The 71,232-nt window shown below is 41.6% G+C and overlaps 1 long non-coding RNA gene across 2 annotated transcripts; it reads left to right on the top strand.

Annotated features, from left to right (window-relative positions):
- The first annotated feature begins 17,298 nt into the window (after positions 1–17,298).
- LOC102022450 lies at positions 17,299–35,243 on the top strand. Of its 2 annotated transcripts, XR_001234474.1 has the most exons (4): positions 17,299–17,373; positions 22,450–22,529; positions 26,182–26,412; positions 35,007–35,243. It is a non-coding gene; the product is annotated as an uncharacterized LOC102022450 (long non-coding RNA). The 2 variants fall into 2 exon arrangements; XR_259248.2 differs by lacking the exons at positions 17,299–17,373; positions 22,450–22,529 and adding an exon at positions 22,865–23,100.
- The last annotated feature ends 35,989 nt before the right edge of the window (positions 35,244–71,232 follow it).

Raw genomic sequence — 71,232 nt, 5'->3', positions numbered from 1 at the left:
GAGGCTGCGCTGCGGGCGCTGGGCACAGCCGGGCGGCGGCGGTCGGGGTGCTCGGGCTGGGCCCCCTCCGTGCGCCCTGGCCCGGCAAAGGAGCAGGAACTCGGGAGAGTTGCTCCTTGCCTCCGGGCACTCCCAGCGCCTCTCACTCAGCGGGCCCTCAATAAATATTTGTGGAATGAATGAGCAGTGGACTACCGCGTGCGCCCCCGAGAGCTTTCACAGACGCCCGAGAGGCGGAAGCTGCGTTGGGGCAGACAGGATCTCCGGGGCCAGCGCCTCCAGCCGCGGAGGCAGAACGTGTGTCTTGGGCTAAACGAACGAGTTTGCAGACGGCGCTAGAGAAGGATCAGATCATTTCCTAGGATCCTCATTGGGGAAGTGAGGTACACAGCCCTAATTTGGAAGTCCCATAACCTAAAACACCAGGATCCCTCCCCAGCTGAGGTCATCCAGACTTTTACTCACTGGGGGAAAAGTCAGCTCGCAAGACCTCCCCTTTCCCACAGGCCCAGCGCAACCCTGTCTGTTCTTAGCTCTCTGATTAGGAGGATCCAAAGGGCAGGGACTGCGCATTGGAAGTGGTTTAGGCTGCAGGTGGCGCCCTCTCTGGAACTCCTTTCCCTTTGGAGAGGCTTGGAAAATGGACTTGGGGAGTCCTGGGGCGCCTTGCTACCTCACTGTGAAAAGTCAAGTCACAGAGTAGATGGCCAGCCTATTATACTGTCTGCGAACACACTTTCCGCAAACATTTTATTGTCCTTGCGGCCTGTGGAGGTTTTCGAGCCTATTTGAAACATGAACGAAAGATAAACGTGTAGTGAAAGATAGTAAAGTTTGATTTGAAGAATTTAGTGCGTTGATCACTGGTGACTTGTGAAGCCAGGCCTGAATTTTTGGATGGGTTTGTTTTAATCCTGCTTTTCCTCTTTGGATTTGAATCCTTGGCGTTACTTTCCTTTCTATCAACTACCAAGTGTCTGTAAACAACATGTCACTGAAGAAATCCTTCCATCACTTCAGATTTGACATCCAGAAGGAATCCCCCAGCCCTGGAAAAAAACCAATCTCTCTTCCTTGGTCAGTGGCATCATGATGAATTTGGTCATTTCTTCTCCCTTCTTTCCACAGATACTAAGTACCTACAGGATGTCAGGCATTGTTGCAGGAATGGAGGCCACAGCAGAAGCAGAAACAAACATCTAGCTCTGCACAGCTCACGGTGCAGAAGGGGAGCGTGAGAGCGATGCAAGTGTAAATCAGATGAGCACAGGCCTTAGGAGACCTTCCAAGTCCCCCAAAGAGGACAGGGTGTGGAGTGCTACGGTTTCATACAGAAGATCTGGGGCAGCATCTGTCATGGTGGTGGGGATGTAATCCTGGACAACAAATGCAAAGGCCACCCAGCCGGGTGTGACTGGTTCCAACCCAGCAAGGGACCCTCAGTGAGAGTGACTGCTGAATAAGAGGCCTGAGAAAAGTGCTTCAAGGGGCTCCGGTGGCCAGAGGAACCATGACAGCGCAAAGACTCAATCAGTGCCATGATGGGAAAAGTTTGGAGGGATTTAAGCCAGTGGTACTGGGGACTGAATCCAGGGCCTTGCCCAATGAGCTGTATCCTCAGTCTGTTTTACTTTTTATTTTGAGACTGGGTCTCGCTATATTGATAAATTGTCCATGCTGGGCTCAAACTTGCCAGCCTCCTGCCTTGGCTTTCCAGTGTGCTGGATTACAGGTGTGCATACGACGCCTTCACACATTCACATGCTTCTCAGCAACTGCTTCTGGGCACAGTTGCTAGCTGCAGCCTTTTGCCAGGATCATTGGACCTTCCTTCGGGGGAGCAGAGGCTTCTGGAAGTTACTTTCTTCATCTGTGCTCAAAGATAGTGGATGATCTCTGTTGTCCAGCCATGGACATATTTTTAAATTTAATACATATCAGAGCATTAATACGCCCATCCAGTTTAGTTTCTTCTAAACCGATTTCAACTGCCTCACCCACCCTTCACTGTAGACTCTTTGCAAAGGTCATTTGGGCACTGGAGATTTCAAGTCTGACAGTAATTGCTTTAAAAGAGTTGGAGGAAAGTGGAAAATTTTAATTACAGCTTTCAGTCTGTTTATTCTTTTCCCTCTGAAGACTGAAGTCTACCCACTTTGCTCTATCAGATGGTTGAATCCCAGTTTGAAAGTCCATTTAAATCATAAAAGCATAGCTATTCAAAGTCTTTTTTTTTTTTAAATGAGGCTTAAAATGAGAGAGTCCGCCAGATGGGTAGGTGGAATGACAGCATGCTTCCCTAAAATATTCTTTTCCTTTTCCCCTGATAGTTTTGCAGAACAAGCATTAACCATATTCCACAACCAGAGATACACACATTCTGAAGCCACATGAAGCATAGGCATACTTCTGCAGATATGAGCACTCCCAAGACTGGCCTGCAGGAGCCTGGAAGAAAGGAATGAACATAAGTGGATTTGGAGGCTGGTTTGACCTAAATTCTCTGAGTGTCCCTGGCGGTACCTAAGAATGGATGGACAGGATTGTAAAACAGCTGCCAAAGCTACACTTTTCTCGGGGATCACCAGGTTTAGTTTGCCAAATCTGGCTGACTTGACCTCTCCACCAGAACCTATGGATTTTGTTAAAGACTTCCTCCCACCCCCCAGATGGAGAATGATTGTTCCTTGATTCAGAGGCTGCTAGAACTAGAAAAGATAGCAATAAGGACAAATCCATTGTAATTGATTCTAGGCAGTATTTTGCAGGTTTCTAAAGGCAAATGCTTTGGAGCAGGGTGGACCCAAGTATATCTGTAGCAAGTGGTACCAAGAACAAGGTGGTCCAGTGCATTGGAATTCCAATCTCCTGACTGGAATGGTCAGTCAGGAGCCGGTGGGAGAAAGGAACCTGTCTTTCCAGCTCCAGTTATTCTGATGGAAGAGGGGATGGTGCCAGAGTTCTGGTGCTATTTTCCTCCTTGTCTCCATCATGGGAAGGTTGATACTTGGTCATCACATTCACCCTTTTCACAGAACAGCAAAACACTCTACTTTTGTTTCTAGAATGCACCTCACTGCAAATGTCTAAGTTAGCTGAAGCCACTGTGAAGGACTGGATGCCAACCTGAGCAATGGATAGTCATTAGTGTGTTGAAAACTAGATCCATGGTCAGGAGAGGTGGAACCAAAGCTACCTGATTTTAAAAAGAAATCTTTATTTTTAAATATCTTGAAAGATTTCTACATATGTTTAAAAAAACAAAAGTTCTGTGCTTGGCTTGGTGGTGGCGGTGTGTAATCCCAGCAATTTGGGAAGCTGAGGCAGAAGGATCACAAGTTTGAGGCCAGCCTGGTAACTCAGTGACTTAGTGAGACCGTGTCTTCAATAGCACTGGGGTTGTAGCTTAGTATGAAGGCCCTGGGTTTAATTCCCAGTGCTGCAAATGCAAATAAAAACCAATCTTCATAGTACTATTTAGAAAAAGAGATGATGAAAACAAAACAGCAACATGGAAAAATTATGATGTAAACTTCAGTGAAAACAATTAAAATACGTATGCGCCACAGTGTAATTATAACTATAGAAAATCATATGTTGGGGGCTGGGGATATAGCTCAGTGGCATAGTGCCTGCCTGGCAAGTGCAAGGTCCTAAGTTCAATTCCTGGTACAAAAAAAAAAAAAGAAATTCATATGTTTATATGGAAAATTGCCATACAAAAACACGAAAAAAAATTGAAAACTTTAACCTTCTTCAGAGCACAATAAATCAAAGAATACTACTTGTTTGCTGAAGTCCCCTGGGGTATGAAGTAAGAAAAGGAAGTTATTTGCCTAAACTTGACCTTTATTTGTGAAAAGAGTGAAATTTTATCCAGTAGTTCCTCGGTCACAGTGACACTAGGACTATATTGTACAGATGGGGATCAGATTCAGCAGATTTTTCTTCCTATCACTTTGTGGTTAAGAAAACAAACACTTGTTCTAGAATTTTTTATTTAATGTCAAAACAATTTCATTTTCACAGTCACCAGCGATAGAGTAAGAATGATATCTAGTGTCTACCGGATAATATTTACTCCCTCTGCAAGCTAACGAAAGATTCCTTGTCATCCCCACCTCACAAATGAGGAAATTGTGGTTTAGAAGAGTTAAGAAAGTCCTTGAGTAGTTACTTAATAGTAGCTATTTATTTCTACTAGGGTCCAGGGCCCAGAATGGATACCAGTAGTTCGTGGATTTTTATTGAAAAGGTTTGTATGTGCTTTGGAGAGCACATGGAGTTTATTGCGATAAACCACTCAACTCTGCAATTATAGCAAGAAAGCAGCCACAGGTAAGATGTGAATGAATGCGTGTGGCTGTGTCCCAATAAAACTTTATTTGTAGGCATGAAATTTGAATTTGCATATGCATGAAATGTCAGTTTTCTTTGGATTTTCTTTCCTGACAGTTGTGACATATGAAAGACATTCACTTTCAGGCTGCATGCAAACAACTGATAGGCTAGATTTGGCCCTGGGGTTTTCAAACTGCTAACCCCTGACTGTCACCTTTTAAATATATGTAAAGGCTGAAGGCTTCCAGGAGAAGCAGCTGGAAGATAAAGTAGACCCACCAGTGATGGAACTTTTCCACTGGAATTCTGTTTGCATAAGGGCTTGGGAAAAGCCCTTGGAAGAGAAGTCATTGGAAGAAAAGAATCCCAAATAATAAAGGTTGCGTAAGCAGTAAGAGGGTAGAGCTGGGTATGGTGGTGCACATTTCTAAGCCCAGCTACTTGAGAGGCCGAGGCAGGAGGATTATAGTTGGAGACTAGCCTGGGCAACTTAGTAAGACCTTGTCTCAAAATAAGATAAAAAGGGCTGAGGACTTAGCAAGCCCTAGATTCAATCTCCTATACCAGAAAAAGAAGAAAAAAATCATAAAGAAGGGCACTTTTGATGGCAGTAAAAATCTGCTTTCAGAAATTGTCTAGAAGTTGCACCTCTCAGAACTCTAATCTGAAAGATAAAAAGTATAAGAAAGTAAAAAATTTACCCAAACCTCTGTAGGACAAGTAGCCACTGAACAAGTAGTTTTTTTTTTTTTTTTAGACAGGGTCTGACTTTGTCTCACTTTGCAGTCAATTCGAGGATGGCCTCGAATTCCTAATCCTTCTGTCTCAGCTTCTCAAGTGCTGGAATTACAAGTGTGTCCTACCATGGCAGGCTTCACTAGACTTCTAAAGGGGGCAGGTGGCATTTTGGGGGTATCCCAGCAGAAATGAACAGGGTCCAGCTGAGAGAATGATGCTAGGAGATGTGACAGCACCTGTGAAGGCAAAGTAGGTCCTGGTGATACTGCCTGGTAAAGGTCAGAGCCAAAGAAAACAAAATAGCCAGATTGGTTTGTGAGTGTTGGAAAATGTACCTTAGGGTCTTCTAGAAATACTTATCGAGGCTTGAAAGGGAGGTGGAGGTGTCAGAATTGAACAGGCATCAGATGGGAAATAATTCTAAAACGTTTTAATGTTCATTAGCTCATTGAGATTGAGACAGCTATTTGTTGTCTTTAGCTGGTCCTTGTCCTCAGAATTTGTGGTTTCGAATGTCATTCTTTTTATCTTCTTCGGAAAAGCTACATTTACATGTTACTTGAAATAAAAGCGATTCGAAGCTTTAGGTATTGTTAATTTGGATGGTAAGAGTATGAGTTCAGATATTTTGGAAGGGACTCTTTGAATCAAGCAACTATGTGATGCAAAACTTATCGATAATAGTTTAACAGCAAACCTTTAATACTAAAATGCAGGCACTGTTATTAAAGCAATTTTGTCTTGTGACAGTCTTCAGTCTCCAGGTATGCTCGTCCAAGGGTTTGGGCACTGTTCTCAGATGCATTCTGTTCAAGATAACATTTAAAGATAAACCTTTAAATACTTTGCAGCAATTACCTGGCTTGGCTGGGTAATTGCTGGCTGACGAGCCCTGGGGTTCATTACATACATATTTCCTTAGTTGTGTTACTGTGCCATAATTTTCTTATTTAAACAAGGCTTTTCCTATAGAACACCTCATATCCCATATGCAAAAAATCCGTTAGGAGGAGAAGCAAACTCAAATTTTTCCAGGATGCAAATTTCATTTAGAAACTATCTGTTTACTAATGTCTGCTCTTTTAACTGGGGTTTTTGCCCACGTAAGAGCCAAGAACATGCTAGCCTTGGGAGCTATGTTTTGATTTCTTCTGTGATTTCCTAAAGGAATCTCTCTTCAACTTAAGCTTCTCATTTGTAAAATAATTGTCTTCATTTATTTTTTTATGTTTATTTTATTGTTTGTCTTTTTGAGACACGGTCTCACTATGCAGTTCAAGCTGGCCTTGAGCTCACTTTGTAGCCTGAGATTGAGGTAAAATAAAATTTGAAGAAAAGACCGATATGTAGCTCTTACAAAATAAACCATAAAAAAATGGAAAAAAGAGACAGAATTCACTAGGGAAATGTAAGTGAAGAAGATCAAGCCATAAAATAGGACAATTGAACTGATTAAACAGCATAGAAAAAATTGAAGTCAAAATACTGTATCTAAAGAATGTGCCAGCCTAACTATAAAAGCCAATACTTTTGTATATTCGAGGACTAGGCCAACCAAGTGTCATCTAAACTACCCCACAAAAAAAGATGGAACACTTCCTAATTTATTTCATGAAGCTAGCGTAACCCTGGCAGTAACACCTATTAAGTGTAGAACAGCAATATAAATTTATATGAGTCCAAATGCAATATAAATATACCTATAAGCAGAGATACGAAACAAAATATTGTTTCAATTTCATCAAGCACTGTATGAAAAGATCAATACAGAATAATTACTTGAGTTGTATTTAAAAGTGCAGTGGTGGTTCAGCAATGGGAAATTATCAAGAGATTTCATCAAAATGTAATGACTGGATGATTATCTAGATAGATATGCAAAAGGCATTGCTACAATTTCTATCCTGCAAAGGCCTGTGTATTAAAGGCTTAGCCCTCAGGTGGGCATTGTTGAGGTGGAATGCATCCTTGCATATGGGCCTGGAGGAGGTCTTAGATCCCTGAGGGCTACCTTTGCAAGACTGTGGGCATAGGTCTCTTTTCACTCTTTGCTTTCCCATTGCCATGAGGTGAGCTTGTTGCTCTACCATGGGCTCCCTATCATTTTCTCCCATCTCTCCACAGGCCCAAAAGCAATAGGGCCACTGGTTATGCTCTGAAACCTCTGAGACAGAGAGTCAAAACAAACCTTTCTTCTTTGTAAGCTGATTATTTTAGGTATTTGTTACAGTAACAAAAAACTGACTAATACAGCACCTGATAAAATTAACTCTCGTTCCTTTTCCAAACCCTTAGTAAACAGAGAATAAGCTGCTCCTCCTCAACACGACAAAGAGAATCTATGAGAAACTGGTAGCCAGTATTACACTTAAATGTGAACTGCCATAGATTCCCATTAATCAGAATAAGAACTGAATGTTCTTTCATAACACAGTGAGAGCAGTATCCAGAACCACTCAATGCAATGCAAGGAAAATAAGAAATACGGGTAGGAAGAAACCAAATTGTCTGGATTTGTTGATGATATAACTGGATAACAGAATCAACAACAAACTTCTGACTGTATCAGAACCATACCAGGTAATGTATACTGTGGTTTTAATATTGCCTAGACAACTTGTGTCGACATATAATTACCGTTGTAAGAGTATGAAGAGATGATTAGCTCTGCCCCCAGGAACGGGTTAATCCCATTATGGAGAGGGTAGTTTCCTAAAAAAAAGGACAAGTTCAACTCAATTTTCTCTTCGTCTCATGCTTGTCTGCCTTCCACCATGCTATGATGTAGTGCAAATTTACCTGCCTAATTCTGTAGTTGTGATCTTAGACTTCCCAGTCCCTAGTTCTATGAGAAATGCATTTATTTATAAAGTACCCAGTCTCCTGTATTCTGTTATAACAGCAGATGACAAGGACAATATTTCAACCCTCTCCTTTGTTTTGAAGCACACATCTGACTTCCAGGCCATTTCCCACAACGTGTCACGGAAGAGTTTAAGGAGACCGAGCCTGCTCTTTGCCCTTGCTTGCTGAGGGGACACTCCCTCGGGTGCAGGGAGCCTGTGCAGTGTTAGAAGGTGTCATTCTGACCCTTCTTGCAAGGCTGGGGTCAAGACCTCCGTGTAAGGCGTTTGTAGGGCCTCAGTTTTCACCTCTCGGCCAGTGTGAGCTGACAGCCCCGGCCCTGTGGTTGGGGTGCAGTGTGATCTCTGTCAGCAGCACCCCTTCTGCGCTAACCACAGAAGTGCGGTTACAAGTGAGACCACGGTCGTTGCCTGAGTACGTTTTGCATGGAGCCCACCTTTGCAGAATGTTGATTCTGAGTGACTTGTTACCCTTGGTGACTGAGTTCACGCTTTCTCCTCCCTTCATTTCCTTTCTTTTCATTTTCTTTTCTGTTATCCCCACCCCCGCATCTTTCAGTACTGGGGATGAACCCAAGGAATGCTGAGCTACATCCAGACTTTAGAAAAAAAAAATTTTTTTTTAAAAATTTTGCTTACCAAGCATGGTGGCGTGTACATACCTATAATTCCAACACTCGGAGGCTGAGGCAGGAAGGTCACAAGTTTAAGCCCAGCCCACCAGGCAATTTATCAAATTCATGAGGCTGTTTCTTAAAATAAAAAATAAAAATGTTATGGATATTACTCAGCACAAAGATCTTGGATTCAACCCCCACTACCACACACACACACACACACACACACACACACACACACTTGTTGAGACAGGTCTCACTAAGTTGCCAGGCTGGCCTCAGACTTGCAGTCCTCTTGCCTCAGCTCCTGAGTCGCCGGGATTACAGATGTGTGTGCCACTCCCAGCCCAAGTTCACTCTTTCAAAGAACCTCTGCAGTTGTATGAGAGAGCCCGGAGCCATGTCCTGGTTCAATCTGATCACACAGAGAGGGAAGATCTATGTCTTCCCAAGTTGAGCTACAAAATGGCATTAATCACAAAAGCAGCTGCATAGGAAATTAAATATACAGAGATACTTGTGAGAGCAAGAGAGATCTAATTAGAAAATATAATTACAATTGCACAAAATTAACCATGCACATATCCATCAAATAATTGGCACATGATTTCGGCATCATTGGTACTTTGCTTCTTGCTGAGCTCAGGTTTTTTCTTTGAACGTTCCTTCTGATGAATGCATGCCCTGTGAAATCCTAGAAAAAGTGGTGTGGCCTTTCTTAGGACTAAAGAAGACCATAGGTGAGATGTGGAATATTCTTATTTCCCTGACCCGCAGCAGAACAACCCCATTGAATTTAGAGAATAAAATAGAGAGAGGGCCAAGCCTCAAAGTAAATTTAAACATTTCATGATTCAATCCCTGGGAATTTGTGCCTGTGTTTTAAAATAGCAACAATTTACCATATACTACTGAAAATAGCTTATGAAACTATAAAGAAATAACAAAAATGAAAAGATCAAGGGGGAAATATTACTATTCCTGGAAAAACAGTGAAACAAGAATGGTTTAAAAAAAAACCCAAAAAACCCCCAAAATCACTCTACTCTGAGTGCCTGCAGTACTAGATAGATAGGGTTTTAGTGCCACCTGCTGTTTTAAGTATAAGCTGCAGCTATCCAATAGCGGATTTGCTCTGAATAGTATTGTCTGAAAACCTGCAAAGTTTATAGCAGCATAATTCATAATCACTAAATCTTAGGTGCAGCCTATATGTCCAGAAACAGATGAATGGATAAGATGATATTTATACATAACAGAGTACTGCTTTGTTATAAAGAAGGATAAACTTGAGTCACTTGTAGGAAGTTGGATGCACTGTGAAACCATAATGTTAGAGGACATAAATCAGACACATGAGCTTACATATCATATGATTTCTTTTATATGACAAACCCAAAGTATAAACAAATTAAAGAGCAAAATAAAAGATAGGAAAAAGGAAACAGGGAGATAGATCTTTTGCAAATGGGAAGGCTATCAAGAGTGGGAAGGAAGAGGAAGTAAAAAGAATTAAGATGTGTTCTGTACATGTACTGAATACCCCCAATGAATGCAATCATTATGGGTCACAAACATGTACCCATAGAAACGTATTAAATCACATTCTGGTTTTTTTTTTTTTTTTTTGTCTTTTTTGAGACAGGGTCCCCTTATGCAGTTCAGGCTGGCCTTGAGCTCACTTTGCAGGCCAGGCTGATCTTGAACTTGCAACGATCCTCCTGCCTCAGCCTTCCGAGTGCTGGGATTACAGGCATATGCCACCACACCCAGCTTAAATCACATTCTAATTAACAAAAACAAAAACAAAGACCTGCCCTTTCATGGTAGGGACATGTTTTATGTTGTTTTCACTATAACTTATCCAAATCTTTTTATGTGTATTGAGTTACAGTCCTAATATCCTCACATAGATTTCTCATTTAATTGTCAAAACAACCCTACCGGGTAGCCAGGATTTATATCCCCGGATGAACATAAGAGAGTTTGAGTTGGTAAATAACTCACCCAAGCACGCGAGGATGGTAGGGGCAGAGCCAAGATGAGCACTCAGGCTCTCTGTGCAGAATCCAACTGGCACTCCCTTTTTGGAGCTCTTTTAGAAAGTACCAGTTTCCATCACCTCAGCCTCAGTTTGCTGTCTTTGAAAGGGTTTATCTGATGCTAGGAAACATTATTAGACCCCAGTAGAGTGTCTGCAGGTTATTGTGGGTGGTCTTTCACACTTTAACACAAAATTCTTATGAATTTGTATATTTGTATATTGCCTTTGTATATTGCCATGCTCGTTGGCACACTAGCAGTAGGAAGTTTTACTGAAATAATTTCAGAGTACTGTACGGTAGAAATGGGAAGGTGGCTCGCTCTTTCAGACCCAACCATTGATTGGTTCTCTATTTCAGAGGGCAAGAATGACTCATCATTCCTAATTTTGCATAGATGGCTTGTTGTATAGCTGTTACTGGCTATTGGTTGTGCACAGATACTGAGAATTCTTAGCACTGTGTTTAATGAGCCCCAGCATTTGTTGTTAAATGTAATGGCATTTTGTGTCAAGATTTGAAAACACAAAACAGTGTTGGAAAAGTACAGCAAATGCTGAAGTCAGTAGGACCAAGAAAAAGTATAGCAGAGAGACACAGGCAGGGGAGAAAAATGCAAGCAGGGAGGAGAAGCAAAATTAGGCAAATGTAGCCAGTGTCTTGTTGTCAGAAGAACAGAAACTGCAGGTCCTCTGGTGTCCCGGGCATTAGATGCAAGTGCTCAGGCCCCTTCACATGACAGCGTGCAGCGTTTCTTAGGAGAATGTCTCTAGGGCAAGTGAGTCCACACTGGAAGTGACTGGGGCATGATCAGGCCAACTGAGAGTACTATCCCAGGGTCTTTGGTGTAAGAAGCCCTGTGCTGCTTGTATACTATTAGTCAATAATTTGCTTCAAGTCCTCTGCTTTCCTCGGTTCCCCTCTAGGTTTGGTATCACTAGAACTTAATATACTGCAGCTATAAATAGTTGAAAGCCTTAGTAGCTGGGTTCTAATCTAACTAAGCCTACTGCACCCAAGAAATGAGGTGAGTGACCCAGCTACTGCTTAGATTGGCTCCAAGGCTGTGCAACTGATTTCTCAGGCCGACATCCTACTTCTCACCTGGGAAACTCCATTTCTTACTTGTGAGCGTGTGTTGTAATTTTTTCCTTTTTAAAAATTGTAGTAGGGCTGGGGATTTAGCTCAGCAGCACAGCGCCTGCCTGGCAAGCGTGAGGTCGTGAGTTCGATTCCCGGTACTGGAAAAACAAACAAACAAACAAACAACAAAAAAAAATTGTGGTAAAAACATAACATTATGTTTACCATCTTAACCACACCAAAGTGCATAGTTAGGTAGCAGTACTACTGGGGATTGACCCCAAGGCCTTGCAAGTACAAAGAAAGTGCTCTACCCCAGAGCTACATTTGCAGCCTTTTTTGTATTTCTATTCTGAGTCAGGTTCTCCCAAATTTCCCAGGCTGTACTCAAACTTAAGATCCTACTGCCTCAGCCTCTCAGAGTGCTGAGATTACAGGTGTGCACCCGGTTTATATTCACATTATTATACAACAGATCTCTAGACATTTTTCATCTTGTAGAGCTGAAATCCTACATCTATTAAAACTAGTAACTCCTCCTCCCCAGCCCTTGATAACCACTTCTCTGCTTTCTGTTTACTTTAGATGCTTTGTATGAGTGGAACTATGTAAGATTTTTCCTTTTGTGACTGGCATATTTTGCTGGGCATGATGTGTTCGAGTTAACCCATGTTATGGCATATCACAGGATATTTTTCCTTATCAAGCCTGTATAAGATGTATGGATAGATTATGTTCTGTTTATCTATTCATCTGTTGGTGGGCATTTGAGTTGTTCCATCTCTTGGATACTGTGAATAATGCTGAGATGAATAACATGGGTGTGAATAACATGGGTGTGCTGCTTCTTTTTATAAAACAAAACTGTTATAACCAGAGGTCTAGTAGTTTGGGAAGTGTTGGTGCAAACTAAGGCAAAAAGCCAGTTATATGTCTCAGGAAGAGGACAGTCTGACAGACTTCTGGCTTCCAGGCCTAAACACCTGTACATCTCAAATAGAAAGAAAACAGCTTTGCTCTCTCAGCATGACCTCTTTGGCTTTTTAGGAAGCCAATGTCTTAGCCTGTTCCTGCTGCCATAATAGAAAATAACTCAAACTGGGTAATTCTAGACAACAGAAATTTATGCTCCACCATACTGGAGACCGGAAAGTCTAAGACCATGGTGGAGGGCTCACGCTCTCTGCTCCAAAGACAGAGCTTTCTTCCTGTATCCACACATGGTGGAAAGGGCCAGGACCCCCTGGAGCCTCTCTGACAAGGGTACAAATCCCACTCATGAAGGCGGATGATTTAACCAGCTCCCAAAGGTCCCACCTCTTAATAAGATAAGGTTGGGTTCCAGCGTACAAATAAATGTGTGTGTGTCGGGGGGCACCCACCTTCAAGCCACAGTAGGAAATCCTGCAGCAGGAGCTGGATCTTTTCTTCGCAGACCCAACCATGTCACATAGCTCAGATCTCCAGTGTCCTTATATATTTATCACCAAGAAATTTTATAGAATCCTCGGTATCCACTTCCAACATGGAAACAGGTGTGTTCTGTCCAATTCCCTGGAGTGAACTGTGCTGGAAGGAATTAAAAAACCCACAAATTCCAAAGTCTGGACTCTGAGGACTTCAGTCTTATCCCCGCGACTGTTTCTAAATTTGGGTAAATCATTAGAACTCTTTAAATCTCAGCTTTCTCATTTGTCAAACGAGTATGATAACAGAGGCTTTACAAATTTTTGGTGAAGATTTAATGAGAATAGCTGTAAATGTTTTTAAGAAGTGTGATATAAATATGGACTACATTAGCTTTAATGAATACCATGGAATAACAGTTCTAGTGAAATTTTGTTTCAACTTGTGTTTTAGCTGCTTCACTTCTCTTTATGACTATGGGGAGAACACATTTCATCACATCTCCCTTTTTCTTTTTTCCGGTACCGGGAACTGAACTCATGACCTCATGTTTGCCAGGCAGGCGCTGTGCCGCTGAGCTAAATCCCCAGCCCCCACATCTCCTTAATGAATCTGAAAAGTAAATCCTTCCCTCTGAGTCTCAGAGTAAAACTGCTCGTGTCTTCCCTAGGTTTTACAGCGACTCTGAGTCCAAGAATGGTCACTCACAATTTATAACTAATGGGAATGTTTGAAGGCTATGTGCCTCATCCTACTATACCAGTGGTGGCGAACCTATGGCCCTTGTGCTGTAGTGGGCTATTTGTATCTTTGAAAGCTCTAAAAGGTTCATCATCACTGCACTATACTACTATATCATGGACCAACCATACAATAATATGTTAAGAGCCCTCCTTAACCATAGGTTGAACCCTTTTCTTGCTTGTACGTGTCCTTTTGATTGGAAGTTATCTTTATCCTGGCATATATTCACCAAGTTGCAATTTTCCCTCCCAAAAATATTTAGAACAATTCTATTGGAAAAAATAAAAAGTATGTCAGGAGTAAGTTGGCAGAGCAGAAGAAATACTATCACTCAAGGACTCAGATACATGCACAAGCTTACAAGTCGTGGTGAATGAAGGGCTGTAGAAAAGGAGCTGCAGTTCGCTCCATTGGTTTCCCTCGGTCTCCCTCCTTCCCATTCAGTGCTGTATTTCAGAGCTCCCAATGGGGTGCCTCTATTGCCCTGGCCACCCTCTTCTTCTGTGAGAACAAGACTGTATTTCGTTTGAGTTACATCAAGGATTTCTTGAACTAAGGATGTAGTAGTGATAAAAAGCAAGGGAGCTGAGGGTGAGCAGTGTTATAAATGGTCACTGATGAGGTGAACAGTTGTGTGGATTTCTGAATCACAAGTCACTATAAATTAGTGGTGTGTTTAGAAGTCACCCTGCTTGGCACTTAAAGTCCTGGCAGTGTGGGGGGAAAAAAGAGGACCCTCCCTGTGCCCCAGAGTGATGGAAACCACTACAAACAGCCCTGAGCAGGACTTAAATTAATCAATTGGCCTTTCATGTTTACTTGTGCATCTGTCCAAGGCCTAGGCTCCTTGTCTGGAGATGGGCAGTGGACTTATAGTAAGTGAGCCTCTGTGAGTCCCTGGTTCCTACTAAGGCCTGTAACTTTTGGCAATAAAGCCAGAAAGCCTCAAAGGATGAGACAAGATCACAGCCAAGGACACCTCAATCCAACCTCAGCTAGATAAGTACTATAGCCTCAGGCATCTCACTTCTGGGTGGATTAATTTAATACCTTACTTGGAGAAGTCCTTGAGTAGTTCTGCCCTTCTTGAGTACTTGCCTCCCTTCTTCTGATAACTAAATAAATATGGGTCACTGTCTTGGTTACTTTTCTCTCATTGCTGAGACAAAATACCCAACGCCCAAAATGAAGGAAGGAAAGGTTATGTAGCTTACAGTTTGTGGAGGTTTCAGTCCATACTTGGCTGGCTCGGAGGCAGAAGACAGCAAAGCAACAAGAGCAAGGGGGAATGGCAGCCGAATAGCAAACAGCGAAAGCAAACCGGAGGAATGGCGGCAAGCAGCTTCTTTCTTGCCTTACATCGTAAACAGGCTACCCCCACCTAAGAGGTGTGTAGTTCTCACATAATCTCCATGCCCTCCTCTTCCACAGGCTCAGGATGTATACAAAGTAAGTATCCTGGCTTCCTGCTGAGTCACTTAGCCAAACCTCTAGACTCCCCAAATTGACACAATGTTTCAACCATAACAGTCACCTAGAGGTTTTGGTCTTAGCCCTAAAAGAATCTTGATCTTGATTTTACTTTTTATTTTATGTGTTCTTTCTTGGATTTGCCTTTCATTTTGCTAGAATAACTCCTCAAGTAATTTTTTCAGAAATGGTATTTTGGATGTTAACTTTCTGAATCTTTGTTTATGTGGAAGTGCTGATAGTTATTTCTTATATTCATTTGGAAGTTTGGACAGGTATATAATACTTGTTGCAGAATTAAATAACTAACAATTTGAAGTTTTAACTTGACTTGCCTTTAGCATTCACTGCCGCTGATCAGTATTCTGATACCACAGCTATTTCTCCTAGCTGATGATGAGAGTTGAACCTATTTATATTTCCACCAGAAATTTGTGAGTATATGTCTTTATCAACAGTCTTGCCAATAGAATGTTCTATTAAATGTATAGATTTCTGTCAGAGTTATTGGTCAAAAATAGTATTTCAGTATAATTTAAACGCATATTTCCTTTGTGAAAAAGTGAAATTAAATAGATTTTATGGGTTAAGAGCCATTCATGTCTTTTTCCCATAAGCCATCTAATGTATCTATTATTCTATTGGTTATTTTTCAAATGTCTAGGTGCTTTTTATATGCTAAGGAAAGTTAACCTTTTTTTTCTAGAAATGTTTTTCCAGAATTTCTTTGCATTATTATTGTTGTTATTGTTATTGTTATTATTTTTAAGAGTAGGAAATTTTATTGAGACAAGTCCTGGCTGAGAGGGACAGGAGGGGACCTAGAAAGTGGATTGCCCTTAAGCCCACTTCTCAAAGGAAGTTTTATAGATCGTTGCATTATTTTGTATTTTATTTTTATTTTTATTTTTAAATTATTTTTGTATTTTTATTAGGAGTTCTTAACTTTTAATATACCTGTAATTTCTTTTATGGCTTCTGAATTTTGAGTTTTCCTCCAGGAGAAAAAAACTTCTCAGCTCTAAAATTTTTAAAGAATTTACCCATGTTTTCTCTTAATGCTTTCTTTCATATTTTAATTTTTTTTTACAATGTGATACATTTGGAATTTAACCTGATATACATTGTAAGCTACACATACAACATTTTTTTTTTCCAAATCTCTCTCTTTTTTTCTTTTTTTGTCTTTTTGAGACAGGGTCTCACTGTGCAGTTCAGGCTGGCCTTGAGCTAGCTTTGTAGCCCAGGCTGGTCTCGAACTTGCAACAATCTTCCTGCCTCAGTCTCCCAACTGTTGGCATTCACATCTCTACTCAGTGGTCTGAATACCATTTCTTAATATGCTATCTGCCCTCATCAGGTACTAAATTTCCATATGTATCTTGACTTATGACTGGACTTTCTTTTCTTTTCTTTTTGACTTTCTTTTCTGCTTTACTAATCTGTTTATTCATGTCACAATACCAAACTAATTATTGTGACATAAAAATGTTTTAATATTTCATAACGCTTTCCATGTCTATTTCTTTTTCTTTCTTTTCATCGGTATCCTGGCTCTTTGCTTTTGTATTTACATATACTAACTTTATTTATTTATTTATTTATTTAGGTTCTGGGAATTGAACTCATGACCTCAGGCTTGGCAGGCAAGCGCTTATGCCACTGAGCTGCATCCCCGGCCTAACTTTACATTTTAATTAAATTTTTTTTTTCTATGGTACTGGGAATTGAACTCAGCTAGGTAAGTGCTCTACCACTGAGTTACATCCCCAGCCATTTTTATCTTATTTTGAGACAGAATCTCACTAAGTTGTCCAAGCTAGCCTCAAACTTGCTATCCTCTGGGTCAGCTCCTGAGTAGCTGAGATTCCAGGCACAGGCCACCTTGTTTGGCCATGTGTGAACTTTAGAATCAGCTTCTCCCAAGAGCATTGTATGTCCATAGGCAGTTTTCATTTTCCTCACCGTATCCTTTTCCTTTAGGAAAAGCCTGTAATAGAGTCCTCCCACTTGATGACAGAGGTGCTGTCAAAGACCAAGCCCACATTCCTTTCTCCTTTCCCTGAGGTGAGTACATGACCCTGTGCCACCACTGACACAGTTCAGGGATGGCATTTTAAATATTTAGCCAGGGGAATATAGTTAAAGTTTGCTGTTGTTTGAGTGTGCATTTCTCTGATGTCTGCTGTGTGTTTGTCATCCATTTGCATATTTTCCTTAATGAAAGATCTGTTTGAATATTTTTAAAAATGTGGGTTTTGGACCACGAATATAGCTCAGTGGCACAAGAGCCTGTCTGGCAAGTGCAAGGTCCTGAGTTCCATTCCTGGTACCAAAAAAAAAAAAATGTGGGTTTTTTATTGCTGAGTTGTAGGAGTTTTTAATATATATTCTGATACATGTCTTTTGTCAGATACATAGTGTAAGTTCCTCCTTTTTGTGTTTCAGTTTTCTTAATGATGTCTCTTGAAAAAGCAAAGATTATCTTATTTTTTGTAGTTTGTGTTTTTTGTGTATGTGTTTCCTGTTTAGGATACTTTGCTTACCTCACGGTTATAAACATTTTCTCTCACACCTCATTTAGAAGTTTTAGAACTTTTGGTTGTTGTAAATTTAAGTTTGTAGAGCATTTCTAATTTTTGTGATGTTATGAAGTAAGAGTTGACAGATAGCTAGTATGTTAGCGCCATTTATGAAAAGATGTTTTTCCAATTGCATTTCTTGAGTATATTTGTAAATGCATTGGCAGTACCCCGTGGTACCTTGGCTCATGAACTGAATTTGCTTCCTGCTTCTGGAAAGATGGCCACATTTGTGTTTGTGTGGGAAAGATGACCATAGTTATGCTTGTAACTTGATGCAGAGTTTGCAAACAAAAACAAAATTTTGCTAAATGCTTCTGTTTGTGAGAAAAGTTGTTGGCAAATAAGCATTTATGAGCTGAGATATCACTGTATAAATACAGGTTTATTTGGTTTATTTCTGGATTCACTATTTTTTTTCTGTCATCCTGAGGATTGAACTTGGGGGTGGTCTGCCATTATGCTATATACCTTTCTAAAACTTTATTTTGAGACAGTCTTACTAAGTTACACAGGTTGGCTCCAACTTGCATTATTCCTGCCTCAGCTTCCCACTATGGTGGGATTTCAGGCATGTTTCCCCTTATACCCAGTCTTAGTATCTTAATTATGGAAGCTTTCCAGTAAATATTGAAATTAGATAATTCCTTACAACTTTATAACCTTGCAAATGACTTTTTTCTAGATCTGTAGCTTTCACTTCTGTTTGAGAACTAATTTATCAATTACAACAAAACGGTCTTCAGGAGATTGAGATCACATGGACTCCATAAGTCCAGTGAAGGAGAACTGAGAATACTGAGTTTTCCAATCCTTGAACATGTTATGTTGCTCCATATATGGTTTTTTTTGTGTGGTATTAGGATTGAGTTCAAGGCTTTTGCACTGAGCTATATCCCAAGATCTTTTTTATTTTTTATTTTGAGATATGTTCTCACTAAGGTGCCTAAATTAGAATTAAACTTGTGATCCTCCAGCCTCAGCCTTCCAGAGTAGAGGGATTATAGGAGTGCATGACCATCCACAGTTTACTTAGGTCTTTTAATACTCTCTCAGTAATATTCTATTATTACCAGTGAGTAAATCTTGCATGTCTTTGTTAAACTTAATTGTACAATTTTCGTAAAGTTTTATGTTGTTACATGTATGGAAATCTAATTATATTATTATGGTACCTACTAAAATATTTGGGGTACCAGTTTTTATTCATTTCATGATTCTTAACGATTTAATTTTATAGACTGTCAAAAGCAGCAGTCTATGAGACACTGAGCTTTAGAACCGATAGCTTAGGGAACACTGCTTTAGAGACATAAAGTCTAGGATTGGCAAGTGCTGGTGAATGGAAGATCTCACAATCTTCCAAGCATTGGGAAAGGAACAAGAAGAGCCTGAAAGGGTGCTTGCTCAATTCCTCTGAGGGAGTGATCTGAAAGGGCTTGCATCCCTTATCCACACCTAGCTGCAAGGGAGGCTAGAAAATGCAAGTTTAGCTGGGTGACACTGGTCCAGCAATAGCTATTAATATGGAAGAACAAGAACATGGGTTTGGCAGGGCAACTATGAGAATATTATTGCCACTGATTTTTCTGAATATCCAAATGTTAATGTACATCCTCTCATTTAATGCATAGAACATAATTATATCTCATTAACTGAGTATAATGGCTCAAGACTCATTCAGTTTAATGGCTAGGATTTCAAGTTGATATGCAGTCTTCTTTATCATGTTTAGAGATGGCTTTTCATAAAATAAAAATTAAAATGTATCAATGTGTCACCTGTATCCCCTCTTCTATATGCAGTATTAAGTGATAGATGTGGACATGTCAACTTCAACAAGTCCTTACATGGAAAAGCAAAGAATGAGGAACATTGCAGTTAATGGTCCCTAGCAACCATCAAATGTGGAAGGATAAGAGTTGTGAAGACTCCTTGCTGTAGCTATAGAGTGGCTTTATATTGGATTCTGGTTGTATTTTCTGGGAAGAACAGTCTTGTCCACTTGCACAGTTTTGCAATGGAATGGACACTGCATGGTCTAGTCCATTTGAGTTTGTGTGGCTTTCACCACCTGCATCCTTTTGGTCAGGATCCATTGCCTCCCTCCCAAGAGAGACAAATACAGTTTTATCAAACCACTGTCTGACTCAGAGTCCAAGATCTTGGACTAAAGTGTTGGAGATTTATAGCCTGGCCCAGGAAAAAGTAATTACCATTTCCTTTCCCATCTTGTTATTCAAAACTTTAGTCTTTAGTTCAGAAATGTAGTCTTGTAGCTATATCCTCAGCTAAAATTTAGGAGTCCTGTTATTTAGAATGTAGTTAAAATATATGAAAATTAGTCTTTGTCTCAGCCAGTCGTGCTGTGTCTCTTCTACATCACACTGGCCCAAACATGGAGCTCACATACTTCCATGATTTACACTCTTGTGTAATCACATGCACAAACACAGAACGTTTTTTGATGACGAAAGACAATTCAGTTTGGGAAGATGGATGGGGTTTATATAACAAATGTTTAAAACTGTATCCGATTCTTTTAATAGCTTTATTATGATATGATTTACTTATAAAAAAAGGTACATATCTAGTATATATAATTCAATAAGTTTGGATGTTGCACACATCATGACCACAATCAAGGTAATAAACATGTATATATATATATAAAATTTTTTTATACTGGCAGTCGAACTCAGGACCTTGTGCTTGCCAGGCAGGTGCTGTGCTCTGAGCTATATCCCCAGCACCAATAAACATATATTAATAAACAAAATTTCCTTGTGTCCCTTTGTGTGTGTGTGTATGTGTTTGTGTACATTAGGAGCACTTAACATGCAATCTACCTTCTGCTACTGTTTGCATGTGGTTTGTCCCCTAACGGTACATGTGTGGAGGCACGTGTATTAGAGTCCCCAGAGTGGCACTACTGGGAGGTGGGGGGACCTTTAAATGGCAAGGCTTAAGGGCTGGATCCTGGTCACTGTGGGCCCCACTCTGGACAGGATTAAGATAGTTCTTGTGAAAGAGTTGCTATAAATGGTGTAGCCTGCCTCACCCAACTCTCTCTACTTCCTGATTTGAGATGTGACACTTCCCCCTGAAATCCGGTGTCATCTGCCCTGGGCCCCTTGTCAGAGACTGTGCAATGCTGTTTGGACTTTTAGCCTCCCAGACTCAACTAAATAAACTCCTTTACCTCCTAAAGTTAGCTTGTGTCCAGTATTTCTTTAAAGTGACTGAAAGTCGACTAGTTAGAAAATTGTTACCAAGTGGTAGGGTCGTTACACAACATACCTAATAATGTGGGTGCAGTTCTCTATGTGTGCATCAGTTAAAGGGCAGAGGTTGGGAGAGTTTGAGGGAGCTGGATAGAGAAAGTCTAGAATGTTTCAAGCAGAGTTTTACTCTCAGTGAGTCTGCTGAAGGTGCTAAAGATGAGACCAGGGAACTAGTCTCATGTGGAAGTGAGTTCTGCATTAAAAATGGCACTAAATCCCACTTCTGCTGTGGCAAATGCACTGGAAGTGTGCCTCTGCGCCCTTGGACTTTGTGTAGCACTGCACTTAGGAATGGAGGACTAGTTTATTTAGTAGATGCTATGTCAATACACTAAAGCATTCAGTTTGCAGCATGAGCATTATTGCCACACTTTAGTCATATTTCCAGTGAGGGTTGGAGCCATCAGAAAGCAGAGTGGAAAGCTTTGGAAATTTTGCATCCTGATGAGGGAAGGAGCAAAGAAAGGATATTCAGGGTACAGCCAGGAAGGCACAGTGCAGCCCTTGCTAAAGCGATTAGACCAGAAGGCAAGGGAGCCAAGAGCAGGAAAATCAGCAGGACAATAGGAAAGATGCATTCAGGGCATCTCAGAAATCTTCAAAGCAAGGTTGTCCTTCCCATCGCAGGCCCAGAGGCCTAAAATTACAAATTTGTTTGAGTCCTTCCAGGGCAGACCTGCTTCAGGAAAGAATGCTGGGGCACCCTCCATGCCCAGGATCACCTTGGGATTCCTGTTGCTGGCAAAGTGCCTCGAGGCCTTGCTGTGACCGGAGCAGGCCAAGTGCATGCAGCTCCTGCCAGCAGCAGGTGTGGTGCTGTCCCCTTGATGCTGGTTTGCAGGGATATAGAATGCTAGAGTTACAGGGCTGTAATGGCTTGCATCAAGATTTTAAAAGAAATTCCTGAGCCAGGCAGTGTGCTGGAGGGTCAGAGTTCCTGAAAGGAGCACCGTATCTGTGGAAGTTGAGCTGCAGAGGAAAACCCAGAAAAGTGAGTGACAAGCAACATACAAGACCTTCCAGGGTAGCCACTGATATCAGTGTGCAGCCTATGACAGTAACTTGTGGACCAGCAAAGCCACAGAGGCAGGGCTGTCCAAAGCCTGGGACGCCAGAGTTGGAGCTTTAGGTGTTCATGTCTGACTTGATGTGTTTGGGTCTTGCTTGGGGCTGATTATATCTCTCTGCTTCTAATTCTTCCCTTTTAGAATTGGAATGTCTGTACCTGTCCCACACTGTACCTTGGAAATATGTAACTTGTTTTTTTATTTTTACAGGTTCATGACCGAGAGTTTGCCTTGAGTCTCATAGGAGAGTTTGGACTTCTAAGCAATGCTGGAACATTTATGACTTTGAGGTCACTGGAGATGGAATGCATGCATGTTACACTGTGAAATGGTTATGCATCTTTGGGGAAGGGGTGGAATGCAAGGTTTGGATGTGGTTTCATGTTCTCCAAAGGTCTGTGTGCCGGAGGCTTGGTTTCCAGGGTGATGTTATTGGGAGCTGGTGGAGGTGGTAAGCGGGGAGCTTCATCAGAGGTCGTTTGGTGCCCTGCCCTGCAGAGGGATTAAGGTTGTTTATAAGAGGGCTGTTGTAAAGGGAACAAACTGGCCCCACCCAGTTCTCCCTGCCTCCTTCGTGCCTCTCCATGTGCTCCTTCCTCTGCACACACCCTAGCTATCAAACACAGGGAGTTTGCCAGAGCCTGTGCTATGCTTTGTGGACTTCTACCTGTGAGCTAAATAAGCTTCTTTTCTTTATGAAGTTAGATATTTCACTGCACTGATGAAAAGCTGACTAATGTCCTCCTTAACAAATAACTGGAGGTACAAGGCTGCATGGCAGATCTCTAGTATTTACTCAAAATATCTAACTAACTTTTTGATCTCGAACAACTCCCTATTATCCCCCACCTCCATCCTCTGGTAAGTGTCATTTTCTCTTCTGCTTCTATCAGTTTGACTATTTTAGTTAGCTCATATCAATGGGAACTGTGAGCTGTTTGTCCTTGTATGACTAACTTATTTTCACTTAACATAACGTCTTTCCGGCCAATACATGTTATGGCAAATGATACAATTTTCCTCTTTTTAAAGGCTGAGTAGTGTTTATTGTATGTATATATTATATTTTCCTTATATATTCGTCTGTTAATGGACACGTGGCTGTTTTCATATCATGGCCATGGTGAGTACTTGCTCAAGCAAGCAAGGGAGAGCAGGTAACTTTTTGAGGTTCTGATTTCAGTTCTGGATAAATCTCTAGAAGGAAGATTTCTGGGTTATCTGGTATTACCACGGGCCTGCTTGTTTTCAGACCCTCAGGCAGTCACTGTATTTGGAGATTCCACTCTGCTTGTCTTTCAGTTTGTTTGCTTTGTACTTTAAGAATACCACTCACTGTTGCTCTGGGGTGTATGCACTCTCTTTCTGTGCTCTGGAGTATTATTAACGCCTTATCGGTCTTGCTCTCCCCACAAGTGATATTATTTAGGAGTTTTGCTAAAGGAAGATAAGGTCTTTCTTAGAGGAATTCAAGAGCCGAATTTAAAATTATGATGCTCTTTAGCTCTGCTCTAGGTTGGTGCATAGCAGGGAAGGGGCTGGAAAGAGAAACGTAATGTATATAAATTGCATATAATTACATAGTGAAATTATAAAATTTAAGTTTTCTTCTTTTACAAATTTTATTCTTGAAAGGTATTTCCAGCAGAATCTGGAAAGCATAATGGATGAATTGAAACAAAATGATAACTTTTTCCTGAAAAAAGTGAATGAACATGTGGTGTAAATTAAATTCAGCTTACCTTCCTACCTATATTTCTACCAACAAGAAAACAGAAAATACCAAATAATAATAGCTAACATTCACTGAGTGCTTACTATGTGCTAGGCAATTCATGAGGTATTTTGCATATATAAATTAAGTAATTCAGTAATTAAAAAGCAACTCTGTAAAGTAGGTGATAATTTTGGTTATTTTTATTTTGTAGACAAGGAAACTAAAGCGCAGAGAGCTTAAATTATTTGTGTAAGCTCACACAGATAGTAAGAATCATCATAGAGTGTTTGCAAATAATATATATGGAAGAGAAAAAGAATATTAATCAGTACAAACATTTATAGTAGTACTTACTGTTCTCAGTGCTTTTGATATAACAATACTACTTAATCTTCATCTGAGCCTTGTACCATAGTTATTAACTGGTCTCTATTTACAGATGAGTAAACTAAGGTCCAGGAAGGTTTAGTAACTTACCAAAGTTTATACGGGTACTAAGGTAGAGCTGAGATTTAAATCTAGGCAGTCTGGGTTTGGTTCTCTTAAACATTACACTCTTAAACATTAATATGAGGCCAAAAAGGTAGCTCAGTGGTAGAGCGCTTGCCTAGCATACGTGAGGCCCTGGGTTTGACACTGACATTAACATTAACATGCATAACACCAGCTTGAATTATAAAGTTAACAAGTTGGTCTGATCAAGCTGGGGGTCCTGGCAGAGATTACCAGTATTAGGGATGTAAAGCCTGGTGAATATTCTGTTTCTGCTCCATTACTATGTATGTTGTGTTGGTGGAAAAAGGTTTCTATGGAGTCTTGTTGGGCGCATACATTCACAGCAGGGTAGGAGGACTCCTACGAGGAAAGGATTTGAATTACAGCAGCTGAAAATGAAGTGAGACCCTTGCCTGGAAAGTAAACACCAGAATGCTTATTCAAAAAGCAAAGCCTGGATTTGCTGGGCTCTCGAGAGAGATGCCATCATCAGGAACGGCCTGATCTCAGCTGGCTTCCTGTGCACGGCAGAGCCTAACGATGCTGACAGGTCACATAAACTTGCACTAATGGGTTCATGTTTTATTTATTCAGGTGCTGATTTGACATTGCCCAGCTCTGGTGAATCTATGGATTTGGAAACAAAAACTGGGTCCCCTTTCTCTACACTATGATGTTATCTCCAAACATGAAGGAAATCAGAAATGGGAAAAGCTTGGATTCCCTGCAGATAGCTTTCATAGTTTACAAGAATTCAAATACTATGGAAAGCATTGGGCAACATTTAAAACACAGATCAACGAGGTCTAACATGATATATTGCAAAGAAATTTCTGGCATGAAAAAAAAAAATCTCTTTAAGCAACACTTCCATATAGCTCCAGCTAAATAATGTAACAGCATCTTAAATAATGTAACCCACTCTTTCTAAATCAAGGATGAAATTAGGTATTTCTTCCAGGACACAGAGGATACCAAGAAACATTTCCCAAAATAAAAAATGCAGAGTAAATTAAAGCAGTGGCCAAGGAAGGCTCTCTTGTGCTTCCTTCTCCTTTCTTAAAAATGATTTTTATTATTGAAGTAAAAAATGCATAAAAGAGGAAAGTGGATGTGTATTGTAGTACATTTGTAAGCACATCTATATAGCTATCTCTTAGATTAAAAAAAAAATCAGGATTCAACCATGTCCTCAAAACTTTCCTGTCCCCTTTAAAATTCTCTCATCAAAGTTAATCATGATCCTGATAAAATTTTTAAAAGTTTAAAATACAGAACAGATCGATAAATGACATCCAACATATTTGTGTAACAAAAAATGATTACATGGTAAACACTTATAACTACCACTCAGGTCATGGAAGAAAACCTGGTTGGCCATAATCAAGTTATGGACTAACCAGTATCTCCTCCAGACTGATATTTGGAGCCATAACCTCCACTGACTATTTGGAGATAAAGTGTTTAAAGAGGCAATTAGGGTTAAATGAGGTTTAAGGATTGGGCCCTGATCCAGTGTGACTGGTGACCTATACCAGTGGCGGCGAACCTGTGGCACACATGTTATTTGCATTTCTTTTAAGTCAAAACATGTTAATATACAAATTGCATTTTTCTGCATGAAAACCTCAGTATTCAGGTTTCATTGCAATGTTGGCACTTGTGATAAATAATTGGGTTTTGGATTACAGCCTGGGCACTCCTCTCTAAAAGATTTACCATCATTGTAGGAAGAGGAGGAAACACCAGGGAGAATCTTGTATGTGAAGAGACAGCATGTGAAAAGAAAAAGACATGTGAAGAGACAGCAAGAAGGTAACTGCCTATGAAACAGAGGAAATCCTTGAGAAATTGACCCTGCTGACACCTTGATCTTGGGCTTTCAGCCTGTGGAACTGTGATAAAATGAATCTTGTGAAGTCACCCAGTCTGTGGTATTTTGCCAAGGAAGCCCTTGCCAGGTAATCCAGCCCCTCCGCCCCCAAGCATCATCATATGCCCCATCTTAAAATGAGCCTCTGCCACCTTCTCTGGATAGGTAAACTAAATTCAGCTTATGTAAAAATTATTTTCTTACTTTGCTTTATAGTTTTATCATTATATTGTAGGGACTGTGTAATCCCTACAATAAAGTTTTGCCTACTTTAAAAAAAAATATCATTTAAGCCTGTTTTCATAGAAAAGTTTCCATTGTAGAAGCTATTACATTTTACTTGAAACTTGTATTTGTTGAAGACTGTTCTGGGAGTGTTTCCCACTAGGAAGTAATATGATCAAAACTTTCAAACTTGAACTTAAGTCAATAAATCCAAATGCCAAATTTATAGGAAATTCAGGGAACACTAGGAGTTGTTCAAATACTAGTTTTTGCAGAAACTGACAAGCCAATACTAAATTTATAGAGAGAAATCCTAAAATTTATATAGAAATGTAAGCAATCCAGAATAGCCAGAGAAGAACAAAGTTGAAAGACACACTTCCTGATTGAAAAACTTACTACAATGCTATAGCAAATAAGACTGTGATATGAGTGTAATGATAGATAAATATTAATGGGTGATTACATAAGGGTCAATTAACTTTCATGAGTGTCAAGATTCTACAATGTACAAGAATACAACAAACGGTATGGAGGTGACTGAATATTTACTTGTGAAAGTATGAACTTGGATCTCTTATACTATATACAAAAATTAAAAATGGAATATATACTTAAATTTGAAATCTAAAATAAAAAACTGCTAGAAGAAAACAAGAGTAAATGCTGTGATTTGAGACTAGGTTCATAGTTTTTTAGCTATGACAACAAAAGCAGAAGTGACAATATAAAAATAATAGGACTTCATCAACATTAAGAACTGTGGAGCATCAAAAGACTGCAAACATGTGCTCATAAAAACAGAAAAGAAAAAAGACATCAATAGAATGAGGAGGCAAACCACAGAATGGGAGAAAAACTTCACAAATCACCTCTCTGATAAGGTATTAATAGCTAGAATATATAAAGAACTCATACAACTCAACAACAAAAACCAATTTAAAAAGTCAAATGACTTGAATAGACATTTCTCTAAGGGAAGTATTCAAATGGACAATCAGCACATAAGTAGGTACTTGATATCATTCACACTAAGAGAAATGTAAATCAATGCTACAATGAGGTACCATTTCACACCTAGCTGGATATAATAAAAAAAACCACACATATTAATGAGGATGTGGAGAGATTGCAGTCCTCATACTTTGCTGATGAAATTTTAAATTTGTGTAGGCATTTTGGAAAATACTTTCAAGGTTCCTCAAAAGTTTCAGTGCAGAGTTAAAGGAAACACATGTCCATAGAAAGGACACACAAAATCTTGTCCGTGAATGTTCACAGTGGGATTATTCGTAATAGCCACAAAATGGGAGAACCCCAAATATCCTACTGATACTGACATGTGTTTTATTCCTACAATAGATTACTATTCACCAACCAGAAGTAGTATGGACGAACCCTGAAAGAATTATAATAAGTGAAAAACTAGTTACAATGTTCACATAGTGAACGATATGCTTTGTATGAAATGCCCGGAAGGGTCAAATCCATAGAAACAGAGAGCAGAGAAGGGACAGATAGTCTGGGTGGAGGGAGAGTGGGTGTAACTGTGGGTATGGAGTGCCTTCGAGGGTGACAAAAGTGTCCAAGTACCTAATGATCACAAGTGTCACTTCTAGCTTGCTGCCGTCAGGATTTTCTTTTGGGAAATTTTGCTTTGAATTTTCAGAAGTTTGTCTTCTTATTAACTATGAGTTGCCTTGGTGTAATTTTGTTAGGGTTTGTCCTGTTTGAGGTTAGCTCAGCTTTTTGAATCTATAGGATTTTCTTTTATCAAATTTAGGTATTTTTTTCACTTATTGTCTCCTTGAGTCCTCTTTTCTCTTCCCCCTTCTCCCTTCCCCCTTCTCCCCTGGCCCTTTGCCTCCCCTCCCTCCCCTGCACTTCTCCTCCTTCTCCTGCTCATCTCCTTTCTCTCCTTCTCCTCCTCCTCCTTTTCCTCTTTTCCTTCCTCTCCTTGTCCTCCTCCTCCTCCCCCCCCTCTCTTCCTCCTACCCCTTCCTCTTCCCTTCTGTCTCCCTCTCCTTTTTTCCCTTCCCCTCCTCCTTTTCCTCCTCCTCCTTCTTCTTTGCACTGAGCATCAAACCCAGGACCTTGCCTTGCCACTGAGCTGTAACTCTTGCCCTTTTTTAAAATTTTGAATTTGGAGACAGGGTCTTGCTAAATTCCGCAGGCAAGACTCAAACCTGACATCTTCCTGCCTCAGCCTCCCAGAGCACTGGAATTTCTGGTTTGTGCCACCACTCCCAGCTCATTCTGGGATCCTAATGACATGAGTTTAGATATTTAGCTTTGTTCCCCCAGTGTCTTATTTCGTCTTTCTATCCTACTTTCTCTCTGTTCTTCAGACTGAGTAGTTTTTTTCCTGCTCTCTGCTACTCCACTGATTGTTTCCTCTTCCCCCTCCATTCCATTGAACCCATTCAGTGAATTCTCTATCTTGGCTGTTTTGCATTTCACCTCTGAAATTTCCATTTTTTATATCTTGTATTTCGTTGCTAAGATTTTTTTATGATTTGTTTCAAGCATATTCATCATTGCTCATTTAAGTATTTTATCTTGTTCACTTTTAAGTATTCCTCGGTTTGTTTTATTATCTCGGTTATCTATCTGATTATTGGAATCAATTGATTGCTTTTTTTAAATTAAGGTTGAGATCCTCACAGCCCTAAATATAATGAATGATTTTCTCCTGAAACCAAGATGTTTTAGGTATTACATTACGAGAGTCTGGATCTTACTTAAGCACTATCTTAGGTAGCTTCCTCTGGTATCAATGATACCATGCAGCTGCCACGGTGGGGTGAGAAGCCTGACTTCCCCTCCTGCTCCTGTGAATACCTGAGCGGGGAAAGGCTCCTCAGTTCTACTGAGTGGGAATGGGAGATGGGACCTTTAATTTTTTATGGCATTGGTTTGCTCCTCCAATACCATGTCGATTAATAGTAGCAGATATCTCAGTTTTATTCCTTATTTTAGCAGGAAAAGATTCACTGTCACTATTGAGAATATGACAGCTACACATTCACATACATGTCTCTTATCAGGTATAAGTTGGAGGCATTCCTTCTATTCTTAATTACATTGATTAATTTCTTATTTATTGTTTTAAAAGCTAAATTTATTTTGTATTGCTGGGATGAATGCCACTTGGTCTGACATATTTTCCTTTTCATACACTGTTCCATTTGATTTGCTAAAATTTTGTTAGGAGATTTTGTATTTTGTTTCTGTGAAATATTGGTATATAGGAAAGAGAGAGAGAGGGAGAGTGTATGTGTGTGTGTGTGTGTGTGTGTGTGTATGTTTAAATAATGTCATTGATTTTTGGTTAATGTTGTTTCATAGAATCATTTTGGGGTGGTATTCCCTCTAACTCTTGAGAAGAATTTTTGTAGAATTAATATTACTTTTTCAAATGTTTGGTAGATTTCTGTTACCTGAGCTTCACTTTTTTATGCAATATCTTTAAATGTACAAATTCGGTTCCTCAATAGGTATGACATAGATAATCTATTTTTTTAGTGAGCTCTCATCATTTCAAAATTTGCCAACAGTCTAAATTTTCAAACATTTGAAATAGTTATTCATAATTTTGGCTTATTATACTTTTAATATATGTAGAATCTACAATGATGTCCTGTTTCTTAGCTGAAATTGATAGTTCATGTCTTATCTTTTTACTTTTCTTTTCTGATCCATCTGATCAGAGCAGGGTTTCAATCTCTGCACTATAGGCTTTTGAAAACTGGATGATCCTTTTTGTGGGAGTTTTCCTGACATGGATTAGCAGGACTGCTGGCCTCTACCCACTAGATGCCAGCACCATTCTGATTTACAGCAACAAAAAACATTTCTAGGCTTTGCCAAATGTCTCTTGGAAGTCAAAATTACCTCCGGGTGAGAAACGCTGGATTAGATTTTTATCGTTTATTGACCTTTGCAAAAATATTGGCATTCAACGTTATTGTTTTGGTTAACTTTTTGTTTTATACATTTCAACTTAGAATATCTAATTCCTCCTCATTCTTGTGCAGATGGAGTGCAGTTATAATCACTGTTCTTATATTCTTGCCTGCTAATTCTAACATCTGTACCAGTTTTGTGTTGGTTTTGGTTGACTGACTTGCTTCTCATTATAATTAATATTTCCCTGTTACTTTATTTACTTAGCAAATTTTGATTAGTTACCAAACATTGTGACTTTTTCTTGTATCATGCTGGCTATTTCTGCCCTGTATAAAAATTCCTAAGCTTTACTCTAGTATAAACTAAGTTTCATGGAAACAGTTTGATTTTTCTGGTTCTTGCTTTTAAAATTTACTGGGTAGGACCAGAGCAGTGTTTAAGCTGGAGCAGATTATTTTCCCTATGGAAGTAAGACTCTTCTGAGTGCTCTGCCTAATGCTGCATGAATTATGAGGTTTTCCTGCCTGGCTTGTACTTTCCCCAGCTCAGCGTGGGCTCTCATGCTCCTTCCTTTATTCTTTCCTTGGCCTGCTGAAGTTTTCTCATGCGTTTGTGCTGATCTGTACAGTGCTGGCTGATCCTCTACAGATCTGTCCTTGTGGACCTCTTCTCTCCCTTCTGGTACACTGTCCACAAGCTCTACCTACTTTTGCTTCTCCGGATTCAGTTCTGCCTCTAAACATTGGGAGTGATGCACACCTAGTGCGGGATTTTCCGCCCACACAGGGTGCTGCAGCCTGGAACTTCTCTCACTACTATAAGTTATCAATCACCGTGCTCCTCTTGTTTATTTTTCATATCTCAGGGGTCAGCCTTCTTTGTGGCCTGATGTGCACTTTGTTAAAATTATGTTTCATGTATTAGGGCAGCAATTAATGGCTGTCTCCCATGTCTTTTTAGATGTTGAACGGGAGTACAAGGCTCTGTAAATAAATTTAACAAAATTGTTTTTGTTAAATATATTTTAAAAACATGAAAAAGGAGTATGCTTTTAGAAAACTATCACTTACCAAATTCAGCCAACCAACTAGAACATACAAAGATACATCTAGCCACTAAATAAATTGAAACACAAATCTATGTGGAAATTAACATCAGAATCAGACTTGTCAGCAATATGTATAAATTATTCAAGGAACAGGTATTTCTAGTCTGGTTCTTTAGCTTCAAAGATTATAGAGAACAAAAGATGGAAACATTCTCTCTAATTCATTTTACTTTACTAATATAATATTGGCACCAAGAACATTCAAAGGAAATAAGGAAAAAGAGGTTTGCTTTGTTTTGTTTTTAGTACTGGGATTGAACCTGGGAGTTGTTCCTCTGAGCTATGTCTCCATCCCTTTTTATATTTTATTTTGAGATGGGTCTTGCTAGGCTGCCAAGTAGCTGGGATATTATAGGCATGCACCATTGCATCCATCTATACCAGCTCTTTTTGTTTTTGTGTTTGAAACAGTGCCTCACTAAGTTGCCTATGCTGAGCAGTCAGTCAGTGTTTTAAATCAACTTTGCTTTGAACACAGATGCACAAAATCCAAACCTAGCAATGTATATTTTTTAAAAATTTAGATTTTGGCCTGGGGAGATAGCTCAGCAGCACAGTGCCTGTCTGGCAAGTGCAAGGTCCTGAATTTGATTTCAGGTACCAAAGAAAATTTAGGGGCTGGGGATTTAGCTCAGTGGCAAAACGCCTGCCTGGCAAGCACAAGGTCGTGAGTTCAGTTCCTGGTACCGGAGGAAGAAAAAAAAAACAACAAAAAAGAAAATTTAGATTTAATTATATTAGTGTGCCTCATATTCTTCATAGTCTGTTGTTATATGTAGAGTAAAACCCAATATCCTCATCATCTCTCACAAGACCCCATTTTACTTTTTCTCTCTTGTCCCTCTGCCTTCTCCTCTTGTGTCCTGTTCATCCCATCCTCCAGTTACACTCTCATACACAAGTGGTTACTGTAGGATTTTACACTGGCTCTTTGGAACACATTAATTATTGTTTTTAAGTATGCTTTCTGACCCTCTCTTTTTCTATTCAGGTCTCCCATAATACTTTTTTTTTTTTTTTTTGTCTTTTTGACACAGGGTTTTACTATGCAGTTCAGTGTGGCCTTGAGCTCACTTTGTAGCCCAGACTGGTCTCCAAATTGCAACAATCCTCCTGCCTCAGCCTCCGGAGTGCTGGGATTACAGGCGTGTACCACCATGCCCAGCTTCCTATAATACTTACATGGGTCTGCTTGATATTGCCCCACATATCTCACCTCATTATTTTCTTCTTGCTCATCAGACTTAATAATTTCAAATGAACTATGTTGAAATTCACTGATTCTTTTTTCTGCCTGTTTGCATCTGCTTTTGAATTTGTCCAATGAATTTTTCAATTCAGTTATTGTATTTTTCAACTCTAGAACATGTTTTGGTTCTGTTAATAATTCCTCTTTTTTTCTGTTCTCATTTGATTTATACTGTGTATTTTTCCAGTTCTCTTGAATTCTTTGTTCATGTTTCTATTGAGGTATTTAAGCATATTTAACACAGTTATTTTAAAGCCTTTGCTAGGTAAATCTGATGCACTTGTTTCTTCAGAGAGTTTCTGGAGGTTTATTTGTTCCTTTGAATGGGCCATGTTTTCCTGTATCCTTTTGCATTTTGAAATTTTGTTAAAGATTGGGCATTAGAGAGAGCAATCACCTTCACCAGTCTTTGAAGACTGACTCTGGTTAGGGAGACGATGATGATGAGCCTGATGAGCCTACCATAAGGTCTTACTAGGACTTTTCTGGGAGGCATCTTCCTTTGGCTAAGGATACTTTTCCTGCCAATTCCCCCATATGTATGACTGCATTGAAATATTTTACTTTTCCTGAATCTTAGCCTTTCTTCTTGGGGCCTTCGCTATTTTGACCTATTCCTCAATCAGTGATCTCTTTTTTTTTTTTTTTTTTTTCCGGTACTGGGAATCGAACTCATGACCTTGTGCTTGCCAGGCAGGCTCTGTGCCACTGAGCTAAATCCCCAGCCCCCAATCAGTGAGCTCTTGCTTGAGGAGTCTGTGGGTCTGCAGACTTCTTGTAGTTTTCACAAAGCATTGCTTTCTACGGTTTGTTCTAGCCAGAGATCTGGGTTTATTTTGGCTGTCTGAGTTCTGAGTTACGTGATACAAGAGCCAGTTGCTAAGAGAGTGCAGACAGGTTTAAAAGGAGCAAATCTTGTTAATGGAAGGAGAATGGGGACCAGGTCAGTTCTTCCAAATTGTGTCATACTGGAAGAGGATGGAGAAAGTGTAAATTTTTATAAATTTTTGTAAATTTTTTGTTTTTCCCTTTCTTTAGAAAGTATAAATTAAAACAGCACAAAATTTCCCAGTGGTTGTGACTGTGGTTTTTGCTTGAAATGGCACTTGCTTAGTTATTGTAGATCTTTGGTTCAGTTCCAGAGCTCCCTTAAAGTTATTTCATTCAGTTTTTAATTATTTACTTAATGTGTCTGGGAAGAAAAGAACATCTGGAGCTTCCTAGTCTGCTATCTTGTTGACGTCATTCCTGTCCTTGCACTTTTAATTGCATCTTGGTATCTGCCTCAGAGACCACATATTAATACAGAGTTATAAGTATCTGAAAGGATTTTGCTGAAAAGAATTAGGGCACTGGAGATTTGGAGCAGAGTAATAGCATGATTTAATTTTGAGAATACTTCTGTTGGCTGTTCTCTTGAGGCTGGCCTGAATGGTACCAATGGAAAAAATAAATAAACGAGTTAGGACACTATTTCAATAATCCAGGCAAAAAATAATGGTGCATTGTATCATAGTTGTCTCAGGGGATTCTGTCTTAGACAGATTCTTGATGTATTTCATAGGTAGTGGTGATAGGGTCTGCTGACAGATAGGACATTAAAGAAAAGTCAGCAACTAGGAGGTTAGAATTGCCAATGATTGAGACATAGAGTATGAGAAAGTGCAAATATCGTGCTCTTTTTAAGCTTAGCAATTTTCAAATGTCCATTACATGTATAATAGGAATTCATATGTGTCTTTAAAGTGCAGCAGAATCCACATGGCGAAGTGAATTTGGATAGTAAAATGATGACACTCAAACCTATGAGACTGGATAGAGTTTCACAAGGAAGTAAGTATAGACAGAATAAACAATTTATCCAAGGAAGGGACACTGGGATATTCCAATGTTTCCAGCTCAAGAAGACAAGAAACCAGCAAAGAATGTTAATGAAAAAAGTCACTTAAAGGCATCCACAAAAAACTTGTTTTTGCAATTTATGTCCTTGAGAAAACTAAGCTGCAATTGCTCTAATGAACATAAACAAATTCCATGAGGTTTTGTAGTATTTTCATACAGCTCATTCACAGTCACGTTAGCAGCTACAGGACTAAACCCTGCCAACCAAATATGTTATAAAAATGCACCACTTACATTTCAGAGAAATAGTGTTTTAAATCAAATTGATTCATGAAATTAACCATTCCAGGTCCATCCTCCATCAACTTGACACCCATAAGCATCTCCTTAGACCATCTTGAAGCTTCAAATGAAGACAGTGGCAAGGTGCTAATTCTGCCTAACATGATACAACGGATCTGCGTACAACTGAGAATGTACCAATTCCTGCTCCAGAAGAGGAGCTAAGGTCTTTGATATTTACTCTTCTATTTGATAGGCAATAATTTAAAGACTATGATGTAAGATTAACAATACTTAAATGCTGATAAATTAAATACACTTGCTAGTACAGTTGCAGAGTGATTATTCATCCCACCCCCTTGATTATGAAAATCCTTCTCTGCTGAGGTCAGTCTTTGGTGAAAATTCACATGAATCACAAATATCTTCAGATTTTCTTTAACACATCCATAAAAGTTTGTCTGCATAGTTCTTTCCTGTGTTTCCTTGTTACCAGTTCCCCAATCGTGTTTCTTTTAAGTCTGTCGCTGTCCACTGTTCATGCCCACAGTCCATGAATTGGTACCATCATGTTGTTTCTCCTTCCAAGCAGAGTGTGCAACTGGATGCAGAGCTTCAAGTTTTTTGTCTACTAGAAGGATTCCCCTTCACTATGCCCTTCAGGGATATCCTGAAGAATGGGCACACTGCTGCAGGTGTCAATGCTTGGTTGTTGCCAGCTTACCATGCAAAGTCACCTGCAACCCAGGCCCAAATCTTCTCTTCTGCTGACCTCCTGATGGTCAGGAACTACTCTCCAGGCCATAGGAGCACCCTGGAAGAGAAAAGCCAGTATAGCAAGAAGGGGGACTGTACACATGTAACTTACCCGTGCATTATGTTACATGTGATTTCAGGGCTTTCTTGAGCCCAGTGTCATATATACCTCTTCTGTTTGAAAATGGAGAGTTGCTGAGCACTCCCACCTTCATGGTTTGGTGAGTCAGATCATGATGGGAAGCTCAGCTCACATGACAACTTAATGGCCCATAGTTAAAAATTCAGTCTCTACTAAGATCCAGTGGCAAACCAAAAGCTGCTTGTTAAAAGGAGATTAGTTACTTGCAGAGGGTGACAAGACTTTGCTCCAAAGTCTCTGGGTCCTGCACTGTGGCTGCCAATGGCTCCAAATTCACTGTCATTTACTAAGATCCATCTGCCTTCTGCACAGATGAACTAGGTGAGTTGAATGAGGATGTAGGCAGAATCACTACTATTATATTTTTAGTCATTGATAATGGCACCAATTTCTGCAATCCATCCAGGAACACACCATTTTTCCAGGTACAGGTGAATCTAGTGTCATTCCTTTGGCCTCTCCCATCGTAGTAAGCCGCATACCACAGGTCATGGAGACAGCTGATGAGTATATTTATTCCAATTATGCATCCTGAGACCAAGGAAATAACCACTGGATGGGTTCAGGGACACATGCAGCCCTTGTGAGATGGACCTGAGCTAAAGTTCCAGTGGTCACCTGCCCTTCATAAGCTCTTACTCTGACTGGTGGACCATAGTATATTTTAGCTGTCTTGGAATTCATGTCAGCTCAGAGACCAGCTCATATCTAGTAGTCTCTGAAAGGTCTGATTAATTCCTTTTACCCAGTGCATAGTACTTCAAGAGATCGCTTTGAGGAACACTGGGACAAAGATTTTACAGTACACATTTTTGGTTGTACACTGGGGTCTTTCTTAAGAGGACCTAATTTTTCTTTTATTCAAGGGATTGTGACTATGTAAATGGACTGAAGTCTGTGTTTATGATTTGGGTTAGATTTTTCTTCACTTGACCTAGAATTTTCCCACTTATATAGATCAAATAAAGATTTATTAGGCTTCCTATTTTACTTTTAAGAATACTACAACCAACTCACCATGCAAAAGTCAGAATAACTCTTCTGGTTGCTGGTTTTACTATGTTGTCCATTATGATAACCGTTCCCATGTTGCTTTTGATAACTGGGTATCCTGATTGACCTCTGCCACCCTGAGATCAAATTACTTCCATGGCATTCAGTGGCCACAGTTCTCATTGAAGACACAGCACAGAGGGAAAAACAATCACTGTGTTCTTCAAGGACACAAAGGCTCCCCCTGCAAATTCATTTCTGCACAGGGTGGTGAAGGTTATGTCTTCTGGACCTGTCCAGTGTGGTGAGTAGATTTTAAATGACAAATGTACTCTAATATTCTAGGCTCCCTAAGCCTAGAATTCCTTCTTGTACATTAATCCAAGGAGGTGTTTGGTATTTCAAATTCAATTTAACTCATGTTTCAGCCAACTAATGAATCAACCAACCAACCATCCAACCATCCAACCAACCAACCAACCAACCAACCATCAACCAACCAACCAACCAACCAACCATCCAATCAACCAACCAACCAACCATCCAACCAACCAACAAACCATCCAGCCAACCAACCAACCAACCATACAACCAATCAGCCATCCAACTAACCAACCATCTGACCAATCAATCATCCAACAAACCATCCAACCAATCAACCAACCATCCATCCAACCAACCAACCAACCAACCTGTTACAATCCTTTTTAAATCTGAGTAGCAAAACTTTCTTATTGCGACCTTATCCATAAATTTGGCCTGATACAACTTTATGCTCCTTTTACCATTATGTCATAACTTTAATATACATTCCTACACAGATTCCCTAGATTTCTGTCTGTATGCAGTAGAAAATTTAGGTAGTTCTTTTGAAGTATAACAGACATCCTCATGAGACATACTTTTATCTCATGTTTAGGAGCTTGGTAGGACTTGATTCTAGTTATAAGTCTAGAAGCAGAGGGGTGGAGTGGATGGGTCCTGAGGAGACTGTTTTGCACGGTAACTGCCTGAGGACAGGCATTACAGTTTCTTCAAGAAATTCACATTAATTCCCTTGGTAGGGGTGGGAGTTGTCCCTACTGTGAGGTGGAGAGGCCTCTTCCACTGGAAAAGAAGACTTAGCAAATTTAGTGGTATTATGGTTGATACATTGTGTTAACTTGGAGAGTCTAGAGGTTTGGCTAAGTGTCTCAGTAGTTCTACATCTTGGGGTAAAAAGACATGCCCTTACCCTTCTGGGATGTTTATTGTGTCAATTTAAAAAGTTTAAAAGGTTAACTGTGTGACTCAGCAGGGAGCCAGGGTGCTTACTTTATATTCATCCTAAGCCTGTGCAAGACCCATGCAGAGGGTGTGGGTGTAGAGGACCACCCCCAACCCCCCAGAGCTGGTAGGCTGTATTTAAAAAAATTACAAAAGGACTGGCTGCTGGTTCTTCCGAGGAGCTCCAGTCTTTGCCTTCAGCTTGGTCATCTCCTGTCTTGGGGTGCAGACTGTTTGACTTCTGCCTGGAACTCCTCAGCCTTCTGGTGTAGGCTCTCTAGCCTTCGTCATAGATTCTTCAACATCCCGTTGCAGACCCATCAGCCTCTTGATACAGACTTGCAGAGACCCTGCAGTGAGCTCCAGGCCTGGGGCTGGGCCCTTCTATCTCTAGCGTGCAGACCCCTCTGCACGCTTTCTCATCCAACTCTGTGGCTGACCATTGTAAGCCAAACTTATAAATTCTTATGCATTTGTATATCTTGTGTTATATCTATTTCCCTAGTAAACTGACTGTTACAAGTAGGTAATATCTTTACCTTCATCAAGGTCTTGCTACACAGCTCCATTCCAGTGTCTGAATCTTGTTCCTTCAAAATTAGTGCCCTCACTTTAATAGTAGAGACTCATAGAGGCTGAAGCCTCAACTTGTGTTGTAATTCAGCTGGTCATGGGATGAGAGACTGCATCTGATTTCAGCAGTCTCAGGCCTCAGCTCTAGGAGATAAGCATTTCCTGCAGTCACACAGGCAAGCTTTCGGGTAATTTGTGTGCTTTTTAAGCTACACACTCAGTCTCTGATCTTGTTTTTTTCCCTTTTTTCATTTTGTCCAGTGACCTTAGGTTCTATCAGCCAATTTTATCAGAGTCATTACTTGGCCAAGAGCATTTGAGAACCTCCTACAGATGATCACTCACTTTGATGCTTTATATAAGTGGCTGATTGGAAATACCCAGTGTAATATGTTGTATATCTTTATTGACAGTTCATTTCATGAACTATCATTGCTCTTTATTACTGGAGGTGGGTTAGTATCTTTAAACACAAGCACATTAGAAAGCCAATTTCAGAAACAATTCAGAGAATTCACCTCTAAGGTTATGCTCCTCTAGAAGCACTCTTGGTACCAAAAAATGGGTCATTTAATGTATTCCTGAGAAGCATACAAGTCCCCAGGTCTGTAGTGAACATGCTGCAGGCCCACAAGAACTGAAGGTGTAGTTCCAGCCTGAAAGCTGGCAGATTTATGATACAGAAAGAGTCAGTGTTTCACGTTGAGTCCAAAATCAGGAAGCTGCCCTGAGGTTTTGAGGCAGTCAGGCAGGAATCTCCTCTGATTCAGCCTTATTCGGGTCTGGACAGGCCTTCAACTGGTTAGATAAGGCTCACCCACATTAGTGAGGGCATCCTACTGATTCAGAGGTTAATCTCATCCAGAAATATCCTCACAGACACTTCCAGAAAAATAGTTCACCAAATATCTGGACATCTCCTGGCCCAGTCATATGTGTATTCCCCTCCTCCATGCACACACATGTATACATTCCAATAACATAAGTACTACCTAGAATACTTTTTCAGAACATATTGCTTGTTCTGGCAGAAAGGGCTTGCAGTGTGAAGCAGAGTAGCACAGCTTTATGTCTTTATGTGTTCCCGTATAGAAAAATGATAATGCATACACAGCAAGATTTAATACTTGCATTAATTTTCACTTAATTATTCTGTTCCCAATTGTCTGATTAATGACAGAGTGTAAAATTCTAAATAAAATCACATTTCAAATACATTTTCATCTAATAACTTTTCCTTGGCATGAAGTTCAGCAACGAGGGACATGTTTCCAACACAGGATTAAGTCAGAAACAGCAGGGGTCAGTTGGGAGCTGGGTAGGTGCCCCACTGTGGGTCTTAAAAGTCAGGCTGCAACGGGGTCAGTGAGAGCTGTGTGGAAACTACAGTGGACTCTAACATAGATATTATTCCCTCTATTTTACGGGTGGGAATTAAGCCATGTGATTTGACCTTAGGGTCTTCTCAGAGCAGTGACAAAGGTAAGGATCTAACTCAGTGGGGGACAAACATCGCTTTGTAGTTCAATACACGCTCCTGTGTCTGATTTAATGGCTTTGACTTCATGTTCAGTTAAAAATCCTGGCTCAGCAAATAATCCCTACAGACACCCTTTTGAGATGCCAGTGAAAAAGGTTTTCCTGGCCACACTTTACATTTTCTTTTCTTTCTTAGTAAATACATAAATCTTTCGATATCCGTTGTCTTGAGATCCATTCGAGTCGAATGCAGGCACTCCAGGTGTGGCGCAGCTGTCAGAGCTCGCTGGCTGCAGATTCGGGCGCACACTGTGGATCTCGCCACTGAGAAGCAGCTGCAGCCAATCTGTCTGTGTTCAGAACTTTGTTTGTAATTTTTTTTCCTGATTATGAAAGGAGCACATGCTCATTATAGGAAATGGTACAAGCACAGAAAAGATAGTAACCATTACTTCCACTATGCATATGTTGTTAAAATTTTTCATTCTCATTTTCTGTGACAATTTTATTTATGTATATATGTATGTATGCATGTATGTATGTCTTTTTGAGACAGGGTCTCAGTATGCAGTTCAGGCTGGCCTTGAACTCACTTTGTAGCCCAGGCTGATCTTGAACTCGCAAAGATCCGTCTGCCTCAGCCTCCCGAGTGCTGGGATTACAGACATGTGCCACCACGCCCAGCCTCTGTGATTATTTTAAACACATGCATACACACAGTGAGTGTATACACACACAGAAACATACACAGTAGGGCATACACTATACTGTATGTAGATACTTACGATGCAGCACTCCACGTTGGAATGTAACCTGTGTTAGGAAGGAGAAATTTTAAAAAATATATTATTCATTATTATTCTCTATCTCCTACAATAAGATGCCTAATAAATGTTTCTTGAGCTCATAAATTAATGAATAAAACTTTGAAAGAAATACTAATGAAAACTTTGAAAATACTAACATGATGTTAGTATTTTCCCATGTTGTTACATATTGTTTGATGGTGTCTCTTAAAATATTACTTAAGGTATGATTTATATATGGAAAATTATACGTATACAGTACCTTGGTACCTTGGTTCATGAATTTAATTTGTTCCACCATTCTGGGGAGGATGATCACATTTGTTTTTGTTTGGGTTTTTTTTGTTTTCCTTCTGGTACCAGGAATTGAACTCATGACCTTTCGCTTGCCAGGCAGGTGCTGTGCCGCTGAGCTAAATCCCCAGCCCCGACATTTGTGTTTGTGCAGGGCCTTCTTCTCCATACTTGTGGAACAAATTAAGTATTTATTTATTCATGTCAGGAATTGAACTCAGGACCTTGTGCTTGCCAGGTAGGTGCTGTACTGTTGAGCTATATCCCTGGCCCCATCAAATTAAGTTTTTAAACCAAAGTATCACTGTATATTAAATCTATGCCTCCATAAATATTTATATATGGGTTCATTTATTAGCCCCACCTGACCACCCCTCAGATTTCCTTGGGCCCCTTCCTGTCCAACTTCTGCCCATAGCTTCTACTTCTGTTCTGACTTTTATGATGATAGGTTAGTTTTGCTTGTTCTTGAGCCTTGATAAATGGAAATATTTTTTAAAAAAAGTATTGCTTTAGATCTGCCTTTTTTCCACACAGCAGGATTTTTACCAATTCATCTACATTGCTGCAGGTATCACTGATTGGTTGCTCTTTGTGGTTGCTGTGTAGTGTTCTATTTTATACATATACCACACTTCTTCTCTATAAATATACCACAATTTCTTCATTTGTTCTCCTGCTGACAGACACCTGGGATGTTCCCATTTTGTAGATGACATGCAATAAAAAATTAAGGTGACAATTTAAATTTTAAAATTCATGAAAGAAGACATATTGTCATGGATCCTCCTCAAAATACCTTTCTTTTACTTTGAACATAATGATCCCCTTGCTGTTGTCACTTTCTGAAGCTGCTCTGGAGTCCTTTTTTGTGTCTTTGTTGCACCGTTCTGGTTGCCTTGATGTCCTGAACCCATTCAAAACAGTTACTTCACATGGTCACTTTGACTCTGGGAAAGAACCAGAAGTCACATGACGCCAGGCCTGGTGAATAAGGTGGAGGAGGACACGCGATAATGTTTCTGCCAACCTGCATTTCCATTGGCTGGCACAGAGCAGCAGCATTCACCATATTTTTGATCACACCTTGTAAATACACTCATGAAAAAGACTTCCAGAACTCTTTCAGAGAATGACAGGAACAATGGATAAGCGTGTTGGAAGTGAGGGGATGTGTTCTGAGGGTGGATGAAAGGGATGCTGTGAATGCCTCATATTGTAACAAAGTTTGCTTTTTCTTTTGCTGTGCAAAATAATGGCATACAATTTATAAGCATTGCTTTACTCTCATTTTTCATATCCCGATCAGGCTGGACCCTCATAGAGAGGAGAGGCAGCTCCCTGCAGAGCGTAGACAGTCAGTACTAATGTCTGAATGGTAGTGGCATTTACCACCCCTGACCTCTTCTCCTTGGAAATGCGGAAGCTGATGTCCAGAGACTGGAAGTGACCTAGCGCGTGTGATGGGAAGTGGTGTGGGGAGAGGAACAGGCCCCTGCCCTGCTCACCTGCAGAACAGAGATCCTTGCTGCTCTCGTCCTCACCTGCTTTACGACTGTGCCCTATGCACAAGGACAGTGGGGCAATGTGACTTTAGGAGCTCTAAAATGAGCACAGGGGAATCAGAGTCAAAACTGTTGTCTTTAAAATTTTACTTGAAGTTGGTGCTTTTGAAGGGTGAGCTCTAAAATGGAAAATGCCGCTAGAATCATAGGAAGTGCACCCCACTTCTTCTACGTAATAATGACACACATGGGTCTTCCTTCAAAGGATGAGAAACATGTGGCCAGAACCCAAGTTCTATGTTTGGACATCTGGTCAACCCCCATTTGTTATTCCAGCTTTTCTGCTCATGCTTCAAGAACATGTTTGTCCATTTACAAACAAATAAACAAACAAATCCTTCCCCCTAAAAAGCAGCAGGCCTAGAGAAAGTCTGGAAATAAAGAAAAACTCCAATACCTCCTGGCCATGTCTCTTTTGTGGGGGCCGGGGTAAGGGTTTTTGAATGTGAAGACATTGCAGTGGCTTCCACACACATGCTTGCACTTACAGTGGTTTTGAAAGCACTGCTAGCCTGGTCTGTAGGTGAGGAGCCTGGCCTCCTTTGCCCCAGAACGGCCCCTATCATGTTCCCTTTACCTGCTGGCTGATGGTGAAGGGGAACATGCTGGGCCCCACAGCAGGTGACTCTAATCCAAGTGTGTGCTCAGAATAAGTGATGGAATTGTCTCCTTGCTGGAAGCAAGCTCCATTATGAGGGAGGGATGAGCAGCGGGGCCAGGCTTGGAGGACACACACACACTCTCCTGGGTTTGTTTTCCCTAAGACTAGCTCTAGGAAGAAAAGGAAGAGTTCCAAGAATAAGAGAACGAGTAGCAAGGCATATGCCAGCCCTTTGGACCAAATAGATTTATGAGAGCCTGCTGTGCATTTGCAAATGTGTGGGTGGGTAGTTATTTAAGATCCTTGAGATACTGGTCGGTCTTAGGCTCAGAAGCCTGTTTAAATCTGCAGGGAAAAGCCGATGATGTTGAATGCATATTTTCCCTTTCACGAATGACCATCAGAGAGGTGTTGCTGCTCCTAGAATGATTTGTGAAGATTTTCTGCTCATGCTGATGAACCCACTCAAAGCCAGGCTATGGTGTCAGGCCAAGTTTGCACATTCAGGCAAATCTTAAAAGTGTCTTCTTTTCTGTAGGAAAATGACTTTTGCCATGTTTTCCAGAAATGAAAGTATGTTTGTTTGCTGTTCTAGGACAAAAACCAAGGCTTTTTCATCCACCACTACAGTTGATTAATGTCCACCCTGGCACTGGACGAGTTAGGTTGGCACCGTAGCTAACAGGGATTTCTGGCCTCATGTGAACAGCACCTTTGAGGATGTCAAGGGTACAAAGAGACCAAGGCTGTCTTTGGGGTGAATAGTGGATGTGTGCGAGCCCACAGTTCCCTATGTGGTCACCTGCTCAGGAGCTGCCATGTGGGTTCCCAATTGTGGCCCAGCTTGGAGACTGAGCCCAATCCCTGGTGATAGGGATGACAGAACCTAAACGACAGGGAAGGAGCAGCTCTCCAAAGAAAGGGAGAGACACAGAGAGAACGAAAGCATCCAACATCTGCCTGGAAGTTAAGGGAGGAAATTGCCTTTCCTGGGCCCTTGGAGGAAGGAACACACTTAACTTGAGATGAGGGAGGCCAGGGACAACAATGAAGTGGAATCCACACTGCTGACCCTCGGAGACATCCTGGGACAGTGGGGGACCTGCGGTGTGAGCTTCCATTCCCTGAGATGCGAGGAAAGATACAGGTGTGAGAGCGTCCTGTCTACTGCGAAACCCTTATGTCTGCAGAGGGCCTGCCAAGCAGATTTCTTTTTATAAATTGTATATACATTGAAATACAGAAGTTGTCTATATTGATGGGAGAACAATGTGATAATTTAAAATAGACATACCAGGCATAACGATCGAATCAGAGTAACTAGCATTTCTGTCTTTTGAAATATTTATCATTTCTACATGTTAGCAACTTCACACTCTTCTAGCTAGTTTGAAATGCATAATAAATTATTGTAGACTGTAGTCACCCTACTCTGCTGTAAAACACCAGAACCAATTCTGCCCATCTCACTGTGTTTTGATACCTATTGTCTAATTTCCTTCTGCTCCTCCTCACCCCTACTTTCCAGTCTGTAGTGACCATATCCTACCTTCTACAGGATCAACGGTTTTAGCTCCCACAAGTGAACATGATCACAAGTTATTTGTTTTTCTCTGCCTGGTTTATTTCACTTAACAAGATGTCTTTCAAATCCATCCATGTCAACACAAATGGTAGGATTGCACACTTTTTGATGGCCAAATAATACCCACCCTCACATATGTAATACAGATGTCTCAAATTTCCAAGGGGCTGTTTGAATGTTTCACATGAAGAGTCAGACTTACGAATCCAAGTTTATATTGATAAGTTTTGTTGCAGCCAGGGTGGCTGAAGAAGACAGATATAAAATTCCTGTAGGGATACTTATCATGCTGAGTGCAGTGGCGCACACCTGTAACCCCAGCTACTTGGCAGAGTGATGCAGGGGGATCATGAGTTCGAACTCTGCCTGGAGAACTTAGCAAGATTTTGTCTGAAAATAAAACGAAAGGCTGGGATGTAGCTTAGTGGGAGAGCGCTCGCCTAGCATGTGTGAAGTACTGAGTTCAGACCTGGATACTGAGAAAATTGAAGTTGCTATCAGCTAGTTCTAGCTAGACACCAACTATCTCTTCTGTGCTGGGTTTTTTTCCATGTCTTTGCTTCCCAGGAGCCTGTTTTCCTCAGGGACTCTTCAGAGTGGAACCCTGCTGCTTTGCATATCAAATACCATACCTCCCCCTTCCTTAATGGGCAGAAAGGGCTACCAGCTCTAAGGGTTATTCCCCTTGGCTTTGTCCTCTTCTGAAGGAAGGAAGCTTGCCAGGTTATTACTCAGCATTTCATCTTGGACAAAGGCTTTTCAAACATTCGTGACTGATCCCTTTGCACACCCTAATGCGGTGTGTCATTAGCATTTTCACAGGGCCTCAGGGTTGAAGGGATTTAGCCCTGGGCGACTGGGCTTCCCCTGAGACCCGGCTCGCAGGGATCCGTACCAGGGAATGCAGAACTGCCCTGCAGATGTGCTGAGGAGGCTGCTGCTTCTTCCTTCAAGCGTCCTGTCAGATTTATGGCAATTATTGTAAAAGTGTGCAAAAGACACAAGTATTTGAAAGTGATATTTTAACTTAGTTATTGAAAATTCCAGTTTGCTCAAGAGGGGTGATCATCTGAGGAGCCCGATCTCGCAGCTCAGCAGAATGGCTCGTTAAGGATGCAGTGCCGTGGGCTTAACCCACTGGGACACGGGGTTTGTGTTCCAGCCTTGGGGACTCAGTTAGCTCTAGGGTCTCGCTATGGTGTGACGTTGCGGGGCTGTGATCCCAAGGTGCGCTTGCTCACCAAGGAATGTGTAGCGAACATCCAGAAGGTGGCGGGAGAGACCAGCGTTTAAGAGTCAGAAAGTGTTTGAAAGCAAAGCCAAGCCAGAGTTCAGAGGTCAGAGGGAGGGACAGGTCAGGACTTGGGGACTTGGCAGATCAGCACAAAGCGGGTGTGGACACTGAGAAGCCTTGGTGGGCAGCTGGGCACAGCCAGAGGCTTTGGGCACGCACTGTGGTCCCCTTTCTCCTCAGCCCAGATGGATGAACACAGTATGTATACTTTGGCCCCGGGAGGTAGGGGCCCAGTTTCAGTTTCCACAGGGAAGGGAAGGAAAGGAAGCTGGCTGGGTGATGGAGCCAGCCTCAAGCTGTGTATTGTCTCACTGTGTTCGCTCTCCCCTCGGTTCCTAGCTGGACGTGGTGGGATGGTGATTTGAGGAAAATAAGTCTCCTTAGAGCGACAGTGGAGTAAATCCTTTCTCCTTACGCATAAACAGCCTCCTTTGTTTCGATCAGCATCCAGCAAATGAACCTGAGCACATGGATCAGAGCAGCAGGAACAGTTTGACCTAGGAGTTTTCAGTGCTCCGATGTGAGACAGTGCTATGCATTCAGTAGAAACTGCACTCTGGAATTTGAATTTTGATCTCTGGCAATGCGGGGCAGTGCAGCAAGCTGTGCATAGCTCCCAGTTAGCCACACACTAAGCCATGGGGTCTGGCGGGTTAGGTGCAATAAGGGCACTTTCCACTCACTGGGGCAATTGGGGCATCGCCCCCTCCTAAGTGCGCGGTGCCTGGAACGTCAACGTGTAAACTAGCCCTTGCCTGTTGAAAATGTGCTCTTCCCGGTGTGCTCTACTAAGGATCCAGTATGCAGGACATAGTCATGGTCCTTTCCTTCCCCGTGCAACCTCTGCTGAGGCCCGGCCAGCACCAGGCCCTGTGGCATTGGGAGGCCAGGTGGGAGAGTCTTCCCGAGATGCTGGGGCTCTGCTGGCTGGAGAGGAGTCCAGCCATGTGCGATGCCCACAAGCCGGGGAGCAGTAGCGCTCCTCTTGCTTCCCTTGACTGTCGGGTTGTAGCCTTGTTGCTTCCCCCTTGATGTGTGAACAGAGTTCTTTCAGTGCCCTGGATTTAGCCTGATGTTCTTAGAGATCCTGTTTTTCACTTCCAAAACCGTGACCTCCTTCCCTCCCCACCACATCCCGTCCTCTTTCCAGGTGCTGCTGGTCAGCTCCCCTCTCGTCTCTAGCCTGGAACAAATGGCTGACAGCCACAGTGCTGGGCTTGTTCCCTGCTTCTCACCTTGCTCAAGACCCCCCTGCTACCGCCTTTCCCTTACGATTGTCCCATCAGAGCTCCTTGGTGGCAATGTTGCCACCCACTTGTGTACCCTGTGCAGTGCCCAGTAGGAGACCCAGTATAGTCATCCTGGCTTGGGGCCAGGGTACTAGGGATTGAACCCAGGGCCTTTGCACTGTTCTACATCCCCAGTGCCTAAAAAACATTTTTTTTTTTTTTAAATTTTGAGACAAAGTGTCACTGAATCATTAAGCTGCTTAGGTTAGGCTTGAATTTGAGAACCTCCTGCCTCAGCCTCTCAGAGCTCTGGGATTATAAGCATGTGCTTCAGTGCCTGGAAATCAACCATTTTAAAGCAAACCATGACCCTCCCCCATGGACATCTAACACAAACAACATGCGCCAAGAGGATTACTGCGCAATCCTAGGGTCAGGGCATGGGAAAATGTGGGTAGCTGACAGAAAGCTCCCAAGCAAGCCCCTTCCTCCTCCTGGGAGCAGATCTCTTTGTGTCTTGCTAGCCGCTGCACGGCACGTCCATTGTACATTTCTTTGTTCTGTTTCTGGTAAATTCTTTTACCTCCCACATTGCTGGCTTCTGCAACCCCGTTTCACACAGCACCATGCCCAGCAGCAGGGGCGAATTCTGACAATCACCACGGAGCTCTTGATTCCAAGGCACAACTTCATCCCTGCCAAGATCTCTTCATAGGCTTCCTGCTTTGAGGAAAATGCCCACCTTGGAGCAGAAACCAGAAAGAAGTCCAGGTTGGGAAGAGAGCCTCAGGACTGTGACTCCCTTCAGGGTTACCCAGGGAGCACTTTCCTTTTAGGCATTATTTTTAAAGAGGGGCAAAGAAAGTAGAGCAGAAATAGCAAAGAAAAATAAGATCTGCCACATACTCAATATCCAGTAACCCACCTACTACTGACAGCTAGAAGTCTGTCTGAGAAGCTTATTCAGTTTTAGCTGTGATTACACGAAAGAAATGAAAAGTAAAACCATAGCTAAAGGGAAACAGAACCTGGGCAATGGGAAGAGAATAAGGTTGGTCATTTACGTTTTTAGTCAGTGTAATCAGCACCAATATACTCTCTGTGATCAGCTCCTTGTGTGCAGTGTCATTCTTTCTATATTTAAGTTTGGGTCTGGTCCCTTCACCTAATCAGTGGTTAAGTTAGCCAGGAAATACATGGATGTGTTCCATCAGCCTTTGTCAGTTTTTGTTAGAAAGAGGCCCCTTACTAAGTTGGCAATGCTTCTAGCTTCGCATCCTGTATTATTTTAATAGTGTTTACTGTAGGAGTCTTTGCATATGTTCAGTTAGGGTGAAATTGGTCTAATGAGGTAAGACCCAATTAGTTGGTGTGAAAATGTAGACATCTCATGCTGTTTTGTGTGGGTTTGTCTCTGAGAGAAAGAGCAGAGCCTCACTTCCCCGCTGAATCTTCTGATTACCTGATTCGCAGTGCTGGATTATCTCTTGCTTACTTATTTCAGTAAGAGCAAGTTGGATGGTTTCACCAACAGGTGTTATAAAATTCTCAAATTAGGCTAGATGAAATTTGATAGAGCAGCAAATTAGGCCCTGTGATGCTAGAAAGTTCTGAATGTTACCCTGAAATTGTCCCCAAATGTCTTTGTTCTTTGGAATCCACCAAGCCCACTTGCCCTTGACACACTGGATATGAAGGAGACCCTTGGGCCTCCACTGTATGGAATGCATCAAACTGCAAATAAATTACTTCTCAAAACCTGGCCAAGTTTTCTACTCTACAAGTGATCTCTAACAGTTTTTAAAGTTGCTTGGTCTTTGTGAGAGTTTACAGAGTTGGCTTAAAGAATTAGTGAAGCAAATCAAACAGATATTCTTTTCCTAACCGGGGAGGTGCAGATTTAGGGAGTGTTTTTAAGTCTGCCCTTGAAAAACTGTTGAAAAGTCCTCTTGACCTTCACAAAGGCTTAGGGACAAAAGAAGAAAGAATCGTTTGTGGGTTATTTTGCATTTATAGGATAATTGCTTCCAAATCAGTTTTATGGCCAGCTTTCTTTCTCAGTGGTTGTCACTATGCTTGATTCTCTATTATTCTTCTGGCTCAGACTTTTGTTTCCATTCCAGCTCCCAGAGCCAGGGGTGGTGTGTTTCTAAGGGTTCTCAGTTGCAGAAAGAAGTCCTCTCTGGTTAGTTAAGCAGAAAAGGAATTTATGAGAAGGCTTGCAGACAGCTTGCAGAAAGACTAACTGGCTGCAGAAAACAGAAGCCATGCAATAGCCAAAGGGGATTGGAGGTCAGAGACTGGAGCTCAACCCAGGCTGGCTGGGCACCTCTACACTCCTGCCCAGTGGGGCTGGACCATGCTTGCACTGCAAGGGCCATGGAGAGCAGTTCCAGGCTGCTGCTGATACAGCCACCAAAGAATCTTCTTTGGGGCTTCTTGATTCTGCCCACCACTCAATCCTAGCGTAGACCTAGTAGGAGACTATGGCAGAGGTCTTGTCCCATGCCCAGCTGCAGCTGCCGGGTCCCAGGAAAACAACTGCTCACAGGCGGGGTTTCTAGGGTATGATCAAGAGTCAACCACCAAGAGTCACACATGGGAGAGGTGTCCACCACAGGAAGGGCGTTGGATAATGAAAGGCTTAAAAAGCCCCCTAAAAACCAAACCAAAACAAAAACAGGAAACAAAGAACTCCCCTTGCAAAGAAAAATCATCTCTATGGATGATGATGAGGAGAATGGTTATAAGGTCTAAGCCAGGTCCCCAGCACTGACAAAAGTTCCAGAGGAGCCAGGTAGTCAGAATGCTCCTTTTAAATCATTTCTGAAATAGCCTTAGCTTTCGTAATATAGCAGAAAAAGCATCAGGGAGACACCAAGTTGGAACAAGATATAAAGTCACCCATCGGGACTAGGCGCGCAGAGACTCGTGTGGCTGCCGGGGAGATGATAGCCAGAGGCGGTGGGCACTCGCTGCAGTGGTTGTGACAAGAACTTCTTGAGCTGTCCAGGGAAGATGGCGGTCAGTAGTGGTGGTCGTGCAAGGCTCATGCTTCTCTCTCTTGGTGGATTTTCCTTCCGACTGTCCAAATGTTCAGACAGGTGATGAGGTTAAACATAGTTGCTCCAAGGTGCCCCAGCATCACACTGGCATCCGCGTCCTCTGACTCTTTCTCAGATTCTGAGTTTTGTTCTTGTTTTGTACTTTTCTCCTGTACTTTGAATGTAATCTCTAGTGACTTCACTATTTGAATGTAAGCTCCAGTGACTGACCTCACTATTTTTTACCATCGCCTGTGTGTTATCCCCGGTGGAAATGACTTTAGCGTTCAGAAGGGAAGGTGTTCTGGCCTGATGGCTTGTATTCCCCCAAAATTCATATGTGGAAACCCTTTATTTACTTTTCTTTTTTTACCATCCTTTTTCCTGCTTTGTTTTCCATGGAACTGGTTTCCATTCACACCTCTGGTCTCATCCATGTTGATTCCAGGGTCTAAATTTTCAGGTCTTGGGTCTATTTGTCAGCTGAAGCTCCCTCCACACTCCCCCTAGTGGCCAAACCCGCCCACCATAGCTTGATGGAGCCTCTGTAAAGCAAGGATGGTCGTTATTCCCTTATTCTATGACCTCACTAAAGACACAGTTTTATGTAGTCAACATTGTATGTGCTGTGTGTCTTTGGCTGAGAGGTTGTTGTTGCAGCTCATGGCTCTAGGGTGAGCCTGTGAAGAGGTAATAAAGGTGAGAGTAAAGGTGATGAAGGTCATAAGGGTGGGGCCCTAACCTAAAAGGATGGGTGCCCTTGTAAGAGGAGGAGAACCAGAGCCAGCTGTCTTCATACATGTGCAAGAAAGGGCTGTGTGAGAACAAAGCAGCCATCTGTGGGCCAGAAAGAGAGACTTCACCAGAAACCAGCCTTCTCTGAGCTTGATCTTAGACTTTCTAGCCTCCAGAATGCAGAGAAAATAAATGTCTGTTGTTCAAGCCATGCGTCCTGTGGTAATTTATTGTGGCTAATTCAAAGGGCTAGAATATATGCTATCATTATCCAAGATTTATTTTTAGAGAACATTTTCTCTTGCTGGCCTATTGGTCTCTTTGTGGTCTCTTGACTAGTTGAGAAAGTATTCTATTGCTATCTTTGATTGCATTCCAGGGTTCATTTAACAGTAACAAACGTTTTTCTGATTCCAAAGGCCCTTATTCATTAAGAATCTTCTGGAGTGTAACAGCGTGATAAAATGATTGGAAAACTCATCCTGGAGGAGCATCCCATTTAAATGAAAATTGTAATTAATAACAAAAGCAGAATGCCGGGGAGGATTGTTGGATTGTTTATGCCTGATAAAGGCACAGCTAAGGTTCGTGATATATGACATGCTGTGACCAATTCTCTAACAGGGTAACAGAATCTGAACATTGTAGTCATTGTTTTCTTTTGGTGTTTAAACCTTGGAAGCCAACACTTAGATTATACGCAAGATGCAAAATAACTCTGAACTCTTACGTTGGAATTATTATCAGTAAAGAGGCCAAGTTTTAGGAGTATTCTCAATAGATATATATTTATCATTTAAAAGAGCTGTTAAAATTTGGAAACATCCTCAAATCACTCGGAACCAAATCAGGTAACACACTGAGCTGTATAAATGGTTTTTGGTCCAAAAAGATTGAGAAGACATTGGTTAACTGATTTTTTTGGGGGGGGGGTGAGATGTAGTTAAAAGTGAGATTGAGGGGGAATGCTGTCATTATGCATAATTATGTTTTCCTGGTGGTGGTGACATGTGTATTCTCCCATGGTGACTGTTTGGAGTCTTTTTGTCTTCTTGAGACGGGGTCTCACTATGCAGTTCAGGCTAGTCTTGAACTCACTTTGTATCCCAGGCTGGCCCGAACTCACAACGATCCTCCTCCTTCAGCCTCCCCAGTGCTGGGATTACCGACGTGTGCTACCATGCCCTGCTCATGGTGACTATTTGGAAGAACAATAGATGTTTACAGTGTCATTTTACTGTCACTCCTCCTGAGACTTTCCTGACTATTTTAGGATTTTCTACTTTGTATATTCTCATTTCTTGTGTTACTAACAGCAGTTAAGGAAGCTTTTAAAATGCATGCGTATTACCACAGCTGTTAATAGTGGTTTTCAAAAAACAGGTATAGTGATGTAGAAGGCTTTTATACTCAGCAAAATATATGAGCTTTTCTTTCTCCCATGACCTCCCAGTCTCTGGGTACTAATTGTAAATACTAGAACTAAAGCATTTAGATACCTGACAGTGCTGTGGAAGTGAAGTGTAACAAACAGCTGTGTGGATCCAAGCCCAGGGACCTTCCCTTTTCCCTGGAAGGCAAAGAATCTTATGGGAGCCCTGAGATCTGACATTTTCAGGTTAAGTAACTTTCTTTCCATGGAATCAAAGCATTGAAACAAGGGCAGGTTTGGAAGGCGTTGTTTGGTGAATTAAAGCAGAAAATAACCAGACTTAGGACTCTTGGACTCAGTCTCTGTCTTTTTCTAATTCAGGCAAATATTTACCATCTGTTTTCCATTTTTTTAGTCACAGAAATGAGCTCTTTTTTAAAAAAAAGAATGTGGCTTTATCATGGGTTTTTACATGCTTCAAAATCTTTGCATCAGAATGAGTTACTGCTGAAGGATTTGTGCCTTTATGAAACAGAGAGTTGGACCAGCAATAGCATTGTGTCTTATATTCTAATATAGTAACTGAAAATTACACATTTTCCCTAATTACATCAAGTGCTTCAAAAATGGCATATTTAGTTTCATAGCCTGAAATGATTTTACATTATCCTCTCTAATAAGGACATAAGAAAGTTGAGGTTCAAGTAGATTTATATACACATTGGCTTCCACTCTAGGTTAAGAAAAACGTAATACTGACACTAAAAGCAAAAGCAAATGACCTGTGAACATTAAAAGGTGTGCTAGCCATTCTCCTCTGTGCTGCTGTCTTCCCAGTACATGTAGTCACCCAACGGACATGAGCTGAACCGCAGTACGTGTGACGGCTACATTCAGCATCCTGGCAAACTGCGGCACAAACTAGATGTCCTGCGTTCTCTTATGTTCAGGTGTCCTGTCACATGGAGGCATCAAGTGGAGCTTCAGTTGTGGACTCCCTGTCCCTAGGTCCTGTTGGCATCCCTCCAGGAGCATGTCACCTGCTGTGTTGTGTCCACTAATCTTCACAGCAGCTGTGCAAAGTTCCCCTCAGAAATTTAAGCAGAGACCAACCCTTAGCTTTTAACCAGTGATTCCTGCACACCTAAGTCTTACTATTTTTTTTCTGACTCTTGTACCCTCAACCCTAGAGATGAAGCTGAATCTTCCAGTTACTAATATATGAGTTTCCTCAACCTTTCAACACCTGTGTAACTAATTCCCAGCATTAAATCTCCTCTATTTGAAAAACCTTATGTGGTTTCTGGGTTCCTTCACTGAGTCTGACTGATTAATACAGCACTATTTTATGCAGGGATAGGTTTTGTTAATGCTACTTTGATATGCATTTAGATACACTAAGGAGGGATACATTTCCAGCAGTAATTGATGTTAGGAGAGAGTGATAAATATAGATTTGATTTTGTCCTTAGCTTCTGGCTTATAGCTTCTAAGTCTCTTCAAATTTCCCAGGTGATAGGAACATCTTTTGTTCTGATGAGGTCCATCGTGGGCTCTTAGATGGCTTCAGAATGGAAGCTTGTTGTCAGAAATGTCAAGGCACGATCAGAAGATTGCTGGAGTGAGGAGGGGCTGGAGACTGAGTTAATCATGCCTATGGCATGGAGCCTCCATTAACCCTCAAATGATGCAGCTCGAAAAGTTTCCAAGTTGGTGAATGTATCTATGGCATGAGAATGGGGAGGCATCCCAACTCCATGGGGACTGAAACCCTTGTTTCCAGACAGGACAAGACAGAGATGGAGCCCAAACAGGGACATGGAAGGGCAAGACGGAAGTGGGGCCCAAACAGGGACATGGAAAACGCATTCATTTCAGCCTGGTTGGGGGGGGGTGGGGAGAAAGTTCTGTCTGGCACCAGTGGGAAGACTGTGGTCTCATGGGGAAACACTGTATACGGAAGCAGTAAGAATAATCTGCCTTTGATTTTTAAGTCGAAATTAAGCAATCTAAAGACAAGAAAGAAAATAATGGAAATCATGTCCAGCTGGAATATAGAGCTGGCAAAAATGGAGCAAGCAAGTAGGTGCCCCTTAATATCCCTTGCAGATACCAATATCTTGGACTCTGTGGGTCATGCATGTGGGTACATACCTGGCAACACATGCATACTTGTTTATGTGTGTAGGCATGCACCTGTTTGTGTGGGTACTTTCCTACGCATGTATTCCTGTGGGTGCAGGTATGTATGTGTACCTTGTTATGGTTTGTGTCTGGGTGTCCCCCCAAAGCCTCATGTGGCCATGGGGCAGGCTTTTAGAGTTTAATTGATTATGGGTGTGAGAGCTACACCCGCCCTGGGGTGGATAGTTTGCATATATAAGGGAGAGGAAGAGGCTGCTTGCTGCCATTCCTCCCTTTTGGTGCTTGTTGTTTTGCTGTGTACTGCTGCCATGAGCTGTAGCCCTCTGCCATCTGCCACTCTGCCTTGTAACCTGCCAAGTATGGACTAAAACCTCCACAAACTGTAAGCGAAATAAACCTTTCCTTCCTTAATTTTGGGCATCAGGTATTTTGTCCCAGCAACGAGAGAAAAGTAACCAAGACATACCTGCTCATTGGAATAGGTATGTATATGTAGTGGGGTATGAGGACAGGGAAGGCCTAGATGTTTACCTCAAATCACAGGCAGAGCTAGAAAGATTTTGCCCTAACAAACAAGACTGCAGAAGTGTGCAGAGGATGGTCAGCCACTGATGCTCTTCAAATCCTCTGCTAGAACCCTTGGACCCATATCAGAACAATACCTTTACTCATACGGATACAACAGTTCCAAACATGGATAATTAAAACTAAGTAACAAGGGGCTGGGGATTTAGCTCAGCGGCAAAGCGCCTGCCTGGCAAGCGCAAGGTCATGAGTTTGGTTCCCGGTACTGGAGAAAAACCAAAAGAAAAAACAAAAAAAAACTAAGTAACAAGGTCAGTTCCAATCTAGCTTGTTAGCAGTACTTTCCTTATTGTAATAGCTGTAATAACTGATGAGATATAGCCTCCTTGCTGCTTTAATCATGTGATGCCATTCATCTGCAAAGATCATTTAATCTCTGCTTCTATACTCTCTCTTCACATCACCCTAAATTAGCTGCTGTCAGAATTATCTTTCTAAACAGAGCTCTGATCACATTACTTGTCTACTCAAAAAAACCTCATGATGAATGTCCTCCTACCTCTTAATGAGTAAAATCCAAACTTCATGGAGTGGCATCTGAGGACACCCAGGAGCCAACTCCAGAGCACCTCTCAAGTCCTGGTGTGAGTCCTTTTAATTATCCTGTGTTCAGAGATGATGTCAAAAATATGTAACAGCCAGTGAAATCAAAACCAGTGGAGCGTGCTCCTGCAGGTGGCTGCCATGTCCCTGGCTACTGGAGAGTAGGGAGACCCAGGTTGCTCAAGGGGCAGTGGTGATGGTGATGGAGATGTAGACACTTGCAAGCGAAGACCAGAGTACTCGTCTTTGAGCACCTTGTAGAATCTTCTTTCGTGTGCGCTGAATAGCAGTCCAGCTGGCCTCTCCCATCTTAGCTTTCTTCCTTGAATCAGCGCTATGTTTTCTACCTTCTTGTCTTTCTACATCGTTCTTCCCTATACCCCAAAGAAAACTTATCTCCACAATTCCAGAGCCAGCAGATCTCTAAGTGCTAATTCAGATGTTGCCTTTCCCATGGAGCATTCCCTAATCCCTTTGGCTGAAACAGCATTTCTGTCCTCTGAGCTGCCGTGGGGTGTCTTCTGCCCACTCTCACACTGTCACTGACAGAGACTGGCTGGATGCTGACTGAGCCATTTCTCTCCTGGACTAAGAATGAAACCACATTTCCCAGTCTCCACTGAGCGGTGACCATGTGGCTGAGTTCTAGATAATAGCATATGGGCAGAAATGATGTACGTGGGCCCTAAGTCTGGTTTCTAGAGCTCCTCCCATGCAACCTTCCTCCTTGCTCCTGGGAATGTCATCTGGATGCCAAGGAAACAGTGATGGATCCAAAGGCCACAAGGGATCACAGAGCTTGAGTAATAGAACCTGATCCCTGCGCCTCTGTCTAGAACACTACCCTCCTGACACACCTGCCTTGAGGAGTTCAAAGAGAAAAATACAGAACAATGGTATGCCGTCCAGTGCCTTTGCACCTGCTCATTGCGATTATGTAGCTCTTTTATCTCCTTGATTGTAGATTTCACGTTAGAGTCCATGTTGAAATTCAGCTTTTCTTAAATAGTTCAAACGTACATGGAAAGCATGACAAATAATACAGCAAATATAATGCACCTCTCAATCATCTCAGGTACTATTGACTGATGTTGCTGCAGAGCTTTTCAAAGTAATCAACTTTATACACACAGTTGAAGTCTTAATTTCCCCATTTTTGCAAATCTCACTGCTTTATAATTAGTAAGGGTTCAAGAAATATTTCACAAAGTCTGATACAATGAACTGTCCTCTTACGGTGGATACTAGACTTAAATGTGGTGATCTTTGTGATCAAACTCATACATTTCTGGAGGTATTTGCTGATGTCTATGTAACTGTATGATACCGTGAAATTCCATGAAGCTAAATAATTCAGAGTTGAATGAAAACCAGATCTGTTGCTCCCACTGATATTCAGATTGCCTCTATAATCTGGCTTTGGCCTGACTTTATGGGGGAGGGAAACCAGTTTCCTTCAAAATGCATAAGTTCCAGATGTTTTCTGGAGACAAAACTTATTCTTCTCTGTGTATGAATGGCATTCTGATCAACTTTATTTTAATGTAAATTTTTTATAAACTATGGGATTATTTTAAATTTATATTTCTATTATATTAATGCACTATACTAAGGTATTGTATAAAATATGATACTATTCTCTTAATAGATAGTATGTTTTCCTACTTATTATTCCAGTAGAGTTTTTTTGTTTGTTTTTTTGTTTTTTTGAGACAGGGTCTTGTTATGCAGTTCAGGCTGGGCTTGAGTTCACTTTGTAGCCCAGGCTGGTCTTAAACTTGCAAAGATCCTCCTGCCTCAGCCTCCTGGGTGCTAGGGTTACAGGTGTGCACCACCATGCCTGGCTCCAGTAAAGTTCTATTTCTAGTCTCTATCTATATTTCTCTCTATATTTCTAGTTCTTCACTTGTCTTTAGACACACTTGTACAATTACCTCTAAAATAAAGCCTCCTTTAATGTTGGGCCACAAATCTGGACTGGGGATGTAGCTCAGTGGCATAAGTACTTGCCTGGCAAGCCTGAGGTCATGAGTTCGATTCCCGGTACCAAAAATAAATAAATAATAAGTAAAAAAAAATTGTAACACAAGCCTGTGGTAAAAAGCTTTACAGATGCTATTGTCTTTGGACAGAAGGTTGTGTCACTCTGTAGAATAAGTCTCTCCAACTTGCTGCTTATTGGAATCACCTTGGGGAGCTTCAGGAATCCCAGCTTCCAAGCTGCATGTCACACCGATTAAACCAGCATCTCTGGAGATGGGGATCATGCTTCAGCATACTGAAACACTTTCCAATGCAAATTTGAAAAGGAGTGGTTTCAAGTTTCTGGTTTTCAGCTATTTGCATTTTCCCCAGAATATGCATGGATAATGAGAACGAAGTTGTTTCCTTTATAGCGGATAATCATTGCTGTGATCCATGTCAAATGAGCTAGAGCAGTGTCCTGTCGTGACCAGCCTTTCTCCATGGCAACACAGTTTATTATTTGTGTGTAAATGGAATTTCACAATCCTCAGCCCACACTCTGGTAAAGTGCTCGCTAACCTTCTTACTGAACAATAAAAGATTGCAAATAAAATCTTTATTGTTACTATTATCAGAAATGACACATTATAATAACACTGGTGATTTTCCTTCCACTTGTTAATCAGCCAAAGTCACTTAAAACTTAATATCAGGACTACTTACTATTCATTTAATTTCCTTCTAGAAGAAAAAGTTCTCATTAATAATTTACTTTCTAAAGACCATCTTGCCCATCTCATTAAACGGCACTTTGGGGAATGCAAAAAAAACCTTTCTAAGCCCAGAGACAAATGGGTAAATTAGGGAAATCATGACCTTTTCATGCCATTTACCAGGTCCTTGTAAGCAAATGTCTCGTAAGCGCAAAAATTTACTGAAGGAGGTCCAAGTTTGGGGGATGACATTCAGGACTGAGCAAGATGGACAGAGGTCCGAGTGGCGTCCATCCTGCACATAGATTACTCTACAGTAAAGAAAATGCTGCTTCCGTTTTTCCCAAATAGTTGGGCTGAGTTTTTGACAAATCCCCACTGGGCTGCATGTTGCACAATTCCAAGGAATGCTGCTCCCCTCGCAGCTTCGTGATGAATGTCTGCTGTGCCCTGCATGATGAGAGTAATCACGCAAGGAAGTTCTGATTTGTGCACCCCGAGCAATCTCCTCCTTCTGCAAAGCAAGTCCAGGAGCTCGTTCGCTAGGACTGGCACCCCTGGCCTCTTCACTAGATTTCTGTCACTGTGGGAGCTCTTGTGATTGAGTGAATTCTCAGTCTTGTAGAGAATGGTTATGGTTTTAGGCTGAAGAAGAACTAAGCAGTGAGTTTGAAATCAATTGTTCAACTTTTTTCTTTTCATCAGTCTATGTAGAGAGCCCTTCCCAGTCCTGAGAAGTTTATATTTGTAATCCTATGGAAAAGTTATGGGAATTCTAGCGAGTTAATTCCAATCTACCACTTCCAGTGCAACCCATGGCGAGAATAAAGACACTAAGGCATATTTGTAGTTGTGGGGAGCCAAGGGGTCCTAAGTCCAGCTAGGATGATGGCCAACCGGAACAAAGGCCTTGACCTGGGGCCAAACATAGGTTTTATTAATTTGTGAAGAAGGGAGTGGCTTGAGGATGAATGACTGTGAGAGTGGTGGGAAGTACATGAGTGCTGTGAGCTGGGCTAGGTAGGAGGCCTGAAATCACCTCTGCAATGTGTAGAGAGAAGGATCTGCAGAAGGAGTAACCTGCAGAACACAATTTGAGGTAGTATCTAATGCTTTGGGGTCGATGCTTCAGCTCTGATGTGTAATCTTTTATGCTCTGGGAAGTCACAGCCTCTTACCTCAAGGCTGCATGGGGCTCTCCATCCTGCCTGGCTCACACACGTTTTTGGGAGCTATGGGGGTGGGGTAACACTGACTTGTCAAATACTATACATCAGCACCTCGCTGAACTGATCTGCATTGCTTAAAACCAATTGACGGGATAAGGAAAAGTCTTATCCAGCTCTGTAAATATCAGCACGTAGAAATAGGCCAGGCTTAGCCAAAATGGAGATAATTGCTCTTCTTTCAAGAGTTGCTCAGATTACCAGATACAGGCATGCAAAATCAATCCAACATATAAGCACTAAGTGCTCCTTTCAGTGAGCTAATAGAAATTAGTAATACAATTATCTCAGCAATATAATAACCACGGTTAATTTTTTATCATCTTGTTTTGAAATTCTGTATCATTTTTATTGTTTTTTTCTCTTTAAAATTAAAACAATTAAAGTGAAAATAAAAAATAAAAGCAAATTTGGTGGCAACAATTCTAAGTAAGCATTGTTAAAATATATGGTTGCCATTACCTAGGAATGTTTAAAAAAAAAGAACATATACGTAAGAAAGCAGGAAGTGTCAAAGTGTCAGAGAAGCTATGATTATAGATGGGAGAGCTACTGACATCTCATTGAAGAAATGACACTTAAATCCCAAAGGATATAAAAGAAAAGCCTTCATTGGGATCCTAGGTAAACTAATGTTTCCCTACAACTCTCTGCTCAGTAAGTCACTCATGTTTTTTATAGTTCCTGCATTTTTCTTTAACATTTATATCTCTCATGCATGCAGAGTTCATTCTGGCTCATGGCATGAAACAACCTAGTTGTTTCTTTTTCTAGGGGCTACCCTGTTGTTTTAACATCATTTAGTAAAAGGTTGGTTTTCTCTGCAGTGATTTAAGATGCCATCATTATCAAATACTAAGTTTTCACATGTACTCGAAACTATTTCTAGGTTCTTTACTTTGTTTCATTTGGATCGTCTATTTTTGTGCTGGTGACACAGTTTTAATTACAGAAGCTTAACACTGTGTTTTACTCTCTTGTAAAGTGAGGTCCCTTTATTTCTCTCTTTCTTCAATTGGTTTCTTGTTAGTCTTTTTTTTATCTGGTGCGGGGAATCGAACTCAGGACCTTGCACTTGCCAGGCAGGTGTCATGCTGCTAAGTTATATCCCTGGCTTCAACTGGTTTTGGACTTTCTTGGCTATCTATCTTTTCATGTGTGGTTTCCAATGAACTTGTCTGAAAAAAGTTGTCATTTTTATTGGGGTCCCATTAAATTATATATTAACCAGTGAAACTTGACATTTCTGATGTTACTGTCCTGCCAGAGAGCAAGAAATGTCTTTTTCTTAGTGCAAGTCTGCTTTTATCGTCTTCTAGGCATGGTTTGAAACTTCCTTCTATAGCCACTGCAAATCTTTTTTGTTCAGTTTATTCCTAAGAATTTTATTGCTAAAAATATTTTGTTTTATCACATCTTCTAATTAGTTATTGATTGCATCTATGAAAGTTATTGATCTTTCAATGTTTATTCTGTATCCTGCAACCTTACGGAATTCTATTATACTTTGCACTAGCTTTGTCATCGATCTTGGCTCTCCCAAGTGCGCCCTCTATCATTTTCCGTGCGTTCCTCACTAGACTCCTCACTCTGCCGTGCGCTCTGCAGCTGGCCTGCTGGCTCTGGATATTTACTTCCCCACATACATGAGATGCTTCATATTTTCCGTCTCCCAGCTTGGGCGTGCGTGTTGATTATTGTTGGCCTTCCATCTCCTTGCGAGCCCATCTCATTGCTTTTGGGAGGTTTGTAGAGAGATTTAGATTCAGATGTTTTTCTTTCTCCTGTAGGAAAGGCAAAGTCCTGATTTTGTTTAGTGTGAAACATTTCTAATATTCAAAAATATAGTCAGAATGATACAATAAACAATAATAAACCCAATATCAAGTTTTGCCTTTTTTAAACTTAGTTTAACTTTTGCTCTATTTGCCTCAGACTTCTTTTCTTTTGCTAGAAAGAAGGCGTTATAGATGCTCCCGAGGCTCCTTCTGTGACCCTCACCAATCACCTTCTCCTTCTCCAGCAGTCACAACTAGCCTGACCTCAATATTTATAATTATTGCATATACTTTCCTACTTTAACTAAATATTTAACTTGTATCAACAATGTATTATTGCCTCGAATACGTATAAACTTTCCTGCAAGTAGTATTTTATTCTGCTCATCCTTCTCTAAGTTGATTTTTTGGTAATCTATTTATTTTAGCCCCTGAACAGTATTCTGTTGTTTGTCTGCAGCTGGGTGTGTTTATTCATGCTGTGGACCTGTGGTGACGTCAGAGGCTTGTTTGGATTTCTATTCAAGGCTGTTGCAGGAAGGATCCTCACAAGGCTCCCCGTTCCCTGGAGAAGTCCTACAAGATGTGCATCTGAAGCTGGAAATTCTGGGTCATATTGCAAATCTGCTTTGCAGCATGATTCTTCCCCAGTTCATTTCCAAAACCAGCATTTGTTTGTAAATACTGAGGCCCCACTCTGTACTGAGAACAGTATTGTTTGCAGATAGATTTACATGGACTAAACTCTAAAAGACCTATCAAGTTCCAGTCTTCCTTGGTAAACCTTAGTGTACAAACCATACTTAGGGTACAAATGATAATGAACACGGATTGCCAAAAACTTTATATTAGTAGCCTTAGTTTTTACAAGCATCCAATGAAGCAAGAATGAGTACACCTATTTATCAGATGAGGAAGAAAGTGCAGAGAGTTGTCAAGGACTACGCCAAGTCCTAGAGTCACAGTAAAAGAGGTGAGATTTGGGACTCGCTGTGGAGTCCGGCAGGCGATCCTGTACTGTACTGTCCTGCATCTAGGAAGGAGTGGCAGAATTTGTGCCTTGTGCTCTGTGGTCCACGCGACCTTTTCCGTTTACTTGCTGTCACTCACGTTTGCGTAGGTGCCAAGTCCTTATCCACTGACTTTTTTTTTACAGGCCTCTACCCTCCCTCTTAATGGGCCCCGAATACAGTCTGTTCGCTGGCCCCGCCAGACAGGGAGGAGGGGGAGCTGTCAGGCAGCACAAGAGCCTCTGCATCTTGTGCGCCAGCTCAGCAGTTTCTTTCCTGGCTGTGTTTATTCTCCCTGCAAATTGCGTTCTGCTCCCCGAAGTGTTTAACAACGCTTTGCAAAAAGATAGCTAACGAGGATTACTAAATTGAAAAGTCTAAAACCAAACCAAACCAATCCAGCACAAAACAACCTAAACACAGCAGAGCTGGGGCTGTAGCTCAGTGGGAGAGCACCCATCCATCCTGTGTGAGGCCCTGGGTTTCATTGGCAGAGTCAAAAACAAGCAAGCGGGGCTGGGGATTTAGCTCAGCGGCAAAGCGCCTGCCTGGCAAGCGCAAGGTCGTGAGTTCGGTTCCTGGTACTGGAGAAAAGCCAAAAAAAAAAAAAGAAAAAAAAAACCAAGCAAACAAACAAACAAACAAATAAACAGAGAAAACCAAATATGGACTCCACCATCCTCCTCCTCTTCCTCCTGTTATTATTTTTAGTCTGAGGGCTTTATTTTGGAGCTTCAAATAGTGATCTTATTATACAGTCACATTTCCTGCTGCTAAACTTGGTGCCAGCGTAGGGGATGGAATTGAACTGCCTTCCAGTACGTATTTCGTAGCACACCAAGTCTGTGGGATTGTTGACTTATGCAAAAGTCTTGTCAAATTTAAGATTTGGGAACACTGGGTTAAACACAGTTAAATTGTTTTCTCACAGTCTACACGATGAGAATGTACTTACATGCCCCAGAAAGGGATGGCATTTTAGTTCCCAAACTTCTATCACCCCACTACTATATTTTTTCTGATCTAACTTGTGCTAATGTTCTATGAAGATAGTTTTTGATATATCAGTGTGGGTACTGCTCATATTTGGGTTGTAGTTTCTAGGCACTTTTGTTTCCTAAGCAAGTGTCAGGGTCACTGTTCTATGACACCTGAGAAAAGCTAGGAGAGAACTGAACAACAGACGTAGCGAAGACTACTGACTGTTCCCTAGCATCCACCCTCAATCTCCCAGCAGATCCCCTGAATTTTAACTGTGCACAAGGCAACCCAGAGCAGTCTGCTTTAAAGCCTTGTTTGTACCAGGTGAAAACGTTGACTGCATTTTGAAGTACCTGAGGTGAGAAATCTCTCTACCGTGCCTTCAAAGAAAGGGGTGTGTTTTAATGTCCTCTCCTGTTTCTGCTGGCTGGAATGTGGTTATGATGGTAGGAGTCAAAGCAGCTATATTGGGGTAGGAGATGAAAGCCTGAAGTGGAGGATGGCAGGGACATGACAGAAACAACTTGGCATCCTCATTATTGTGTAGCCATCCTATTTGCCCAGGAGGCCAGCCTAGTCTTTCATAAGAAGCAGAAATACCTATTAATCTATGTAAGCCATTTTTATTGAGGAGTCTTTGTTATGGCAACAGCACTGAGATCCTAAGTCATTGCTGAGTTTTTGGGTCTTGGTGAATGCAGATCACCTCAAGGGTGTGATGCCCCCGGGGGCTGAATCCGCTTGGAACAACTCCAGCTTTCGAGTTCAGGAGCTGAAAGGGATGTCTTCCTTTTCAGTTCTTTATGTGGCTTTCTTCCTGCCATCCTTCGTGTAAACAAGGCACATTACCTGTGACCCACCCTCCCCCAGCTCTCATTCATATTACTTTCTCCCGCAGCTCACGTCTTTAGAGTTCAACGTGGGAAATCTGACACACCGTCCTCTGCAGCAAACGCATTCTCTATTTTCTTGGACCAAATTCGGGAAGGGGAAAAAAAGAAACCCTAGTGTTGTAGGCAGCTGAAGTAGATGGAAATATAGGTGGTCAGAGATCACTAAGCTTTCAAAAGAGCCAGTGCGGAAGACGAGATGCCTTGCAGCTGTACAGAGACCTGCACTTCCGCTGTGGGCCAGGCCTCAAGACAAAAGATGAACAGACGCGCCCACATGCCTCCCTGGGGATGGACGTCAGGGACTGATATTCTAAATAGGTATCAGTCACCATGAAAAAGCCAGGAAGAGTCACTAACCCAACCCCCTACAGGAAAAGCCACTGTTCTGTATTCATGTCTGCTTGTTACTAGACTCGCTTCCCCATTTGGTCCGGATTTGATCAATTTTGCTTGAGCAATTATACCGTCCTTGTTAAGAGTCCATTCCAGCGCCACCCTCTCCCCTCCCAGTAGTGAAACTACAAAAGCCAAGCCCGCCTCTCTGACAGACGTCTGTAATCTAATTTGCATCTGACAAGACAGCTGTAATCTAATTTACTTCCTGTCAGGCATCCTGCTCTAACCTAATCCTAGTGTCCTGGCCGCTCAAACAAAGCCAAAACCATTCCGTTAAAATTTTCGAGCCACTCCTACGGGGTCCGGCCCCCTCTACCTCTGTATATATAAGCCTAGCTCCTTGCCTTTCTGTGTGCGCGGTCTCTACCCTTAAGAGTCCCGCGCGTCACTCCCATTCCAATACAATTCCCTTCTCTCTGTTGCGGTGTCTCCTACCAGCTCCCTCCGCCGACCTTACAGTAATCTCGTTGGTTGCATATAATTTCATCCCACCTCATGCCCATCTTGCCAGTTCCCATGTTTCCCCACCTTGGACCCAGCTCCCTTCGTGGATGTGCTCTATAAAAGTCCCTAGAAAAGACAGGTTTTGGGTCTGAGGATTTAGCTCAGCGGCAAAGCGCCTGTCTGGCAAGTTGAAGGTTGTGAGTTCGATTCCCGGTACCGAAAAAAACAAAAAAAGAAAAGGTAGGTTCCTTGGCAACCCACTCTGGACCCCTTCTGTCTGTCTCAACAGAAGCTTTCTTTACCCCAATAAATATATCCTAAAATTCATTCTTCGGTTTTAGAGAACAGGAACTCTTCCCAGATATGTAGTAGGCTGGGAGTTTCTTTCCCTTGAATCACTGGGAAGTCTCCACATCACTGGGGACAGAAGGAGCATCGATTCATTAGTCTCTTATGAACCCAGGTTTATTTCAGAGACAACAACAGGAAATAGTCTCCGTTAGCGAATGGCCTGCAGTGTGGAGCCCTTGCTTTGCCTCCGCAGGACTTGCTTGTGCCCAGATGGTCGGTCTGTCCTCCCCACCCATGTACCGTGTTATCCGAATGAGTCTTGTCCAGTCCCCAAGTGCTGAACACCTCTTGTTAGCTAGGGCGGCTCTAGGTATTGTGGATTTTAAAGACGCTGAAAACCCGATCCTTCAAGACTGATGAAAAGCTACTTGTGACAATTAGCAGAGTATAGTAACAGTACCCAAGCTGTAGTGCTCTAACAGCTGGAGGTGCACAGGGCACCCAGGTTAGCTCGGTGCCTGGCAGATGTCTAACGGTCTCTCTGGCTCACATTTCCGTGGCTGTTAAAACATTCATTTCTCTACAGGGCCAAGGGTCAGGGATTGCTTATAAAGCTTATGAGAACAAAAATGGGAAGGGCTCCCCCGGCCCTGCATCACAGCTTCCCTTCTGATCACCCCATTTGTCATCTCCGCTGTTTCTCAGGTTCACAAAGTGACTTGCGCTGTCAGAGGACAGGCTTGGAAAGCAGGGCAGCGGCTCTGATGAGGATGAATAAGGCCTTTGCTAAGTAGCTCGCTTGTGCCGGCTGCTGGGGCTTTAGGGATGGACGGAAACGTCTGCCCCAGCGAAACAGCCACATTTCCAGGTAAGGGAAGCTCCCTGTGGTACTCACAGCACCATGGAAGGCAGGAATCACCACAGACTCCTTCCGCAGTCACAGACATCCCCAGTCTCCTGTCCTCAGGCGTCCTGCGCTTTTAAGGTCATTTTCCTTGGGCCGTCATTAGGTACAGGATCACGGCAGATGTATGGAGTCCAGGGTGCTGATAGCACAGAGGCAGAAGTGATGGTATAGATAACTTTGACAGTGCAGCGGAGTCTTAAGAGCTCACTGCCTTTTCTGTACTCAGCTACTGCAAGAGACTCAAGAGCCTGTGCACTGTTCTTCTCTCTGTGTGTCCCCAACAGAGAGAGCGCTGGGGGCCAAGCAGCAAAACCCAGTGTAGCTGGCAGTGAGTAGTGGCATGGGTCTTAATCCCAGCACTCTGGGAGGCTGAGGCAGGAGGACTGCAAGTTTGAGCCCAGCCTGGGAAATTTAGGGCTTTAGTGACACCCTGTCTCAAAATAATAATAATAATAATAATAATAATAATAATAATAATAATAATAATAATAATAATAATAATAATAAAAACAATGGGCTAAGGATATAACTCAATGCAAAGGCCCTGAGCTTAATCCCCAAAACAAAACAGAAGAAAACAAAGAAAAATAAAAACAGAAACAAAAGCAAACAAGTCCATTATGTGAGAAGCAAAAGGTCTAAGAGAAGAAGCTGGGAAAGAAGAGACCGCCTTGAACAACGCTCAGAGCCAGGCACGTCCTTCCCACCCCCCTTCATTTCACCCTAGGAGATTGTGATTTGGGGCAAACAGGCGTTTACTGAGGTGACAGGTGCCCTCAGTCCCTCATCTATGTGTGCTTTGTGACCCAAACGAGCTGGAAGTGGACAGCATTTTTGTAAACACCCCATGCTCTTGACCGTTTCCTGGGGCTTCTCAAAGCTGAGGTGCAAGGCTGTACAGAGGGAGCCCAGGCGATAAATGGAATAGAATTTCTGGCATCACATGGGTTGTCTTGGATTTGGGGGAAAATGTGTTAGTGCTGCATACTGAGGATGTGGACAACAATTCCTGTGTGTCCCACTGTCTTGGTTACTTTTCTCTCATGCTGAGACAAAATACCTGACACTCAAAATGAAGGAAGGAAAGGTTTATTCACCTTACAGTTTGTGGAGGTTTCAGTTCATAGTTGTCTGGCTCCAAGGCAGGGTGGCGCATGGCAGAGGGCAACAGCTCATGGTGGAAGATAGCAAAAGCACCAAGAGCAAAAAGGTGGGATGGGGGAGCAAGGCTCTTTCCCTCCCTTATATTGTAAGGAGGCTACCCCCACCCAGGGGTGTGCAGCACTCACATAATCTCCATGCCCTCCTCTTGCACAGGCTCAGGATGGACACAAAGTAAGCACACTGGATCCCTGCTGAATCACTTAGTTAACCTTCTAAACTTCTCACAACATGATGAACAACATCCCAGAAGGGTAAGGGCGTGTCCTTTTCACCCTAGATGCAGAACTGCTGAGTCACTTAACTAAACCTGTAGACTCCTCAAGTTGACACAATGCATCACCCATAACACTCACATACAGAGTGACCAAGTGAGTTGTAGTTGCAGCAAGACAATACAAACGTGGTGCCATTGCCAGGGACTGGTTGCCCTTCCCTCTCACTGGAAGCTCTTAAAGCCAGGGTAGCTGGTTTCGCTGTGATCTTTTCTGCTGACTCATGGTGCTGTTCTTCAGCTCCCTATCAGCTGGGTTTCAGGGAGAAACCCCTGCAGAAGATACAGCCTCTTCACACAAGGATAAGGAGGTGGAGTGTTTTAATGGAGATGTGTACAAAGCTGAATTATTGTTTTGAACTTGGCCCTGGAAGTTCAGCCCCACACACAGCAGCAAGTTCCACAGACAACAGTTCTCAAAGGAAAATTGCACTTTGAGGAGGACTATTCTTGTAGTCACAGAGGGTGCGTGTGTCCTTGCAACTGCAGGGAGGGCACGACCGGCATCTATCTGGCAGCTGTGCAGCTCCCTGGTCATCGTAGGGCTGAAGGAAGATTCCTGAGATTGCTGGTTTCAAGCAATGAGTCCTTGACCCTTCTTGTTCTATTTCCAAGAATTGTGTGGGAGCAAGCTGCTTCTCACTGCAGTAGCCAATAATGGGTGGCCAGGAGAGGGGGAAAGGTGGAGAGAGGGAAGAGTCTGGTCAGCCTCTTCCTCCAGCCATGAACCTGTGATCCTCCTGCCTCAGCCTTCCTCAGTGCTGGGATTACAGGTGTGATGGTGCACACTTGGCTAAATTTTGTTCTTTTGATTCTTAAATGGGGTGTTTTGAAGTTAGCACTGCAAGTGTGTTCAGTGATTGAATGACTGAAAACAATCTGGTGGTCGTGTCCTGCTTGGTAGATGAGATGGCGGATGGGCTGGACCTCATCCAGGCTGACCTTGTCAGGGATGTGGTGTGTCAGCCATGAGAGAGGATTTTGAACACATTCTTGAACAATTTAATGTCTATGGCTTCCTATGAGTGCGAAACATGAAATTATAGATGAGGTTAAAATGAAAGCAAAGACATCTTTATTCAGGTGCAGGATAGATTTGCAAATCAGGAAACATAGGTTGAGTTGGAGAACAAATGTTTGCACTGTGGGAAAGCGGGCTTGGGCTTCTGCAACAAGAGGGGTACATGCAGCCCGGGACTCTGACGGAGATAAACCGGGTGGAAAGAGGCCGGTCTCAGGGCGGAAACTGACACAAAGCTCTGGAGAAATTTGGCAGACGAACCTTACTAACATAAAGTGTGTCATCCGTCAGGTTCCCGTGTATTTACCTTTCCAGAGTTCCCCATTGCTGGGAGCAACTTTCCATAATTTATCATCCTTTGTTAAAGCGGTACATAGGTAACTCTCGGAGTCTCACTGCCTCTTTTTCTGTGAAGGCTTCTTTCTATTTAAAAATAAAAATGGGATCAAATACAATTGTTTATATTTAAATTTTTTTTCTCCTTCTTCTGTCCTTTTCTTTCTTCCTTCTCTCTACCCTTCCTCCCTCCCTTCCTCCTTTCCTTCCTCCCTCCCTTCCTCCTTTCCTTCCTTCCTTCCTTCCTTCCTTCCTTCCTTCCTTCCTTCCTTCCTTCCTTCTTTCCTTCCTTTCCTTCCTTCCTTCCTTCCTTCCTTCCTTCCTTCCTTCCTTCCTTCCTTCCTTCCTTCCTTTTTATCTTTCTTTCTTATTGGGGATTGAACCCAGAGCCTTTGCACTGAGCACTGAGCTATTTCCCTTACACTGGCAACTTTTGCCCCAAAAGAAGATAGTTGCAAATAACTGTTTTACCCTTTTCAGAAAATTTCATGAAAAGTCCATCTACGTGAACATCAGATTTCCATTGTCTTAATAATATCAAATATCTGTTTATCTCTGTCTCTAAAACCTTCACTTGAAAACCCTCATCTTGTATGGTGTCCAAACAACTATACAAAACTCTTGCCCTAACAATACCCTGCACTGAAAGACTCACTTTAAACCAAGGTCCAAAGTCTGATATATATTCTGAAATAACCTCAGATTTCTGAGGTGCAACTTAGTCTTTTATATCAAAGTCATGTTCTTCATCTGTGAACTCCGGCTTTTCACTGCAGTCGGTGGTCATGGGGCATTTTCATGGAACCAGCATCCCCTGGACGTCTCAAAAGCATCTGGTTATTTTTTTTTTCAATTTTAAAGGAGAAAAACAATAAAAACAATGATACAGAATTTCAGAGCAAGATAGTAGGAAATTAACAATGGTTACTATATTGCATATTATTATCTTCAAAGTAGCTGCTAAAATTACCAGATAAAGGCATGCAAAATTGATCGAACAAATACACACTAATTGTTCCTTTCAGTAAACTAATAGAAATTAATAGTACAATTCTCTTAGCTATCCTGTGCATATATCTATATCTGTCTATCTATCTATCTATCTATCTATCTATCTATCTATCTATCATCTATCTATCTATCTATATCCTTTTTCCCCTTCCTTCTTTTCTCTTTTCTCCTATCCCAGTTGTTCTTTCCTTTTGAGCAGTTTCCCTTTCACAATATCTATTGTACATTTTGGGTCTTATTTACTCTTTCAGTTTCTTACACTAGGGAAACAATACAATGTTTACACATGTGAGTTTGATTTATTTCTCTTGTAAGTATGATCTCTAGTTGCATCCATTTACCTATGAAAGCCTCAAGTTTGTCCTTCTGTACAGCTAAGTAGTACTCCCCTGTATAAAAAGAACACATCTTTTTTATCCATTCCTTGGCTGATGGGCATTTGGGTTGTGGCATCTGGTTATTGAGCTTTGCTTTCATCTCAATAATGTCTCAGCTCTCGGGGATTCTGTAACTCTCTTGGTCTCTTCCTCCTTGGCAGGCATCTCATTGTCAAGATTCCCAGTGAGCACCTCTGTGCAGGGGAATATGAACTTGCTCACCAGTGGGATTTGGTTCCATGTCTGCCTGGTTATGGTTGGGATGTGGTTTGTCCCTTCCCAAATCCATGTTGAAATTTGGTTTCCACTGTAATGGTATTTTTTTTTTAATTTTAAAAATAAAAGGAGGAAAACGTTAACAGACAGACAACCTTTTACAAAATAGCAAAAGAACAGTACAGACAGTACAGAGTTACAAACAAAGTGGTAGGAAATTAACAATGCTTGTTGTATTACATATTGATATCTTCAAAGTGGTTTCTCATGAAAACAGATAGAAACA

The sequence above is a fragment of the Chinchilla lanigera genome, unplaced genomic scaffold (assembly GCF_000276665.1).
Source record: "Chinchilla lanigera isolate Chin_1 unplaced genomic scaffold, ChiLan1.0 scaffold00002, whole genome shotgun sequence".
Lineage (NCBI taxonomy): Eukaryota > Metazoa > Chordata > Mammalia > Rodentia > Chinchillidae > Chinchilla > Chinchilla lanigera.
The sequence above is the reverse complement of the archived record's forward strand: the minus strand, read 5'-3'. Positions and strand labels throughout refer to the sequence as shown.